Here is a 72,089-nt window from a genome sequence, read left to right as displayed (position 1 = left end):
CTCAAAAGGGGGAAATGGCAACTTACCCTTGTAGTCCACTCTTTAGTTGCTTCTTGGACCAAGTTGCAGCACCTTTAGCCTCTGGGAAACCCTCCTTGCTGCTGGAAATGGAGTGGTGGTGGTGGTGCTTGGTGGTGATGAAGAAATGAGGATGAAACTTGGGTGTTTTTGAGAAAATGAGAGAGATAGAGGGAGATTTGGATGCAAGACTTGAAGACAATTTTTTCTAACCCCTTCCTCAAGTGTTGGAGGCTGGTTATATGGAACAAAAAGAGAGAGTAAAGGTGGGGGAAAAGGAGACAAGCTTTCCCCCACAAAATATCCCCTAGATTGAGATATTTTCTGGGGGATAAAGCTATACAGCTGTAAAGTGAACAGTGTGAGGATCATGGCCGGCCAGGTATTTTTGTTGCAGGTGGCCGGCCGGCCACATCCCCTAGCCGGTCGGCTAGGGGTCAAAAGGGTCAAGTTGGTTTAGTGGCCGGCCACCACATAATGGTGTCCTCCCATGTGCCCTTAACACAACCCTGTGGTTAAAAGTCCAAGAAAGTGGCTCAAGGGTGTTCAACATTGGCTCGGAAGGGGGGGTTCAAAAGGGTCAAGCAACATTAGTGGCCGGCCACCAACTTTTAGGGTCCTCCCATGTGTGTACATCACAAGTATGTGGTTCAAAGTTCAAGAAAGAGGGCCTAGGTTGTTCAACATTGGCTCGGAAGGAGGGGTTCAAAAGGGTCAAGTTACATTAGTGGCCGGCCACCAACTTTTAGGGTCCTCCCATGTGTGTACATCACAAGTATGTGGTTCAAAGTTCAAGAAAGAGGGCCCAGGTTGTTCAACATTGGCTCGGAAGGAGGGGTTTAAAAGGGTCAAGTTACATTAGTGGCCGGCCACCAACTTTTAGGGTCCTCCCATGTGTGTACATCACAAGTATGTGGTTCAAAGTTCAAGAAAGTGGCCCCAAGGTGTTCAACATTAGCCCGGAAGTGTGAAAAACGGGCATCGGAGGGCGTCGGAGGATATATAACTGGTTGCTGCAACAATTACTGGCCTCCCACCCTTCTACGGCCTTCCCAGTGATAAAACAGAGGTACCTGCCAAAAATGAACGAAAACCGTTGCAAAACGAATGTTCGGGGGCCAAAACGCGCAGTTCGGCGTCCCGAAAATGGGCTGTTAAGCACCGAAAGTGGCATTCGGCCACGAAGTGGGTTTTTCAGACCCCAGTGTCCCTCAAAAGGGAGTAGAAAGGAAGCATGCCAAAAATCAGAACAAACAGAGATGGTTAGGCGGTCCCGAACCGAGGCACACGGCCTGACGGCTCCGAAAACCGGGAACCGGACTCCGAAATGGGCAAAATGGCCTGCGGCCACAAAATGTAGCCCACGGCCACTGAGAGATGGTCTACGGGACCTCTCCCTCCCCTCAGGAAAAGAAACAGCGAAAATCGAGCCTGGTTCGCAAACCGAGGCAAAGCACAAAAGAGGGTTCGGAAGTCCGGAGGCAGGGCTCACGGCCGCGACTCTGAAACTTCTGAACGAGCACATTATGTAATATCACCAAGCACTCAATCGGTGACGTCTGAGTCTTAAGGTCGGTCAAAAATGGGGTGTCTACAGTTGCCCCTCTTTGACAGAACTCGGAAGTCACAAGTGACGGGAGTGAATGTCAAAGCCCAGAGACGACCCATTTTTGACAAGGCCGAAGACTTAGACAAATGTACAAAGTAAACAGAGATGTGCCCACAGGCAGGCCCGCAGGCAGGGGGGGCAAAATGCAAAGCGATATGCAAGAAGCCGAACATAACTCAATGATCATGCAAATGCAGCAAGCTGTAATGAAGCAAGTATTCGCAAATAGATGCAACAGTTTTAAGCAAGAATGCAAAGCAACAACTACATTTCATGCAGTTAAGAATGCGGAGGATTATTCAATCCCCGCCACGTCTCACACGGAGAAGATACGATACCTGCGCGATTCGTCTGGTCGCACCAGCCTTAATTGAACCGTACATACAATATCGTGCCTGCAAAAGAGAGAAATTCAACAAGCACAATATGCTAACAACATATATTTAATGTGATTCTGAAAGTTTGACACACGCAGCGCCAGTGAGTGAATGCATCGCAATGCAAGAGTGGAACATGCGTGACAACGCATGCTCAAGCATAGAGGTATGCCAATATCAAGAAATGTGCATAAAAATGTAAGTATGCTCATGAGAATGCAAGTTATGTGCATGATAGTGCAAAACGAGCATAAATTAGGGTGCCCGTTTGTCATGAAATAACGAGTACAGAAATGCGTGTTTCGGCGAAGGCGATCACGGCCTCCGATCCACTTCCTGGAAAGGCTACAACTCATTCAAAAAGGATACACTTTGATTTTGATGAATGATGATGAGACACATGTCAGATCTTGAAGCTGAAGTTCCGGCGGAGCAATTTCGCGACCGGAAGTGTACTTTTCTTGAATTTTTTCAGGTCCCGGGAACTCCAATCTTCCTCAAAATTTGCAGGGAGCTAGGTGAGCCTGTGAGGGACATGGCCGGCCAGTTTTATGAGGGATGGGAGGTGGCCGGCTGGTTTTACAAAAAGTGAATGGCTGGCCGGCCGGTTTTCCAAAAAGGAAATGGCTGGCCGGCTAGAAAAGGTGGCCGGCCGGCCATATGCCCAAATCCGAGGGCATTTTGGTCCTTTCACCTCCTTTCTTTATGCTCCTTCATCCCAAGACTTGGAGCCTATAAATGCAGCCGAGATCTTCTCTTTTCTTGCCTCCTACACCACTTTCTTCTCCAGATCTGAGTTCCATACGCGTTTTCCAACGCCCCACGCAAGTTGTTTTCGCAAAAATATTCAGTTTCAAGCACTTTGTATTGATTAAATTTTGGTTTCGGAGCTTCTTTTCTCCTTTTCGCCACTTGAGGTAAGTTTGTCTCAATATTTGGAAGATTTTCTCGGGAGTTGACTTTTGTTGACTTTTTCATTTCTCGAGAGTTGACTTTTGTTGACTTTTTCCAATTTTGGCGCATTTTCGCTCATTTTTGCTCTTTTTGCAGATTTTTTGAAAATGGCGGGTAATTCTCCCCATGGTGGAGGCTTTCCGGGTGCCGGGGGACGATTTTGATCCTATGACTTTGCCCCCGAGGGTCCGACCTTTTATTCCCGGGAGGTACGCTCCGCCAGCACATGTCCTTCCTTGTGCCGTTTTCCGTCATTTCACTGATTTTGATGAGCGAGCACCCAGGGATCTGCTTCTCCGAGAGCCAGAGCATCACCTCTCCCATGAGGCCCGAGAGGTATTTACTTCATTTTCTGCATTTTTCGTACATTTCGTGCCTTTGCTATGCTTGAACACACAGTTTAGCTTATGACATAGTACTTTATTTGCATCCTGAATATATAGCTTAAACACTTGAATTTCTGAACGCTCGGCTCACTAATTGATTGCGAAGGCACGGCGCACATTAGTTAAGAAATGAACACACGGCTCACATTCTGATTTGTCGAACACACAGCCCGAATTTGAAAGTGAACACACAGCACTCACTGACTTAGAGTAGAGCGCACAGCCCAAACTCCGATTTTCTGAACACGCAGCCCAGATTGATAGTGAACACGCAGCCCACACTAATTGAGAGTTGAACACGCAGCCCAAACTTAAATTTCCTGAACACGCAGCCCAGATTGATAGTGAACACGCAGCCCACACTGATTGAAAGTTGAACACGCAGCCCAAACTTAAATTTCCTGAACACGCAGCCCAGATTGGTAGTGAACACGCAGCCCACACTAATTGAGAGTTGAACACGCAGCCCAAACTTTAATTTCCTGAACACGCAGCCCAAATTGATAGTGAACACATAGCCCACACTAGTTGAAAGTTGAACACGCAGCCCAAACTTAAATTTCCTGAACACGCAGCCCAGATTGGTAGTGAACACGCAGCCCACACTAATTGAGAGTTGAACACGCAGCCCAAACTTTAATTTCCTGAACACGCAGCCCAGATTGATAGTGAACACATAGCCCACACTAGTTGAAAGTTGAACACGCAGCCCAGATTGATAGTGAACACGCAGCCCACACTAGTTGAAAGTTGAACACGCAGCCCAAACTTAAATTTCCTGAACACGCAGCCCAGATTGGTAGTGAACACGCAGCCCACACTAGTTGAAAGTTGAACACGCAGCCCAAACTTAAATTTCCTGAACACGCAGCCCAGATTGATAGTGAACACGCAGCCCACACTAGTTGAAAGTTGAACACGCAGCCCAAACTTAAATTTCCTGAACACGCAGCCCAGATTGGTAGTGAACACGCAGCCCACACTAGTTGAAAGTAGCTTATACTGAACACACAGTTCGTACACTTCACTTCTGAACACACGGCTCATTCATTTTATTTGCATGCAGCTTACTTCACTTCATCGGCACACAGCCCATTTCATTTCATTAGCACGTAGCCCATTTCATTTCATTGGCACGCAGCCTAAACTTTCCATTATTGACACATGTATTCATTCTGAATGCAGGTTGGTTCTCGCAGCGTACGAGGGTATGGTTCCACTGACGCGCGGGACTGGTACGCTGAGCTCCCGGAGGGTGTCCGAGATTTAGTAGACTTGGCAGGGTTCGGGGCCTTCTGCATTGGGTTGTCACGTTGTCCTGCTAGGAGGACACTGATGGCGGCATTGGTAGAGAGATGGTGGGACACCACCAACTCCTTTCATTTCTCTACCACCGGGGACATGACTATGACCCCTCTAGACTTCGCTGTGTTGACCGGCCTGGACATAGGAGGTTGGTCCATCCCCTATGACGAGGACATGGGCGAGTGGGAGGCCGCTTGGACATATCTGCTGGGGGCTCGCCCGCCTGTCGACAGGGTTTCTGGGAGAGTCCGATATACTTGGTTCTCTTCCCACTTCCGGCGGGCGGAGATGGTGCCCGAGACTCCTGAGGAGACGGAGCAGTACGCCCGTGGTTTCCTTATGTTCCTCTTCGGGACTACCCTGTTCGCCGATAGAGGGAACACAGTCGGGCTATACCTGCTGAGCGCTCTGGTTGACCTATCACAGGTCAGTCGATATGACTGGGGTGGCGCCGGCCTGGCTACCCTTTACTATTATATGAGCGCGACCTCCCGCGGGCGGGGAGATTTACTTGGCGGTTATTGGAGAGCCTGGGAGGTACTTTTCTGTCCCCTTGATTTACATTTATGCTCTTCATTACTTGTACATTGCATACACAGCGCACTTTACAGTCTGTATTTTGCTCTCAGCACTTTGTACTTACATTCTGCACTGCTTTTATCAGCTATGGGTCTACGTATACTTCCCAGCATTAGCCCCAGAGTTGGAGATGGCAGGGCCCCCCATGACCCCATATTCACTGGTGTTCGAGGGTCCGCACCGGCCGAGACCCCGAGAGACTCTCATTTACCTGCGACAGTACTTTGACACTGTGCGACAGTCAGAGGTATTTCAGAACTTTCAGTTCTTTTCATTTTCATCTTTGATTTGCTCTGTATATTCCCGATTTCTGATTGGCTTATGTATTTGTTATCCGCAGATCACATGGCAGCCTTGGGCACCCTTGGGCGATGGTCTTTGATTTCAGTATCCCGGAAGATCGGGCACCTCCCAGTACAGGGTTCTGCTCGAAGGACCAGTTGGCAGGGCATGGTTTCTGGGGGAACGCTTTCTGCGTCAGGTATGGGGGTATCTTTCTCAGGATCCTCCCGCAGTACCCCCAGTCAGTATGCGAACTACTGACAGGCTCTCTTTCTCGGAGGTAGTCGGTGCTATGCTGGGTAGTGATGCTTTACTATATCTCGAGGAGGGGGATTACGACACTTACCGTCATACATATTTGATGTCTCCATTGACGGGAGCTCGTACCCCGATGACGAGGCCTGCTGGTATGTCATCCTCGGGCCAGGCCCGGGCTCGGGCTGCAGACGCTCCTTCCACCAGCGGGGCTGGTATATCTAGAGGTAGGGGTAGATCGGTTCCTCCGACTCCTCCGACTTATCCTCATCCTGGATGGCCGGACATGCCGTCCGAGTTGACGGGATGGCGTTTTGGGACTCCTTACCAGATTCCGCTAGAGCCTCCACTTTCTGACCATAGATATGTCAGGGATCCTGATTCACCACCGGTATGATTTATAGCTTTGATTTATCAGTCGAGTACTTAGACATTCATTCCTTTACTGATAGTTTTGCCTTTGTATCTGCAGCCTCTGGCTGAGTATGTGGACGAGATTCTCGGGGTGATGGCCGCACTTGAGGGCATGGTTCTTCGGAGAGAGACACACCTATCCGTTATGGGTGTGCAAGTATCGTTCATTTTTCTTGCATTTATCACCCTCCTGATGACACACTGGTTTTGAGCATTCTTCTGTATTGTAGAGCACATCCGACACACACCCCACTCACATACTGTACTCGTATCTGATTTTCATATTTGAACTGATGTATTGAACTTTTCATTTTCAGATGCCTCCTGTATATGCTCCGCCTCGGGCCGGGCCACCTGGGCCTCCTTGGGGAGCTGGGCCATCCAGGCCTTTTTACGGAGCTGGGCCATCTGGGCCTTCTCAGGGAGCTAGGCCATCCAGGTCTTTTCGAGGAGCTGGGCCATCCAGGCCTTTTCGAGGAGCTCGAGGAGGGTCCTCCCGCAGACGTAGGGCACACGTTGTAGAGGCGGAGCCCGAGGAGGAGGAGGAGGAGGTTACCGACCGCCAGTCAGAGACATCTGCTGAGGAGGGGGGCTCCGGTCTTGGTTCAGGGAACAAAGGCGAGGCTGAGGGGGATTCTGAGGATGACAGCTCCGACCCGGATGATGATGATGGTGCAGAGGTTGTCCCGCAGAAGAGGATGAGGAGTGCTTCTCATTCCCGCTCCCGAGGGCATTGATGCTGTTGTTTCCTGCTTTATTTTTTTTTTGCTAGTAGTTTGTAGCACTTTGCACATTGTTAGGCAGTTTTATTTTTGTAAAACTTGTACCTTTGTTCGTTGTAAAACGTGATGGAATGAAACAGCTTTCGAAAAGGTGTTTATATTTTAAACTTTTAGCATCGTATCGCATCATTTTATTTCGCATAAAAATGAAATTGAATGGGAATGTGCATTGTGTAATCACCAAGTCAGGTAGTGAACCGACGCAACAAACTAAGCAACTCAACTTACTAAGATATAACAGAACCTTAGGAAGTTTACAACTCAATAAGCAAAATACAACAGTGTTGACAATGTAGATAAACAAGACTTAAACAAAGATTGTTGAAATACGTCCGCTCGACAAACAACTCGATAAGCAAAACAACAACTCGATAATCAAAACAACAACTCGATAAACAAAATAACAACAACAGAGTGTACTTCGGACGATCTGGGCACTGGAACGCATCCGAAACAGAGGGAAATGAAAGCCTTTGACTCTCCCGTTGCATGGAAATGCTTGAAACTTTCCCTCGAAGGGTAAAACAGGGCCAAGGAGATACACTGAAGCATTGCCGGCCACCTTTGGGAGCCGGCCGGCCAATTTTATGGAGAGGGGGAGCCGGCCGGCCAGTTTTGTAAAAAGCAAATGGCCGGCCAGCCAGAAAAGGTGGCCGGCCGGCCACTTATTCCTGTAGCCACCTAGTTTTTGACACGTGTCCCCGTGAATAATGTTTTTCCCTCTATAAAAGCCTCAACTTCGGGAACATTCATTTTATCTTAGTTTTACACAAAGATGGAGGCATTTCTCGTGGAAAATCTCACATCTTGGATCTCTTCTCTAGATGGCTCGGAAAAGCTGAACTTCCGGGGTTTCGGTTTGAATGCACTATTCACGCTGAGCCGTACTCCGCTACATCTCCCTTTTCTCCATGCCGCGGCAAGGTTCTGGAACCCAATGACGCACGTTTTCAGCTTCGGCGGCCAAGAGGTATGTCCCACTTTCGAAGATTTTCAGGTTTTGATGGAGTCTGAATGCTCTGAAGTGATCTTGCCCCAGCTCCGTTTTGGCCATGCCCAGGCTTTAGGGCGGATGTGTGGGCTCACGGCGCATGATGCTCGATCGCTGATCTGCAGTGGGGAACTGGACATCCTCGGCTTGATCCATCGTTTTTCCGATGCCGGTGACCGCAACAACCATTATTGGCAGGGTTTCCGGCAACACGCCCTCTGCTTGTGTTTGTTGTCTCACTTTCTGCTTTCCTCGGGCTTCGGCGGAGCTAGAATTCGCCTAATTGAAGTTGCCCAAAGCTTGAGAGAGGGAAAGAGCTGCATCGCTATGACCTTGGCCGAGACGCTGATGGGTTTAGATTCTGTCTATCGCCGGGAGGCGACTAGGTTTGCTGGGAGTCCATTGCTGCTGCAGGTAATGTTTCCCACCCAACCTTACATATATATTTGCTTACATCACTCGACCCTCAGGCTCGGTTTTTCTCACAAAACCCTTATCTTACTTTTCTCTCATCGTACATCTCTCTGTTCTTTGTTCTCTCATTTTCCATCCCTCTCCCAGGTATGGTTAATGGACAAGTTGCAGGTTGTGGACTCATGCCCGGCTTATTCAGCTCGAGGCTACTTCTTTCGGCAGCGCCTAGTCAATGCTCTTGACGAAAGGTGGTGGTTTGATTGGATGTGCAATTTGTCCGTAGACGGCATTGCTTGGCGTTGTCCTTGGCTCAACCTCCCGGCAATGAGCTATAGTATGTCCCGGCTGATTGGGATCCAATTGATTGGTCTAACCCACTACGTATTCTATTTTCCGTTCCGGTTCCTGCGTCAGTTCGGTCATGATCAGACTTGCCCACCGGAGGGGATTGAGTACCCAGCCGCTTTCCCGGTCCGGGGTGCACAGCTTGCCCGATATGCCACAGCATGGAGGACTAGAGAGCTCCTGGCCTCTGCTTCCACTTTCAGTTGCACTTTGTCCGATGAGTGCTTGGATTGGCTCAACAAGGAGGCACAGGTTGGGCCTAGCTTGGCATCAGATGCTTCGTCCAGCTCTGGGAGGGGACGCAGAGATACTTGATTCAACTATGCCCCAAATTTATTGCTTATTTAGCATTTTCAAGTTTTCTTTATGAATGTAACAAAAAAGCAACCTCGATTATATATAAGAGCAAGAGAACTCTGTTTTGAAATCAATGAAATTGAAGGTTGTGGTACTGAAAATTTTCCGGTTTGGTCCAAAAATGGTCTTAGTCGTAAAAAGATTAATTTGAACAAAGTCGACTTTTATTAAAACTTTTCAAAACTATTTTCGATGTGGATCAGAACTGGACATGCCGAAGATCTGTCACTGAGATGCACAACCCCAGATCCCCGCAACTGGAAAGTTGCCCCTAGTCCGAAGAACAATGCGGCACTGCATGGCAACGGAAAGTTGCCCCTAGTCTGAGTAACTTTGCACCGTCGCGGCAACAGAAAGTTGCCCCTAGTCTGAACGGCACTGTACCGGAGGTCGCGATAAATGCTGATGGATAAAGATGACTGAGATGATCAAAATGGACAGGGTTGATCGGGGAAAAGTTTATGGCTGAACTTCAAGGTGAAGTTGCCTACGTATCCCAAAGATGGGAATCAAGCCTTACGTAGTTCAGGCTGAGGTTCACTCGAGTATTTTCACTCTCCTTTTGCGCTCTAACTTTTGCCAAGGTCGCCCTTTGCGGGTTTTCAACCTTGCGAGCTTAGTTTTTATATTTTCTAATTTTTTGTGCTCTGACTTTTTCCTAGGTCGCCCTTTCGGGTTTTCGGCCTAGCGAGCCTCTCAAGGGTAATATTTCTTCAACTTGTCCATATTGATCGGTTGTGAGAACTCCAAGCCATCTAGATCCATCAGAACCACAGCTCCACCTGACCAGATAGCTTTGATGATGTAAGGACCAGTCTAATTGGGTTTGAACTTGCCCCTTGGGTCGTGGATGGGAGCTCGGTTGTCTTTGAGCACCAAATCTCCTTCTTTCAGATTCCTGGACTTAACCTTCTTGTTGAAAGCCCGGGCAATTCTGCGTTGATAGCCTTGGATGTGGTACAGTGCTTTCAGTCTTCTTTCATCAAAGAGCATGAGTTCTTCGAATCTGCTTTGCTGCCAATCTGCTTCGGCTATTTGGCATTCAGCCAATACTCGTAATGACGGAACCTCAATCTCGATGGGTAGAACAGCCTCCATTCCATAGACCAATGAATATGGAGTCGCTCCAGTAGAAGTTCTGATTGAAGTCCTGTAGCCCCACAGAGCAAATGGCAGCTTGTCTGGCCAATCCCGGTAGGTTCCCACCATCTTCTGCAGTATATGCTTGATATTCTTGTTGGCGCCCTCAACCGCTCCGTTGGTTTGCGGCCGGTATGTAGATGACTTATGGAAAGCCACATTGTATTTTTCCAACAAGTCTATCACTTCTTTCTTGAAGTGGGAACCATTATCTGAAATTATCTCGTTTGGCACCCCGTAGCGATAGATGATGTTGTTTCTGATGAACTTTGCGACGTGCGACGCCTTCAACACCGCGTATGATTGGGCCTCGACCCACTTTGTGAAATAATCTATCGCTACCAGGATAAACTCATGCCCGTTTGACCCCTTCGGGGTAACAGCTCCGATCACATCAATTCCCCAAACTGAAAAAGGCCATGGTGAAGTCATGTTGTACAGCTTTGACGGCGGGATGTTCATGCGGTTTGCATGAATTTGACACTTGTGGCATCGCCGAACAAAACTAATACAATCCTCCTCCATGGTTGACCAGTAGTAGCCCTGTCTGAGGATCTTTCTGGCCAGCATTACTCCATTCATATGTGCACCGCACTCCCCCTCATGGATGGCCTCCATCAGGCGCTTCGACTCTTCAGCTTCTACACAGAGCTTATGCATTCCCAGATGACCCCTTTTGTACAGCTTACCCCCGCAGATGATGAACTGAGCAGCCATTCTTCTGATGGCCCTCTTATCCTTGGTATTTGCCCCTAGTGGATACGTCTCCTTTTCCAAGAAGTTCCAGATATCGTAATACCAGGGGTTGTTGTCTTGAGCCTCATCTATGGCGGAAATTGACTCGTATGCTGGCGCAAACTTTTGATCAATAATGACTGGACGCATCCGGACTCCGGACGGGATGTCTATCATGGAAGATAGAGTTACTAGTGAATCTGCAAACCTGTTGTTCTCTCTTACGAGGTGGGTGAAATTTAGCTTCTCAAACCGAGGAATTAACAAATTCAAGGTTTGGTGGTAAATTATCATCCTTTCCTCCTTGACTTTCTAATCTCCTTTTGCTTGAGACACAACAAGGTTTGAGTCCCCAATGACGTCCAACCGTCTTGTCCCTAGTTCCAGGGCTGCTTCTAGGCCAGCAATACATGCCTCATACTCTGCTTCATTGTTCGAGACTTTGAACCGAAGCTTGAATGCTAAAGGGATACGGGAATCGTCAGGCGCTATCAGCAACACCCCTATCCCATACCCATACTGGTTTGACGCTCCGTCAAAGTACATCGTCCAAGTTTCATCTTCGATGTGCAGAATGGCTTCATCTGGGAATAGGTACTCAACCGCTTCATCCCCCTCAACCGGGTGGTCGGCAAGGAACTCTGCTACCGCTCTTCCTTTTACTGACTTGCGCGTTACATACTTCAAATCAAATTCGGAGAGCAACAGCAGCCAACGAGCTAGCCTACCCGTAAGTGCTGGTTTCTCGAAAAGATATTTGATGGGATCCAATCATGAAACCAACATTACAGAGTGAGCTAACAGGTAGTGCCGCAGCTTCCCAGTAGCCCATACCAAGGCCAAACAAGCCTTCTCCAGCGGTGTATAGCGGGTCTCGTAATCCAGCATCTTTTTGCTCAGTTAGTAGATGGCCCTTTCCATTTTGTCTTCTGACTCCTGCGCGAGCATGTAGCCCATGGTAGTTTCAGTTACCGAAAGGTACAATATCAACGGTCTCCCCGGCTCTGGTGGTGACAACACGGGCGGGTTCTGTAGATATTCTTTGATCTGTTCAAAAGCTGCTTGACATCGGCCGTCCCATTGGAATTTCTTTCCTTTCTTCAGGAGACCAAAAAGTGGTTCACAAGTCAAGGTTAATTTAGAGATAAACCGTCTTATGAATTGCACTTTACCTAGAAAGCCTCGCACATCCTTTTCAGTCCTTGGTGGTGGCATTTCTAAGATGGCCTTGATTTTGGAAGGGTCGACCTCGATGCCCCTTTGTGTAATCAGAAACCCTAGCATCTTCCCTGCTGTAACACCAAACGTGCACTTCTGGGGATTCAATCGCAGCCGAAACTCTCTGATCCTTTGAAAGAATTTTTGTAAGGCGGTGTAGTGGCCTTCTCTTTCTTTGGACTTGACAATCATGTCGTCCACATACACCTCGACCTCTTTATGGATCATATCATGCAATATTGTAGTTGTTGCCCGTTGATAAGTAGCTCCAGCGTTTTTCAACCAGAATGGCATCACTCTATAACAATATGTACCCCACGGGGTAGTGAACGCAGTCTTCTCCCGGTCTTCGGGTGCCATTACTATCTGATTATAGCCTGAGAAACCATCCATAAACGAAAGCAAGGCGTGTCCTGCCGTGAAATCCACCAATTCATCAATGTGTGGCAAGGGAAAATCGTCCTTCGGACTGGCCCTGTTCAAATCTCTGAAGTCTACACAGACCCGAATTCTGCCATCCTTCTTTGGCACCGGAACAATGTTGGCCAACCAAGTTGGGTATTCGGACACCAGCAGGAACCCTGCGTCAATTTGCTTGGTGACTTCTTCCTTGATTTTGAGAGCCCAGTCCGGGCGGATCCTTCTGAGTTTCTGTTTGACAGGGCGGGCCTCGGGATCAAGAGGGATCCGGTGCTGTACAATCTCAGGATCGATTCCAGGCATGTCTTCGTAGGACCACGCGAAAACATCTTTAAAATCTTTTAATAAAGCGACTAAGCGCTCGCGTTCCTCCGAAGACAACGTGGACCCAATCTGGACCAGCCGCGGGTCCTTCTTAGTACCAACATTCACAGTAGTGATTTCATCCATTAAGGGTTTAACAAATCTTTCCTGCTCTTGATCAATTAACCGTTGCAAAACTGGGGGAATTTCTCCTTCGTTGTTTTCATCAAAATTTTGAAAATCCTGATTTAAGCAATAAATCAAAGGCACAGAAAAATACTCAGAAACCATATCCACATCATTCTCATTAAATATTTCCAAGCCGTCAGATTCCTCTGTTACAACAGACTCAAAAGAAAATGAAAATGACGACCTAGACAGGACTGTGGCATCCGGGTTATCATCCCCAGGAATACCGGACTCAGACTCAGTCGAGCTGGAATCTGATTCCGACGCACAAGATTCGGTGGAATCAGATTCCGGCTCACTACCTGACCCGGAGCTGCTAGATAAAAAGCCTTCTTCATATTGCCAGATGAGAGAAGGTGCGATAGATGCATCCAAGATCGGCGCTGGAAAGCCCGCAGCTATTTCATCTCCAATCACGGAAACCGAAGAGTTATCCCCCAAGCACTCTTGGTCGATCGGAGGATCTAAAAGTAGACAAGCTAGTGCTACCCCCATTTCAAGCTCGGTGCTCCCAGAATCTACTGCTTTACACTGCTCAACCTCAGTCGGTGGGTCTGTCTGCGCTTCGGCAACGTCATCCCCAGGTAATTGTAAGTCGAAGAAGATTTCGAAACCAGGCACGCGCTTCCTCTCCGCGTTCAGCCATGGTTCTGGGAAGCCGCGTTCAGCCATGGTACTCCCAGAATCTAATGCTTCTCTTCTTTTTTTTCAGATAAATAAAAACCCTTTCTTTTTTTCTTTTTCTTTTTATATTCAGATAAACTAAAACCTCAACAAAAAAAAAACCCTTTTGTTTTTTTATTTTTAGATAAACTAAAACCCCAACCAAAAATCCCTTTTATTTATTTTTTTATATTTGCTTTGTAGTTTAAACACTAGTTTCAGATAAACTCTTTTCTTTTTGAAAGACTTCTTTTTTGTTTTTTATTTTGTAAAACAATGATCGGGATTGGACCTACTAGTTTTATCAAGTGTTATTGTGGATGATCACTTCTTGCAAATATCTTGTACTATGTTTGCACATGATGACTGGATAACACTTGCATGATAATCTTTGAAGAATACTTGCGCTTGAATTGGTTCATGAATCGGATAATAATATCAACTAGACAAAATGAAAAAAACTACAATTTGATAACAAGAGAAACATAATGAAAATAACTTGAACATACTAAAACAAAAGAGTTGGTAATAAAACAAGACTCAAAATACAATCACAACACAAGAGGACAAAAGGACACAAGAGGACAACATAATGTTTGGCCCATCTACCACTAAAGGCTATCATCACTCCTCTATCTAAATTCTATAAATGGTACTCCCATAATGTTGTTTCTGGCAGAAGAGCAAGGTTTTACATTTTGCTCTCAAAATGGAGATATTGCCCACCAATAGGCTCCAAGACTGGATAACCACTTTGGATGGCTTAGAAAAGATAAACTTTTGCGGTTTCGGCCTAAATGCTCTTTTTCCGTTGAGCCGCACTTCACTTTGCTTTCCATTTCTCCATGCCGCTGCTCGGTGAGGAATCCAATCACACATATATTTCGTTTCGGTTCAAAAGAGATGTGTCCGACACTTGAAGAATTTCAAGCATTGATGGAATCTCAACGTGATAAAGAAATCATGTTTCAACCCTGTTTTGGCCATGGTCAAGCTTTAGGACGAATGTGTGGGCTTACCTTAAACGAAGCTCGATCCTTGGCTCACAATGGGGAACTAGATATTCCAGATTTGATTCGTCAGTTTACATCATCGGTGACAAAGACAACCTCCTTTGGCGAGGTTATCGTCAGCATGCCCTTTGCTTATGCTTACTCGCACACTTCCTTCTTGCCCTAGTCGTGGTGGAGTTAGCATTAAACTGATTGAAGTAGACCAATGCCTTAAGGAGGGTAAGAGTTGTATGGGCTTAGTATTGGCTGAGACTTTGACGGGCTTAGATGCTTTTCAACGGGGAGAGACTACTCGATTTGCGGAGAGTCCATTACTTCTCTAGTTATTGTTTCCCACCCTCCTTATTTATGATCCTTACATCACTCGGCATTCAATCTCTTTTTTTTTTTTTCTCTCAAAACCATTTTCTTACTTTTCTCTCAACGTACATCTCTCTATTCTTTTATCTCTCTTACTTTTCATCCCTTTCCCCAGATATGGTTGATGGATAAGCTGAAAGTGGTGGATCCCTGCCCCGAGTACTCGGCCAGGACTTATTTTCTTTGTCCACAGCTAGTGGAGTTCTCCTTAGAGGGAATGTGGTGTGACTGGATGCACAGCAGATCTGTAGCTAATATTGCTTGGCGTAGCCCCTGGCTTAACTTGGCTAAGATGAGTTATAGCATGTCTCGGCAACCAGGTATATAGTTGATTAGCCTTACACACTGTGTATTCTATTTTGCATTCAGGTTCATACGCCAGTTTGGACATGATCAGATTTGTCCGGATGAAGGGATAAAGTACCTAGCTTCATTTCCTGTTCATGGTTCGTACTTGCCTCGGTACCTCAGTGCTTGGAATACGAGAGAATTTCTGGCCCCTGTCCTTACTTTCAGTTCCATCCTTCTTGACGAATACTTGGTTTGGCACGAGGATGAGGAACAGATTAGGCCAACCTCGGTTACAGAAACTTCCACAGGCATGAAAAAGAGACGGAGAACTGACACTTGACTCATCTATGCCCCTAGTTTGTTGCTTTGTCTTTTCTTTTCAAGTTTTTATGTAAAATCAACTTTGGTTTGGAGAATGTACTTGTGATAAATCAATAAAATTAAAGTGAGTATTGAAAAGTTTCCTTTTGTGTTGTAAACGGAAAAGTTTTGAGAAGAAAAACAAAAAAAAATTAATTAAAACTTTTCAAAACAATTTTTTTTTTTTTTTTTTTTTCGGAAATGGTCACCACCGGATACATACGGAATTAATCCTAAGGCTATACAGCCCCAAATCAGAAGATCATAACCAAGTCGACAAACAATGGAGAACGACGGATTGATTAAACCAGATGAACAGGACAGTTGGGCTGAAAAATAGTGATGGCCGAACTTCGGGATGAAGTTGCCTACATATCCCAAAGATGAGAATTAGGCCTTACGTAGTTCGGAGAGGGTTCACTTGAGTATTTATTTTCTTCTTTTACGCTCTAACTTTTGCCAAGGTTGTCCTTCCGGGTTTTCGGCCTTGCGAGCTCAGTTTTTTTTTTTTTTTATTTCTAATTCATTTTTTTTTTCATGCTCTAACTTTTGCCTAGGTCGCTCTTTCGGCTTTTCGGCCTAACGAGCCTCTCAGGGGTAATATTTCTTCAACTTGTCTATGTTGATTGGTTGAGAAAACTCCAGGCCATCCAAATTCATAAGAATAATTGCTCCTCCAGACCAGATTGACTTGATGATATAAGGGCCAGTCCAATTGGGTCTGAACTTGCCCCTAGGGTCATAGATGGGGGCTTGGTTGTCTTTGAGCACCATGTCTCATTCCTTGAGATTTCTGGACTTGCCTTTCTTGTTAAAAGACCTCACAATTCTACGCTGGTAACCTTGGATATGATACAATGTCTTCAACCACCTCTCGTCAAACAACATCAATTCTTCAAATCTACTTTGTTGCCAGTCTGCCTCTGCTATCTGACACTCAACCATAATTCTTAGCAACGGTACTTCAATCTCGATTGGCAGAACAGTTTCCATCCCATAAACAAGAGAATAAGGGGTTGCTCCTGTAGATGTTCAAATCGACGTTCTGTAACCCCAGAGTGCGAATGGAAGTTTCTCCGGCCAGTTCTTGTAGGTTTCAACCATTTTCTGTACAATTCTCTTGATGTTTTTGTTTGCAGCCTCAACACCTCCATTGGTCTGCGGCCTGTAAGTTGATGACTTACGAAAAGCCACGTTATATTTCTCAAGTAGGTCTATCACCTCTTTCTTGAAATGCGAGCCATTATCTAAGATGATCTCGTTGGGCACCCCATACTGACAGATGATGTTGTTCTTGATGAACTTAGCCACATGTGACGCCTTTAGAACGGCATAGGATTGGGCCTCCACCCACTTTGTGAAGTAGTCGATTGTTACCAAAATGAACTCATGCCCGTTTGACCCTTTTGGCGTGACTGCACCGATAACGTCAATTCCCCAGACTGAGAAAGGCCATGGTGAAGTTATATTATAGAGTTTCAACGGCGGAATGTTCATGCGATTGGCATGGATTTGACATTTGTGGCATCATCGTACAAAGCCAATACAGTCCTCCTCCATGGTTGACCAGTAGTAGCCTTGTCTAAGGATTTTCTGAGTTAGCATCACACCATTCATGTGAGCTCCGCACTCTCCTCCGTGGATAGCTTCCATAAGGCGTCTTGATTCTCCTTCCTCAACACACAACTTATGTATTCCCAGATGGCCTTTTTTGTACAACTTGTTTCTACAAATGATGAATTGGATGGCCAGACGCCGTATTCCCCTTTTGTCCTTGGCACTTGCCTCTAGTGGGTACGCCTCTTTGTCCAGGAAATTCCAGATGTCGTAATACCAGGGGTTCATGTCTTGAACCGCATCTATCACGGCGATGGTCTCATACGCCGGTGTATACTTCTGTTCAATGATGATCGGACGCATCTTCACTCCAAGTGGAATGTCCACCATGGAGGATAAAGTTGCCAACGCATCAGCAAATCGGTTGTTCTCTCTGAGCAAATGCGTGAATGTCAATTTCTCAAACCTCGGAATTAACACATCCACGGCCTGATGATAAACCTTTATTTTCTCTTCCTTAACCCGCCAATCTCCGTTAGCTTAAGACACAACCAAATTCGAATCTACGATAACATCCAATCTCATTGCCCCTAGTTTTAGGGCAGCTTCCAAACCAGCAATACACGCTTCGTATTCTGCTTCATTGTTGGATACTTTAAACTGGAGTTTGAAGGCTAGAGGTATGTGTGAATCATCGGGTGCTATGAGCAACACCCCGATCCCTTAACCATACTGATTAGACGCTCTGTCAAAGTACATTGTCTATGGTTCCTCTTCTATCTGCAGGATGTCTTCATCTGGGAATAGGTACTCCACTGTTTCATCATCTCCTTCTACTGGGTGATCCGCTAGAAATTCTGCTACAGCTCTCCCTTTGACTAATTTGCGCGTTACTTGAGGTCAAACTCGGAGAGAAGAAGCAACCAACGAACTAGCTTACCCGTAAGTGCTGGTTTTTCAAAGAGATATTTGATAGGATCTAAGCTCGAAACCAGAATTACAGAATGAGCTAACAGGTAGTGTCTCAACTTCTTCGTTGCCCAAACCAAAGCTAAGGAAGCTTTCTCGAGAGGAGTGTAACGAGTTTTATATTCTAGCATCTTCTTGCTTAGATAATAGATGGCCTTCTTTACCTTCGCTTCTGATTCTTGTGCTAGCATGCACCCCATGGTTGAATTTGTTACTGATAAATACAAGATCAGTGGTTTCCCCAGTTCTGGTGGCGACAATACATGAGGATTCTAAAGGTACTGCTTAACTTGCTCGAAGGCGAACTGACACCGATCATCCCATTGGAATTTCTTTCCTTTCTTCAACAGACCAATTAGTGGTTCACAAGTCAAGGTTAATTTTGAGATAAACCGTCTTATGAATTGCACCTTACCCAGAAAGTCGCGTACCTCTTTTTCAGTCCTTGGTGGTGGCATTTCTACGATGGCATTGATTTTGGAGGAATCTACTTCAATTCCCTTTTGTGTAATCAGAAATCCCAACATTTTTCCTATAGTTACCCGAAGGTGCATTTTTGTGGGTTTAACCTCAGTCTATACTCCTTGATCCGCTCAAAGAATTTTTCCAGTGCGGTGTAGTGACCTCCTCGCTCTTTAGACTTGACAATCATATCGTCCACATACACCTCAACCTCCTTGTGGATCATGTCGTGCAAAATGGTGGTTGCGGCCTGCTGATATGTAGTCCCGACATTTTTCAGTCCAAAAGGCATAACTCTATAACAGTAGGTACTCCACGGTGTGGTGAAAGCAGTTTTCTCTCTGTCCTTCGGTGCCATTGAAATCTGATTATACCTGGAAAATCCATCTATGAATGAAAGCAAAGCATGGCCAGCTGTCAAGTCTACCAGTTCATCGATGTGTGGTAATGGAAAATCATCTTTCGGACTTGCTCTATTTAGATCCCGGAGCAGACTCTAATTCTGTCGTCCTTCTTTGGAACCGAAACAATATTAGCAAACCAAGTCGGGTATTCAGATACCATCAAGAAACCTGCATCAATCTGTTTGCTGACCTCCTCTTTGATCTTTAATGCCCAATCTGGACGAACTCTACGTAGTTTCTGTTTGACTGGTCGGGCCTCGGGATTAAGAGGGATCCGGTGCTGTACAATCTCAAGATCTATTCCAGGCATGTCTTCGTAGGACCACGCGAAAACATCTTTGAAATCTTTTAATAAAGCGATTAAACACTCGCGTTCCTCCGAAGACAACGTGGACCTAATCTGGACCAAACGGGGATCCTCCTCAGTACTCACATTAATTGCAATGATTTCATCTGTGCAGGACTTAAAGCGCCTCTCCTCCTCTTGGTCAACCAAAATTTTCAAAGCCCGAGGAATTTCTTCCTCTTCGTTTAAGTCAAAATTTTGAAAATCAAGATCAGTGCAACAAACTAAAGGCACAGAGAAGTAAGCAAACTCTACGACATTCCCATTAGTAAAGTCTAGGTCCTCGATTACAGTTGACTCAAAAGAAAAACTAAAAGAAGACTTTGACAGGACTTTGGCATCCAGGTTACCACTCCCGCAAGTACCAGACTCAGAAGAACTCGAATCTGACTCCGACTCTACAGACTCAATGGAATCAGATTCAGACTTATTATCCGATTCAGAACTACTGATGATGCCCTTTTCAAATTTCTAGATTAGGCGTGGAGCCTCAGATGCATCCACAATAAGTTTAGAGAAATCTGCTTCTGGTTTATCCCCGATCATTGAGATAATAAAACTATCCCCCAAATTGTCAGACTCAGTTCCGACAGTAGAATTTGCTAGTAGGTCAGTCAGTGTTTTTCCCAACAGCTCTTCTTCTTCAACGTTCACAGTTACAGTCCTGCCTTGACCTGTATTAGTACTCAAGTCCATCTGCTCATCTTCCTCTTCCAATAACTGGTGCCCGAAGAAGATCTCGAACCCGGGGTAGATTGCCTTCGTCTCCTGGTCAAACCAAGGCTCTGGAAATCCATAAAAGGGGAAATCTTCCCCTTGGCGAACAAAGCGTCCGTTCAAGGTTCCCCGTATTGGTTTGTGAATTAACTCATACTGTTTTCCATCATTCTTTGCTTTAATTCTTCCTCTCAACTCAACCTACTTCTTTTGCCAATCCTCAGCAGTAGGTTTGTATCCCAGCCCAAAAGCATGGGGGTTGTGAATCTCTCATTGTAACAACGCCTCCTTGCTTGCCAATCCTGCCTAGTCCTGATCCAGGCATATGTCCCTGTTCGTTCATCATGTAGATGGACTGAGCACTGACATAGATTCTGTCAGCTTCTGCCATGACAGATTGGACTACCCGGGCTTCTGTTAGTGAGAAGCCAGAGAGGAATACATCTTCTTCCCCGTGTATGATTTCCAACACTGGTGTGGTAGTTCCCTGGGAAGGGTGGATTGATGAATTACCATACACCGTAGCAATCCCACATTTGAAGGGGTATTTCACCAACTGATGGACTGTTGATGACACAACTTTTATCTGATGTAGCCAAGGCCTTCCCAACAGTAGATTGAAGGTAGCCGGAACATCCATTACATGGAATTCTACCTCATGTTCAGACGGGTCGATCAAGATATGGGTCTTGAATGTTCCCATGACATCCCGACTTGTATTGTCATAAGCTCGGACGGCTTGAGTTGTGGGTGTGAAGTCAACAGGCCTCAAACCTATGGCATAAGTAGTCCGTGTCGGACACACATTGATCGCCAATCCAGTATCTACTAACACTAACAGAATCCACTTCTTTCGGCTCTCTAGAGTTGCATACAAGAGCCGATTGTGGTTGGAACCCTCAGGTGGTAGCTCTTTATCCATGAAAGATATCATTGGCGCGACATCGCCGGATGTGACTAACGACACCAGTTGATCAGCGGTAGTGTCGATAGGCAGTTTGGTGCGATTCATTGCCTCTAGCAATGCTTGCCTATGCTCCTGAGAAGTCATTATCAATCCCCATATTGAGATATCTGCCTGAATCTTCTTGAGCTGTTTCAAAACCAGGTTATCTTCATAGTCCTTCTCTTTGGTTTTATCAACCTCTTTGTTTGAGGATTCTGGTTGATCTACGACCGCAGGTTTGAAGTACTGACCACTCCAGGTCATGTGATTGATTTCGTCCGTATACCACGTATCAACGGGGGTATTGGATTTCCACCCTTCGTCCGTGTATGCATGACTCAGATCATTATCTTCCCACCACTCTCTAGCAGTCATGGCCAAGCTTTTATCAGACTCTACTTGGAGCATGTTCATATCACGCCCCTCAACAACATACATTTCCTTTCCAACTATGGTTTTGGTTTCTGGCAAGGCCATCTTCCTTTGAATTTCTTCCATTCTCTCCTGCTGGAATTGTTCCAGCACTTGTTCTGTACTAGTAATGGATGTGGTCTCGGCTTTTTCCTCCTTGACCACTTTTGTCTGTTCCACCTCATCTAGCTCTTCGTCACCAAACCAACCGTTGTTTGTTTCCGGCTGAGTTGAATCCAACCAGCCTATCTGGACACTACTTGTTTCCTCTTCTTTAAGGAAGTAGAGGTTAGCTAGGTCTTTTTCTATCTGAACTAGATCCTCTTCCAGTTCGGCTAAGTCATTTAGGCCTTGTTCAGGCCAATCATTCTGATGTTACCCTAACTGGCCTTCCCCGAGAGCATTGACACTGAGAACATCCGGCAATAGGACCACTGGTTTTGGTTGATCAAGGGCTACAATGTATAAACTGGGGTCATACTCCTCTGTTGGATCTAACCTTGTCTTTAATGCACTCTCTTCTTTCTTTGTTCCTGCCACAACCTTTTTGGGTTGGATTTGTAGGCTTAGATCCAACATGCACATATCCGTGCCTTTTGGAATAAAAACCTCCAGTTTTGGTAGGTGGGACGAGGTAATATATATGCTTGGGTTGAAGGTAGGTGGTAGTGTTTGGATGTGGTTAATATTTCTGGGGGGAGGAACTTGGTTATGTGTAAGAAGTGGGTTGGTTGTCACATTTGGTTTAGGAGGGGCGATGACTTCATTGTCAATGAGATTCTGAATCTCATGACATAAACGATAGCATGAATCTGTATGATGGCCATGTTGTTGGTGGAAAGTACAATATTGGGTTGGGTCGTGTCTAGCTAGCAGTGGGTTTGGGAGAGGGTGAGGATCAAGAGGCTTGAGATGCCCCTTGACCATGAACACCTTGAGGGCGCTAGTTGGACTCATATGGAGGGGGAAAAAAGGTCTTCGGTTCCAAGGTTGACTATTTTGTGCGGTTTGTGAGTTTGTAGCAGCAGCAAAGGGATCAACCATATTGGCCGATGATGTAGCAATAGTACTAACATCTGCAGGCCGCGGAATAGTGCTAGTACTAGCATTAGTACTCCGAGTGAATGGCTTTTTTGCAGTTTCACTTGTTCTGTGAATGATGCCCTTTTTGAAGGCGCTCTCAATTTGAACCCCTAACTCATGTAAGGAAGCAAATGTGGACAACGGTGCCATTATTATTCTCTGCAACATGTCTGGCTTGAGGTTTTGGACCACTAACCTGACTTGTTCTCTTTCAGAAGGTCTGCTCATCATTTTGGCTGCCTTTGCCCTCTATCTTGCCACAAAGTCAATGAAGGCTTCTTTGGGGTTCTGAGTGGTTGCTTCCAGCTCACTGATTGTTACATCTATATGAGTATTGTATGAGTATTGGTTAACAAACCCCTCAGACAGTTCTTCCCAATTTAGTTTCATTGAGTCCTCCAGTTTGGCGTACCCGATGGTCGCTACATCTGACAGGGTCCTCCCAAATAATGAGAGTTTTTGTGCCCTAGATAAACCCATGGGCCTTAACACATCTAAAAGCAGGCGGACATGCACAATCGGATCCCTGCTCCCATCAAATCTATCGATGTAAGGGATTTTAAATTTTTCTAGCAACCTGATTGAAGCCTCAGTGTACCCGTCCTCAATGTCGGGAATTGAATTGAAACCCTGGGATTTCTTCAAGGCTTTCTCAAGCCTAGCAATTTTGATCATGGCTGGATCAACTTCATTCATATCGAAGGGAATGGTTCCCGCAGGAGGTTGTACCGGAGGTCTGTAAGCTGAAGCTGTTGGAAACATCTCCTGAGGATCTAGGACCTGAGGAGTTTCTAGTGGTGGAGGGAGATCAGGATTTGGCTGGGCAACCGGGACCGAATGTACAGTAGATGCAGATGCCCCAGATAGGCGTCGCAGATCAGCGATGACTTCATCCTGTGCGACCATCCGTTGGTTGACCGTATCCATGGTCCTTTGGACTGCTGCCATCATGGCAGCAACTTCTTCTATGTTTTGTGTTGGGTTCTGTGCCATTGTTGGACTGGATGAAGTAGATGCTGGTGAGTGAATAGGAGTTTGCTGAGTGCTTGGTACTGATGCTAACTGTTTATTCCTTCTTCGTCGAGTAACCGGCGGGAGAGAAACTAACACTGGTTAACCTTCAACAAGATCTTGCGTTTTATGAAGCCTACAAGAATGAGTCCAAACAACTCAGGGGATATCGAGTCTTTCTGAAGCTATGATGAAAAACTACCTAGCAAAGAGAAAGAAAGAAAACATATTTTAAAAAATGGATAGCACTTCGGCTTCAATTCTCAATTAATCATAACACGCAGCTGAACTGTGATCGCCACTGAACTTTGTTCTCAGACTGATTGCTCATTTGTACCACTACTATGAACCACTCTGTACATTTCACTGTAAAAGCACATACTACATAAAAAGAACCAAAACACCCTTATGAAGGGGTAGGGCTACCCTGTCCTAGATTTTGACATGATCTAGGTTGCACTATTTCAAGCAAGTGGTTTCATATAATCCTGCATGGGTAGCATCCTGTCCTAATTTGAATAGTCACTAGAGCGTACCATATGCATTAGGTCAAATAGTCACAAAGGGTACCTCAGCAAGACTACCTAATATACCTTTCACACCTAACACTGAGAAGTGAAAGGAGGATCAAGCAGTACAGCGGTAATCCAGATCCAAGGGTTGTGTTCCCAACTTGACAGAGCCCATGACCGGTCAGCCTTTTGACAAGCTTTGTAGGCAAGCCTTCGGCAAACCGTCCAAGAATAATAGATGGCAAACACAGGGATTTAGGCGCACCAATGCAAATGCAATGCAAAGAACATATTTAGGTAGATAAAATTTCACATCATGAAGTTTGAGTCAAGTTCTCTAATTCCCCAGCAGAGTTGCCAGAAACTGTAGCTCGGCTTTTCGCGCTCCCTTTCGGAAGGATGAATAGCCCTTACAGTTCGGACTTCACTTGTGTGTTGGTTCTGATTATGATTTCACAAGTGCAATGTGAAACAATGAAAATACAAAAAGAGTCCAAATCTGACAATTTCTTTTGGAAAATCGATGTTTGAATCAAATGCCAAAAATGGACTGCTTTGCCAAGTATCAGAGTCGCCACCTAAATATTTATTTTGGGAAATTTGGGAAATTCATGACTCGTGCCAAAGGCCATTAGTCCGTCGTTACCAAAGTGTCTTGGTTCGGGAACTTAGGTATGAGAGGGGAAGGTCAATAATTGAACACCTCACTCACCTGATCAAAGATCGGCCTCTACTAATCATAAAGTGGTTTTTATGTACAATATATGCTCTTATTCTATATGTAACATACAAGTATAGACTAATTTCACGAAAAGTTGGAATGTTTGATTTCATGTTTGTTTTGAAAAAAAAAAAGGTGTTTTGAATATGTATCACTTAAAATGGTGATCTCATATATACATGAATCAAAGTATCCCAATTCAAGTGGTTAGTTTTCATTCACAGGCATTCAAACAGGTATATCAAATAAGCAGTTAGCCTTATGGTAGTATGTTTGATATGACAGTATTCACACTTATGCAATATGCTAAAGCAAAAATGCTTACCTTAATGTCCGAAGGCGAGTCCAAAAAGAAAGTAAATAGTTAGAAAAAAAATGCATGATCCTAATTTAATGACTAATGCAACACAAGCAACGTGCAATTAAGGTCCGGCTACTAGTATGGCATGTAAGTCAATTCAAGGCATGTGATAGCGCATGTATGCAAGTAAGGAGTTTAAATTTGACATTTGAATAATATGATGAGTCGAACTTATATGCATATAAATAAATGGATGCAAATCATGGAAAATACTAATTAAACATGATGTCCCTAATCTAACCATCATAAGTAATGAAATAAAAGGGAGAAAGAATGGGGGTTGGAAGACATACAACTTATTACATATTTGTCCTCGCGAAGGAGGGTCTGAATGTCCAACTGTCCGAATAAATAATTATTACAAAGCCGAATGACTAATAAATGAAAAGGGACTGTCTAATTTATTACAATAAGCCTTGACATAATAAACTCGTTATAACGTTTGACCGAATTCAATTAATCATATTGGTTCTTTATGTCGGTTATAATCCAATTTTAACCAATTTTATTAGCCTTTTTTATTACCTTTTCATTTCTTTATCTTTTCTCATGTTTGTGAAAAAGTGATATTTACGTCCACTAAAAGTCCAAAACGCAATAAAGAGAAACAAGCATCAACTTAACCCGAGAAGCAAATCTTATTTTCTTCGGGAGAAATTATAAAGGAAGAGTCAAACTTATTTATAAGTGATAAGGGATTCCAAGTCATACTCAAGATGTGCAACAAGGACTAATCAAGCTCAAAAGAGTGATAATGACTTAGAAAAACCCAAACTTGAGTGATAATGACTTGAAATCCAAACTTGATAATAAGTGATAATGACACTTTCCTTGGTGATTTCCAAGGGTCAATTAGTCCCTTAAAAGTAAACACACTGATGAATAAAGAGAAACGAAAAATAAAAGATTGTGCTTTAGTATAAGAACATGTATACATTTGGGGTAATGAACCTCCAAAAAATTTGAACCGTTAAGTATAGAACGTTTTATGCCTTTGGTAGTAAATCCCGTAAGAGATTAAATCAGTAAGCATAGAACGTTGTATACTTTTGGTAATAAACCTCCTGAGCATGAAACGTTTTATGCCTTTGGTAATGAATCTCCAAAGAGATTAAACCATTAAGTATAGAACGTTTTATACCTTTGGTAATGAACCTCCTAAGCATAAAACGTTTTATGCCTTTGGTAGTGATTCTCCAAAGAGATTAAACCATTAAGCATAGAATGTTTTATACCTTTGGTAATGAACCTCCTAAGCATAAAACGTTTTATGCCTTTGGTAGTGAATCTCCAAAGAGATTAAATCATTAAGCATAGAGCGTTTTATACCTTTGGTAATGAACCTCCGAAGAGATTAAACCATTAAGCATGGAAGAGTTCATTTCTTATACTTGAACCACAATCTTAATTTTTCACAACTTTTTAATCAAAATAAGCAAAGAATGGAGGGAGGTTGCAGAGATGATTATGCGAAGTTGATTAATTGGTTAGTACAAACAAACTTGATATTTAAAACATAAATCGTTGAAATAAATTAAACAGCCCCTAAATAGCATACAATAGTGCTGAAATTAAGCTATCGAAAGCGAGCAAAATTAAATAGGATCAAGTTAGTAAACAAGTGGAAGGAAGGGTGACTAACCCCTCCACTTTTATAACTTCAAATCACATAGTTTAGATGTTGAAAAACAGCCCCAAAAGAATTTGAGAGAAATCTACCACTTTTACTATTCACCGCGGAGGTACTATTTACCACCGGAGGTTACTATTCATCAGGTGGGGTAAATTATTTAAAGTAATAAATTACAACAATTTATACACAATATTTAAATTACAACAGATATGTGTGTGGTGCAGCCTTCCCGTTGAAACAGTAAAACAGTATAATAATAATAATAATAATAATAATAAATTACAACAAATATGTGGGTGGTGCAGCCTTCCCATTAAAGCGATAAAAAAAACAGTTATGAAAAGAAGTAAATGAAGTATTTAAACAAACTATATCACATTTTTAAATTAAATGAAAATTTGCGAAAACTCACCTTTTGGGGAAATGATGAATTTTCTGAGTCACAAACTTTCTTTTGATTATTCTCAAGTGTAAAAAGTGTATTCTCAAATCCTCAGTAGCTATAGAAGTTTGGAAGTATTTTGGTTCAAGATTGAAATATTTTGGCTCTCTTTTCTCTCTATCTCAAATGTTTTTTGCTTCTTGAATCAATTTTTTTTCGTCCTCCCCCCCTCCTGAGTCTCTCCCTCTTCGTCCTTATATAGGCAAAATATAATAAACATAATAATAATAATAATAATAATAATAATAATAATAATAATATATATACATATTGTTTGATGTTTGATGTTGGTAGACGGACTCGACATCAAATGAGTTGTTATTATTATTTTATAATATATATAATATAATATAAAATATATATAATATATAATTTATACCAAAATACTAAACATATAATATAATACTATAACTTTTTATTATTTTATTTTATATATTAATAAAATATATAATTTATACCAATTTATATAAAAACACCAAAAATATGAACAAACACATAAAATTATGCAAAATTACAAAAATACTAAACTAATGAAATATTTAGTATTTTAAAACAATTTGGTTATAATGGTGAATGTTGGGATTAAAGTTCAAATTTTATCTCTCTTACTGAGGATTCTGTGAGAAACGCATTCTAATTGTCATCATCGGGTAATCAAAAGAAAGCGCCCAAGTCTTAGGGCTGGTCAAAATGAGGAGTCTACAAGTAGCAAACACTCCCATCGCAACTGCACTTGTTGAGGCTCAAAAGGGAGTTACAGCACCAAAGACTCCCGTCATAACTACACCTATTGAGGCTCAAAAGGGAGTTGTAGCGCCAAACATTCCCGTCGCAACTACACCTGCTGAGGTTCAAAAAGGTAGTTACGAAGGCAAACATATAGTACACAGTTCATGTTGAGGGACACGTAGCACCTTCAGCCTGGTGGCTGTAGGTAGAATATTCCAGGAGATCCTTGGGGATACCTGTCTTCTCTCTATTCCGCCACTTGGTGTCCTCTTGGTGCCAAGGGAAAGCCTATAAATATGACCTATTTCCCAAGGTCCAAGGAGAGGAATTTTGGGATTTGGGAGAGATGATGCCCATTTTTGCATTGTCATACATTTCTTCTTGAGCTACTTGCTTCACTCTCACCCAGCTGTTCACTCTCCAACTTCCCAGACAGTTACTACTGCTTATTCTCCAGTCATTCTGTCATTGTTGGACCATTAGCACTGTTTTGCCTCTCTAATCATTCTTCTATCCTTGAACCCTCCTACAGTTACCAATATGTTCAATGTGGAAATATGTTGCACTATAAAGTGTGTGTCTTGTAGTATGGTATTTCATTTCGTAATGTTTGTGATTTATGTTGGACATGTCGTAATATGCATAGTGTATGATGTGGTACGTCGTGATGTTTTCCAAAAAAAGAAAAATTGATTATCACGTTACAAGAAAACTACATCAACAATTGAAACTCATCTACCGTATATCACTCTATAAAAATCAAACACATAAAAATAAAAATGTAAAACGTTACCTTCTCAATCATTACATACAAATGAGCAAAAAAGAATTCACTAAAATCATAATAAGGGTAAATGTGTAAACTCTACCCATGCTAAATTAAAGAAAATGTTCCTTACCAATTAAATAGGACCAAATAATTTATAAAAAAAAATACAAGACTAAATAGATTATCATTTTCTGATTTAGAATTTACCGGTAATGTCTCCTCGTTTGTTTGTTTTACCAAAAAAAAAAAAAAAAAAAAAGCATCCCCAAATTATTCTCCGAATCTGTCGCCGAACCTGATGCCATTAGTGGATCCGAATTTCAAACAACAATTGTCGCATGTTTTAGAATTTGTAATTTTTACGCGAAATTCATATCATCACTGCCACGTGGCATATGCGTTATATAGAATATTTTCTCATCATGTTTATTGCATTAAGATTATATTGAAATGACTATAATCTTAAGGGCTCAGTTTATTGGGTGATTATTCAGTACTCCTGAAGTATGGACACGCGATATTTCATAAAATTTTGATTGGTGGATAGGCGTAAGGACCCACAATTTATGTTGGGATGGAGGAACAACATAGGCCTAAATAATTGGTGATTGGCGTGGAGTATAACCACATGGTACTCCGGAAGTATTGAATAATTTCTCCAGTTTATTTAGGTTGAAAACGGTAGAAAGTGAAGGAAATAATTTTTTTTTCCTTATAGTTTGTTTAGCGTGAAAGTGATAAAAATTATAAGAAAATTAATTTTCTTGTACAATTCATAATAACATAGTAACTAAGTTTTTGATTTTTTATAAAAGAAAATAAAAAAATAAATAAATTTGTTATTTATAATAGCAAGATTCCCCTATCTTTTCATGAGAATCTAGGATTTCCAATAAGAATGTTCAGTATTTAAGAATAAAAAAATTAATAATTGAGGTCACAATAGCTAAATTTTTATTATTTCTCCTTTGTAGATTTATAACAAAACCAAACACTTGAATAATATTGACACATGAATTTTATTACCATTAATTTTATTACTTTTAATGACATTTCCATTCCCTTTTAAAATTTTCGTTATTCAAACATATCCCGTCGAATAAAGAAAGTCTCATTAACCACTGGCAAATGCATGAATTTTAGTTGAGGGCTAAAAATATTCATTCAAAATTGTGTTGATTAGGTGGTTTTGATTATGATGAAAGTGATACTAAATTATGCCTCAAAATGTGTTAATTATTACCTAATATAGTTATAATCAATAACTCAAATTTAATTTTTAATCTAACAACAGACAGTGAACGTACATATGTACCCTTTTTTCCCCAAGAAATATGTATAATGGAATTTCTTATAAGTTTTTAATGATATAAAATAATTATGAGGTTCTATAATTTTCTAAGAATTTTTGTAGAAGTAACGCTCAAAACTAATGCTCTAAGAATTTACATGGGGGCACCCCTTCCCAATTTGGAGAACTAATGCTCAAATTAGTTTCGTTTTGATAATTTGAATTATTTATTTTATAAATTTTTTATATATATTATTCATAAAAAATTAAGTTGATTCAATAATTATATTTTTCATTTTAACACATTTGTTGCAAAAAAAAGAAAAAAAAAAAGAAATGAGTAGTTTATTCAAAAAACACACTTGTCGTTCAATGTTTTAGAGACAAACATGATTGATTACGGAAGTTATGACATTTAAATCAACTTGGATTTTTTTGTCATGAGTAATATATTTGATTACTCTCAACTTGAGAGAGCGTTTGGACTTGGTAGGCTTATTTTGAAGTCGATTTCAGTTATTCGAAAATTGAATAGAATATTCATACAAAAAATCAAAATGATTAGATATAGGTAGTTATATGTTTTAATCATATTTGCTTTTAAAAAATGGACGACAAATATAATTTTAAGAATAACTATTCATTTTTTGTAATATAAATTTGATTCAAACATATAGTTACCGATCTGATTGTCTTATTTTTTGCATAAATATTCTACTTAACGAGTCATAAAAATGAATGGTCCGGATGAACAAAATTGGTCCAAAAATGAGCCTACTAAATCTAAAAACTCTCAAATTTAGATGATTAATTTTTAAAAAATCAAACCTATATGAAAAACCTTACAAAATAAGTAATTTTTTTCCTTCAAATAAATCATTAAAATGAGATTTATAATGAGCCCAACCAACTCCAATCATATCATTCAAACTATATTGAAAATAAGCCCAGACATATCATTCAATCTAAACTGAAAATAAGTATCTATTAGATGTAAAGAATTGGTTTGAACTTTTTAAAATCTTATTTCTTTTATGTCTTGATATTATAAAAAAATTGGTTGAACTTTTTAAATCTTATTTTATTAAGCCTTGTCGTTATAAAGAATTAGTTTGAACTTTTTAAATATTTTAATGGCTTGAACATTGTCATCTTCCATCCCACAATTATTCTGCCAACATTAGATTCCAAACTTGCGTTGGCTTGTTAAAAAAAAAAAAAAAAGAAAAAAGAAAAAAAGAATTATAATAAGATAATGGGTTGGCTCCTCTCCTGTTCGTAATGGGACTAGTGGTTGTTATTGGCCCATGGTGGGCTACGCTCGTATTGATGATTCAAATTATTTAATATGTATGTTTTATTAAATATATTATCTTTGTAAAAGTTAAGTTGATTGGATATTAATAGTTATTTGATCAGATTATACTTGTGTCAATGGTAAATATTAAAAATAAATTATTGACACAAATGTGATTTTATCAAGCGACTATAATATAATTTTTTTATAAAAATAATATACTTAACAAATCCTATACATTAGGCTTTCGTTTGGGATGTGCGTTGACTTTTTGATTATTTTAGCTTGGGACTAAAAAGCCTCGTTTGGGATAGACTTCTTGGCTTTTTTGACTTTTGTGAAAAAAAAATTGAAATAATTATAATTTAAATGTGATATTTTATCTTATTAAACTAAAAAATCTATTTAATCGTTTTGTAACTATTTTAACTCAAACTCTATACGCCAAACAAAGCTTAAATAGTTTAAACCATCGATCCATGCCCACCCTGGGCCAACAAGAGAGTCCAATTTATAAATGGAGTAGCGAGAAAGCCTTTACCTAAATTGAAAGCTCTCTATTCTAAAAGTACACATTTTTTAGGAGAGATTTTATTGAATATTCAAATACTTCAAAAAGTTGAATAACATATAACATAATCATTAAATAAAAAATATTTAACAAACTCATCAATTACAATGATAAGTCATTAGTTTGTCCAAAGATAACGCTATGTGATACTTTATGTGGGGACATATTTTATGAATGACAGCATGTGGCCAAGGTGACGCTGACATGTTAGCTGAGGTGTCACGTGGTTTGATCATGCGCCTAGATGATCTCGGCTAGGTCGAGGTTATCTGCGGAGATATCAGAATCCGAGATAAACGGATAAAGGACAAGAGCCCTAGAATGGGGGTGGACCTCAGTTAGGATAAAAATAAAGCTCTTACGGAGTTTATCTCTATCTAGTTGGGAGTCCAAGATGAGTAAGGCCTCGTTTAGGGAGTGGCTATTTTAGCCAAAAAGTTAAAAAGTTACTAAAAGTTATCATATCATCTCTCTACTTTTCTGCACATCTTTTCGTAAAAAGTCAAAAAGTTACTAAAATAGCCTGTTCCCAAACGAGGCCTAATAAGCCAAAGTCCATTGAAGCTAGGCTTCTGCGGGGATCAGGCTAGTGCTGGCTATAAAAGTAAGGTACCATCGTGGGTCTAACGTATGTTCTTTATGCTCTGTCTAGTGAGTTAAACACTATTGGCTATCTTTGAGAGATAATTACTGACTTGATCGTCGGAGTATTTTTGGGTGGACGAACCACTGCCGGATTCTTATCTTTCTGTGCCAGGTTGTTCAAGCTTAATCTATTCTGCCGTTACTCTCCTGCTGAGTTTCCCTGTTTGGTTGTGTGGTCAAAAATCAACACCCACACTTTATATGCATTGTGATTAGTGGAGGAGGTAGAGCCTACAATTTTATGTTAGATGATTGAGAAATATGAAGAAACTGGTGGTTTGAGATTGATGAGGAACATAATCATGTGGTGCCCTCTAAACCAACTAATAATTTTTCAATTACAACAACTCCAACGTTATTCACACATATAAAGGTTCAAACTTAAGACTACAAAACATCTGAGAGCTCGTATTTTTTGCTCGAGCATGCTTTCGAGTTTGTAGCCTCCAGACCTCTAGAGTAGATTGCTGGAGAGCTTTGCTATTATTTTCCTTGATATCTTGGTGAGGTTGTTGTCCCAAATGGAGTTATTTGTTACATCAAGGAGCTTGCTACCATCTAAACATCTTTGAGTTACTCATCGTTGGATTCCGAAGATTGAGCTTGAATGCTTTGAAGGAGTTCAAAGCTGTTCATCGTTGTAGATTCAACTCGGGTGTTGTGGATTCAACACTAGGCTATTCAATTCCGAGACGAAGACGTGGATGAAAGAGTCACAAGAGATGGAAGACATTCCTAGAATGAATTATTTGTACCCTTGTGTAATTTCATTATCTTCATAATGGATTGTTTAGTGGCCATTGGCCCGTGATTTTTTTTTATCGCAATTGTGGATACTTCAATTGTGATTTTTTCCACGATAAATCTCTTGTGTCAATTTATCAATTGTGAAATTACAAGGTAAATCACTTTTGTACATGCTAGTTGATTTATATTGTTAATTTTGTTCATTTGGAATTTGTCACAATTAAATATATTACGAATTATGAATCACTTAAATATATATATATATATATATATATATATATATATATATTTTTGGAGATCTATACTTGATCTTTGTTGATTTATTGATATTCAAATTTGTGATATGTGTGATTGAATTTATTTAAAAAATCTTTCAATTTAGGATAAATTACATTGACACCTCCTGAGATTTATATTTATTACAGTGCGCCCTTTACATTTGGGAAATTACGCTGACCCCCCTTGTCAGTGTAATTATTTGACGATATTAACTTTTAAGTTAAAATGACATATCTACCCGTAACATTTACATACACTTTAAAGGGTAAATTACATTGACACCCTGAGGTTTCAATTTAATACGAATCCTTTCTTGACATTTAAAAAAAAAAATAAAATTTAATAAAAATAAATATGAAGAAATATATTTAATTTGTAAAAAATTATTTCTAACCACTCGTAAGATAAAAATTATATAAAAATGACAATTATTTTTTATTTTTTTATTTTTTAACCAAATTAATTTTTAATTTTTAAATTTTTTTTCTAAAAATCAAACCATACATAACCTAAGAATTTTTTGATAAGTCATTTCTTACGTTAGTAACTTATTTAATTATTTGCTAATTTTATGATATTTTTACTATCTGAGGCTTGTTTGGTAACTATTTCGTTTTCAGTTTTTAATTTATATTTATAAAAATTTAAAAAACTGTCATAAAAACTTGTTTGATACTTTTTTTGGTTTATAAGTTGTCTCAGTTTGTAAATTTGAAGAAAAACGTAAATTCAAAAAATGAATTTACATTGGTTTTTAAACAGAAATTTTAAAATTTGACTAACAATTTTTTTTTCCAATTAATTTTTTTTTCAATGAATTTTTTTTTAACTAATACTAACCGATGGGGCAATTGGTAATGCAACTTTAAACCTAGGGAAAGAGATTGTAACTTCTAAAATATGAGAGGTGTTAATGTAATTTACCCAGTGAGAACAAAATTGATATTTAAAAAAATTAAATTACTGACATAAGCAAAATCTATTAGTTGACTTAACAGTCAACTAGCTGAGAGGAAGCAATCTATAATAAAATTTTAAACCTCAGGTAGAGTGATGTAATTTCTAAAAGATAAGAGGGAACTGCAATAAATATAAACCTCAGGGGGTGTTAATGTAATTTTCTCTTCAATTTATATATAAAATTCTTTAATTTATAATTATATTAGTATATTTATTTAAAAAATATAATGTGTGATTGAATTTAATTACAAAATATTTTATTTTTTTTAAAAAATATAGTTGAATAGATGAACTTGAAATTTATAATAATTTTTTGAAATTTATTTTATTTTTATTGATACTCACATTTGAGATCATTAAATTACCATAATGCCCCCAAGTCGTTGTTTCGGAAATGGACCTTTCTGTTCTGGCCATAGTAGTAGCAGTAGTTCAACTACTCAATTATAAAGTGTGTGCGCGCCCTCTCGAAAAGGGTATAGAGAGAGAGAGAGAGAGAGAGAGTGGAGGAATGGGGTGGGCAATCGCTTTGCATGGCGGCGCCGGCGACATCCCGGTGACTCTGCCATCGGAGCGCCGTGTGCCGCGGGAGGCCACCCTCCGCCGTTGCCTTGATATCGGCGTCGCTGCTCTCCAATCCAAACACTCCCCTTTGGATGTCGTCGAACTTGTGGTAACTCTCTCTCTCTCTCTTGATCGCTCGTCGTGTTGTTATTTAGCTTCATCAATCTGATCACGCCGTTGAAATTTTATTAAGCATTTGATTCTATACAAACAATTAGATCCAATAGTTGTGTGTGCATCTATGATTTTATCACTTTCAATTTGTTTTGTTTTACTTACTTTTTCAGTTATGATTCATAGAATTCTAGCTGATGAGATGCGTTTGGTTACCTAAGAGTGAAACCGAGGAAAGTACCATACCATAATACTCGTGACTTGTAGGGAAAACCCATTATGGCATTCCTGTTCAATAAAGAATACAAGGAAGAAAAGGCAAAGCACAAAGTCTATCCCTTCTCTGTGATTTGAGCGCAAATTATAGCACTTTTTTTTTTCTCCATTTTTTTTTTATTTTTTATTTTAGGGTAAATTACACCGACCTCAATTGAGTTTTAGAGGGAATACAGTAAGTTTTATAATTTTGACATAATTACATTAAGTGCATGTGAAATTTTAATTCATATAACACATAGTTCCATTTTTATTAATAATTTGTTATTTATATATATGACAAAATGATGTTGTCATATCTTTTACACTAAAATGTATAATTTATGGTATCTATTTTTATATTTTCGCACTATTTGCATTAGTTTTAGTCTATTTAATCTTGTTAGAGGAGAGGTCAGTGTAATTATATCAAAACTGTATAGTATTTTTTCTTCCATTGTTATTATAGGAGAGGCCTATTGTATTTTTTTCAAACCAGGGAGGTCACTATAATTTACCCTTTATTTTTTTATACCTTGGAGAGATACAAAGGTAATCTTGGTAGACAAATAGGATGTTGAAAAACTAAAAATAGTTCTTTTTCCTTGGGGTTTGTCTTGACAATTGGGTTTCCTAACCTGACCAGACATGTGTCCGGAACACCACTTGACCATGTGCCCTCCAATGGGTTTTTTTTGAATTTTTTTACCATGTTTCTTGTTTTTTGGACCATGTACATATTTAACCCCTGCTATTGGGCGGACACAACCAACATGATATTCGCAGAAGACAAGGTAATTACTCTTCAGTGATGGGCTATGCCTTTTTCCTGTCGTGGCGATAGCCTACGGTCTTCCTCACACCATGCAAACTTGGTTTCAGATTAATATAGAGGACGGTCTTCCTCACACCATGCAAACTTGGTTTCAGATTAATATAGAGGGGGTTTGTGCTCGCTTATAATAACAATGGAAGAATAGAAAAAGCACTAATAAAATAGGGTATGGCAAAAAAATATATTTATTGTGCAGGCTAAGATCTTTTTGAACCCTTTTCTTTTCTGTGTCATGGTATCATAATTAACTGTGTTAAAGTGTGTCAGACAAACATGCATCATGCCTTTTTCCTGTTGTGGTGATGGCCTATGGTCTTCCTCACACCATGCAAGGAAACTTGGTTTCACATTAATATGGACGGATCGTTCAAAAAAAAAAAAAAAACAAAAAAAAAAAAGGATTAATATAGAGGGGGTTTGTGCTCACTTATAATAACAATGGAAGAATAGAAAAGCACTAATAAACTACAATAGGATATGGAAAAAATATATTTATTGTGGAGGCTAGGATCTTTTTGAACCCTTTTCTTTTCTGTGTCATGGTATCATAATTAACTGTGTTAAAAGTGTGTCAGACAACCATGCATCATGTTGCATCTTACTCTTCCTTTATGGTGAATTGTATTCAACTTGTAGACACACAAAATTGGGAAGTATAATGGAATGCTAATTTGTAGGTAAGGCAAGAGCCTTTTTTTTTCTTCTCATTCTATATGGATGATTTGCGATTGATGTTCCTGGTTTGTCTTCAATAAAATATTTTACTGAATCTGGATTGTGCAGGTGCGTGAACTAGAAAATTGTCCACACTTCAATGCTGGTAGGGGGTCTGTCCTAACCAGCGATGGCACAGTTGAAATGGAGGCTTGCATCATGGATGGTAAAACAAAGAAATGTGGCGCTGTTTCTGGTCTCACCACTGTCGTTAATCCCATATCTCTATCTAGGCTGGTTATGGAGAATACTCCTCATATATATCTTGCATTTCATGGTGCTGAGGCATTTGCAAAGGAACAAGTGAGTGAAGATTATATGTATATGGCTGCTGTCTCATTTTGTTTTGTTTTATTTTATTTTCTTGTTTCTTTATTTGTTACTTAAGTTCACGATGCTGAAGACTCCTATTCATGTAAGTTTAATCAATTCAGTGACATCATCTCAATTGTTCAGGATACGAAATAGATTAATGTTTTAGCAGTTAATAGCATAGATTAATGTTTTAGCAGTTAATAGCTCTTCCTGTTGTTGTGATTTTATTAATCTAGAAATTTTCTAATACATTTGATTAGAGCCTAGGGTTCCAATCTTCCAACACAAAATCCACTCTTCTAAGTTCCATAGCAATGGATATACAGATTGGGTGAAGCAATCTGCTGGGGTTATGTCAGTATTTAGAATGCCAAAATGCTGCCAAATAACATTTCATTTTCCTTTTTATTTTTTCTCTTTAAATCCAGAATGAACCTTTCTGATTCATCTCTCTCTCTCTCTCTCTCTCTCTCTCTCTCTCTCTCACATTCTAAAAAAGAGGTAGTTTATGAGTCTACAATGATAGATATTTTCAAGTGTTTATGTCTGTCTCCTACTTTTGAGAGTAGTTTTTGTGTATGTGTCACACATCAGCTCAGTCAAGGATTGGAACTGGCAGTTTGATCCACTTGCTGTTCCTTTCTGGAACCCATCTACCTCCACTGGGCTAGTTCAGTTGTGCATTCATTTGATACTGAGAGGAACGTGAGAGAATCGATCTTTAAAGGCGTGTCCTCAATTGTGTCTGTCCTGGGTTTCTCAACCCAACGCAAGTTACACAACCTAATCTGAACAAAGTTGCTCTGATATTTTCGAGCGAAATAGTGCCACTTTCTAATCAAGATACAATGTATTACATATTAATATTGGCAGCTTGCTTGGAGTAAATGACATATTTTTCTGAAGATTTTAACAAAGGAAAGCAAAAAGAAAAGAAGAAAAAAACCCCTCTTTGACATTTGGTATTTTTTAAGGGACTGCATCTATATTTTAATTTCCAATTGTAAATTGTTGTATCTGGTTCTGTTATTATTCCTGATGTTATTTGTTTCTTCTCTACCGCTTCTTCTTCTTTGTATATATATATTGATTTGGTTTCCATTTTTTATGTATGCTAATATTTTTTGTTTATTTGTTTAGGGGGTTGAAACTTTGGATAGAAGCCATTTCATTACTTCAGAAAATATTGAGAGGTTAAAACAAGCAAAAGAAGCCAACAGAGTTCAGGTATGCTTATTATATTACTTCTCATAAAGTTTAGAAATTATAACCGCAGAAGAACAGATTTTTGCTTTCTACATTACAGTACCTAGATCATTCAGGTTTTTAAATAATCTCGGCAGGTAGAACTTTTTCAGGCATGTTTAATTATTGGATGAAATCAATCTAGTCTGACCTTGGATTTATGTAATATCTGGAGGATAAGGTCAAAAAATTATTCCCTGTTTTCTAGTTTCTTGTTGAACTTTCCTGATTCACTCCAAAGGCCATTTTCCTTTGTACCAAAAGAACTTCATAATACTTACCGAGGGAAAAAAGGGCTTTAGGATTGTTGTAGAGCTCACAACTCGTGTTAAACTTTAAGCCCTGTTTGTTTATTCAACCAATATAAACATCATCATTTCAGCTTGACCTCGCATGCACATGATATTTCTTACATCTTCCAAACATTCTGGTCAGCTGAGAATAAAGCTTTCCCATTCACTTTGGAACTGCTTTCACAGGAAGCACTCATTTAGAAATCCACTTAAGCTCTTCATATTCTTTTCTGCAACATTTGCTTTTGGAGATCATACATAAATAAATCAATGAGAACTGGAATACGGTTTGGTATTAATATTGCAGTGTAGTAGGATAGGATCTACAATATGACTAGGGCTTGAGTTTGGATCTTTTATTTTTTATTTTTCCTTGGGCAAGGGTGATTAAAATTTTTTAGTGGGGAAATAATGAAACATGCATCATTTTGGTGTTTAGGGCCCCCCCTCCCCCAATTCCTTTCTTTTTTTCTGTTAGTGTATTATGAAAAATGGTACAATGGAAATTAGTTTCTTTGGTTGTTTTGTAGTTATGAGCATGTTACCAAATGCATGATCAGTTCGCCTTTTTATCAACAAAAAGTTCATAAATTTTGAATGCACTAAATTTCTACTAATTTTTAGGGATTTAACTATGTTAAGTAAATAAACTTTATATTCCTGTCTGCTCTGGTCTCTTAATGTGTCTTTCCCTCTTCTTGTCAACTCAAATCTTTTTAGTGTAGTAGGTTTCAAATCTTTGTTTCTCGTTATGCTTTCCAAGAAAAGCAATATAATAAACACAAAAATATTTAGTGTTATAGAACATACATGTAGTGCTTCTCTTATAATTTGGAAAGAAAGTCACTTCAATGGACAAATTGGAATATTTTTTCTCTCCCGATTCTTCTTGCTTGAATCTTTAAAAATTGACAGAAATGCATGATTATTTGTATTTGCTAGAAAAATTGTACCTATAATGTACTCAGAACTTCATTAACTACATTTGTGCATGCTATAGCCTATTTTCCTCAGGAAAGAACCTTTTAGCTTTGTTTGGATCTTGGATAATGAAGTTTTATGGAGGGAAAAAGTAAGACAAGTGAGAAGTGAATGAAATAAAAGCTATTTTTCTTCTTCTCACAAATCGAAGCTATTTTTCTTCTTCTCACAAATCCCTTCATTTTCTTTTCTTTCCCCAAATCTCTTCACAATTCCAAGATCCAAACATGACATTGAAGTCATTCAATGATGCAAACTAGATAATGACTGTGTTATAAATTCTGTAGCTAGATTATACACTGCCCACCCCAAAAGAACAAGCAAAAGAAACCATTGTTGCTGACGGGGATAGCCAAATCGGGACAGTTGGATGCGTGGCTGTCGACAGCGATGGAAATTTAGCCACTGCAACTTCTACTGGTGGATTTGTCAACAAGATGGTGGGAAGGATTGGTGACACACCCATTATCGGTGCAGGGACGTATGCCAATAGCTTGTGTGCAGTCTCTGCCACTGGAAAAGGCGAGGCCATAATGCGAGCTACCGTAGCACGAGATGTGGCAGCTCTTATGGAGTACAAAGGGCTTTCTCTCAAGGAAGCAACAGCTTATGTAATTGAAGAGTGTGCACCTAAAGGCACTGCTGGCTTGGTTGCTGTGTCTGCTAGAGGAGAAGTCACGATGCAGTTTAATACAACGGGTATGTTTAGAGCTTGTGCTACGGAAGATGGGTATTCTGAAATGGGAATATGGCCATCCGTGTGAAGTTAAATTATTAGGGTTTGGTAGTTTAATCATCGTCTTTAGTCTTAATAGTAACAACATTGTTAATTTATTAGGGTTTGGTATTAAAGTTCCATTTGAGGGAAGGATGACGAACCATTCTGTTCTGTCAAGTATTACTTTTGGTCTCTGATTTGATGGTGGTACATGCTAGGTCTTTTGTGACAATTCAAGTTTCCTTCTATTGTTAGGTCTCAACTTTGTCAATATTGGTCTCTAATTTGATGGTTGTGCATGCTAAAAATCAGTCTTTCGTGTTAATTCAACTCTACTTCTATTATTAGGTCTCGACATCTTCGTTTCTATCTTCCTAGTAGTTCATATAGTCTTTTGATTCCTATTCATTATTAAGATGTTCCATATTCAAATAGCGGAGATTCATGACGGAGTATTGTGCTATTTACCAATGAGTGATGTTGTTGGATTAATCTATAACCAAGAAAAATTGGTCTATTTTCGTTAGGGCTTCTAATATTAGAGCTCTTGCCTATCAGAATTCATTGATTCATTCTACTTGGGGCTCAATTTGAATAGTGTTTGGAAGGGGAACTGGAAAAATAAAAATATTTGAAAAGCGGAAAAATTGTTTTGATAGGACTGTCCTTTCCTATTATAAAATTGTTTTGATGGATTTTTCACCATATTCTATTTTATTTAGTACATCAGAGGAGAAAGGAAAGCGGAATCCGTGGCCTTTTAGTGAGAAATACAAATTCTGGTAATTGGACTAATCTCAATTGTTGAAAAGGAGAATTATTAATCAAATATAAAAAGTTGAGAGAAAAAAAAAAAAAAAGTATGAATTAGGGGATCTTCCTTACGCTCTATTTGTTTGGATAGGAAATATTTTTTACAAAAAACTTTTGCAGAAAATTTTTTTGGAGAATATTTTTCTATATTTGGTGGTGGTGGTGATGGAACAAAGGTGGAAGTGGTGGCGGTGATAGCGATGGAAGTGGGGGCGGTGGAAGTGGTACTGGCCGTGATGATGGTGGAGGTGAGAGTAATAGTGATAGTGTGGTGATATTAGTAAAACTTTAATACGAAAAACGATTTCTATCTTTTAAAAGTGAAAAATATTTTATGTCCATATAAACTTATTTTCTGTTGACCATAGAAAATATTTGTCGTTAACTTTCGTTTTCTATTGTACAAAATACCAAAAAATATAGAAAATATTTTTTAAAAAATATACCCAAACAAATTGAGCATTTTTTTTTTATCAACAAAGAAAAGGGAAACTTTATTGATGGGAAGATTAAAACAAGAACAAAATACATCAATAAAGGAGGGAAGTGCAAAAAGCATTATAGTTAACACTCCATAATCCCAACTAGGTTGGCACCAAGGAGGAAGCACAATCATCTGCTAGCACTCAACTCATAGATTGGCGAAAAACCAATCCAAAAAAGAGAAACAAAACCAAACACAAAAATAAAACCAACCAACCATACAATAAAAGCAACCTTGACTCCTCCCCCCACAAAATGCTCCAACAACTCATAGCTAATGCATTAGCAAATTCCTACAGAAACGAACCAGATGAACGGCCAATTGCCCCCTCTATCAGATGAGCAACACAAAAAATACCCCCTTCATAACCTTCCAGCCAAAACACCAGAGCTGCCCAAAATTACACTTTGTGACAAAATTCATTAATGAATACCTGATCTGTTGTAAGTTGGACAAACAGAGCAGCATCTCAGCAGCAACATGACAAAACCAACATCACAGAACCAACTAGCAAAACCACCAGCAAAATAACCTCAACCTTATGCACATACTTGCTACCAATGAGATGTTTCTAAGCCCATTAAACCAATTCCAACAATAGCAATACCCAAACCCTTCAAGTTCTTAAATCCTTGGTTTTCACACCCTACCTTTATGCCTGGAGTTAAACAGCTTTGGGAGAACATTCATGTGTTAGGATGGGTAGGGTATAGACTCATGGAGAAACTGAAAGAACTAAGATCTCATTTAAGGGTATGGAACAAGGAGGTGTTTGGTAAAATTGATTCTCTTTTAAAGTCAGTTGTAGAGAAGTTGCATGATTGGGATCTGATGGCAGAATCTAGGTCTCTGGCTGATGAGGATATTAAAAGAAGAAGAGAAGCTAGAAGTCTGGTGTGAAAATTAAGCAGAGATAAGGAGAGGTTATGCCATCAGTGAACATTAGTGAACATTAGTGAGCAAATTGAGCATTAGTGAACATTGTTCCTATATCCTGTCCTAACTCTAACCTCGACTTTTATACCACTTAGGCCTCGTTTGAGAACGGAGTATTTTAGTAATTTTTTTTTTATGAAAAAATATGTAAAAAAATAGAGAGGGAAAGAGTGATGTGACAACTTATAATGATTTTTTGACTTTTTGATTAAAATATTTAGTCTCCAAACGAGACTTTAGTGTAATCAACCCTTGACCTTACCTGTCTCATTTAGTTTTACAAGTTATTTTTTATTATTAAATTTTAATAATGTATTTTTTATAATACAAAATGACAAATGAATTATAACAATATGCGTGGAATTGAAGAGTAAGAAGAGAGACCAAATTATGAAATATTCTATGGGTCCCCAAGAGCTGGATCTGCCTCCTCTCCAATCATGTCTTGAACTCTCTAGCAGATGAAGATGCATGGTAATCAAGGATCCAAAGGTGATGGAAAGGCCATGTTTTGTGCATATTGGTCGACTGTCCGGGCGATCACCCAGACGACTGATGCAATACTTGTCTATAGCAGTTGTCACATTGTCTACCGCGACTGTCACCCTTGTTGGCCGCAATTATTACCTTATTTCTAGATGATCGATCGAACGACCGGTCAGACAACCGACAAAAGAGTCCAAGACAATGAATAGATTAGATAGTGCTGAAAAGGAGACGGATAGAGTTTGCCATTGTCCTTTTTCAATATTGTCTTAAAACTATTTGATCCTCGTGGCAAGACAAGTCCACTAGGGAGGTTCTTTAAAAAGTGTTATAGATTGGACCATGTTGTTTGAGGCTGTAGGGTTTAGGATCATATTTTAATGATTTGTTTCATTTTTAAGATATTGTATGTAAATTATTTATAAAAAAAAAATTATAGTCAAATAGATAATAAAAAATGAGCGTGTGTATTTTTTATAGTCAATACATAATAAAAATAATGAAATTATCATAATGTAATTATCAAATAGATTTGATTTTTTTAGAATAATTTATACACAAATAATTTAAAAAGAAAATAAAAATATCATAAAAATAGGACCGTAATAAATTCCACAACTTAGTACAATATAGTGGGACTATACTGAAGAGAATGTTTTCTAAAAGAATAGCGTCATGCTGTACACATTTTTTTGGGATCTGTACTATATATAAGTTATGATATTTGTGGTGTTGATTACCACAAATATTATAACTTATTCTTCTCTACTCATAACTAAAAAATAATGAGTCATAACCAAATACTACGTGATGTATTATCAAAGACGTTTTAGATCATAATCAAAATAATAATCATAACTAACAATACAATAAGTTATAATCAAATAATAAATAACATCATAATATGTCATAATCAAATATTGCAAGTCATAATTAGGGCATATGGTACACACTATAAAAGAGGGTATGTATTGTAGAATTTTTCAAAAAAAAAAGGGAATGCTAGGATATATGAACCGTGCTAAAGGCCTCGAAATTGGAGGCGCGAATTTGCCTCGAAAAGTTGTTTTGTCTGTTTGTTTTTTTTTTTTTTTTGCTTTTTCTTTCTATGTTGGTTTGGTTTTGTTTTTGGTTTTTTTTTTTTTTTTGGAAAGGTTTTTATGTGTATCTTAAAACCTAAACCCTAATAAAAAAATAAATAAATTAGCACAGCCTAACAAATAAAAAAAAAAAAACCAATATAGCCCAACAAATAGAAAAAAAAAAAACAATTGGGTTAGATTGATTCGGTGATAAAATTGACTGATCAGTTAGACTGCTGGTTAAAATTTGTTAATTTTATATAATTTTGTACGAGTCCTTACTATATTTTTATTTCAAATAAGAAAGACTTAGAAGAAAAAAAACTTAAATCTTAAATCCTAAACTCTAAACCCACCCCTACACATAACCATCTTTTAAAAATAAATAAATAAAATTACAACTGCCCAATAAATAAATAAATAAATAAAAACAACAAAACTAACACGACCCAACAAATAAAAAAATAATAATAATAAAAAAACAAAAACAAAACCAACACAGTTTGAAAAAAAAAAAAAAAAAAGACCGATTCGAGCCACATTCGAGGCCTCAATCTTTTTCCATGATATACACCCTCAGAAGGTATACCATATGTACCCTTATTACGTATTTTGTACTAAATGTTACATATTTTTTCCGGTAGAGCTATGATAATTTGTGATTTAAAAATAAAATTACGTATTTTGTGATAATATTACTTATTTTTTTAGAAAGTGTTTGTATAAAAAATATTTATTATTAATACAAAAATACGTAACATTACCACATATGTGTAATTTCATACCCCTATTTATGTAATTTTGTTTTTTAATTATGATCAATTTTTTTTTAATTATATTATTATTTTAAATATGATTTATGAGATCTTTGACTATGTTTCATATAGAATTTAAATATAATTTTTTTGGTGGGGGGGGAGGGGGCCACTTCCCATTGGCCATGTGGTTTTCAATATAAAGATCAGTCTCGTTTGGAAATTCGTCATTTTAATTAATTTTTTATTTTTTACAAAATTATATGAAAAAAAAAAGTGATGTAATAACTTGTTTTTACTTTTAAATATTTTAACCAAAAGGCCACTCCCCAAACGGAGTCCGGATCATCTGTTACACTTTCCTACGGTGTCGTTTTGGACCTTTTTATTTTATTTTATTTTCTTATTTTTCTTTTCAGCCTCATTTGAGATTTTGAACCCTAACCCCTCTTTAGAGAGGCAAATAGAGAGGCGGCGAACAGAGATTGGAAAAGGCCTCTGGGGGGATAAAGAATCCCAGAGTGAAGACTTTTTGTGCAGAGACTAGGAAAATTGAGCTCATCACCTTGTTTGAGTGTGCTGATGATAATGAAGCAACAGAGGCCAAGAAAATTGGAAAGAAAATTTTGATGATGACCATGAAATTTTCCTTGGCAATGGCAGCCATACTCAGCAGGTGCAACACATTGATGCCGCCTACATCCCCCTATCTGTTCGTCTCTCACCGCTTCCCCTCGCCTCACCGTCGTCCCTCCTCGCCTAGAGGCCTCTTCCAATCTCCAGAGGCAATGTTTTTTTTATTTTTTTATTTTTTTCTTCCTGAAACATAAAAAGAAGAAGAAAAAGGGGCTTTTATTGTGGATTTATTGGGTTAGATTTGTTGTGGATTTATTGGGCTTTTGTCTGTGCAACTTAGGGGAAAGTTTTCAAGTTCCCTAAGTTCAGCAATTTGTATTGGAAACATATCTTGCTTTATAGAAATGGTGGTAACCAGGATTTTGTGCTGATTGTCCCTATATTCAATAGTCAACAGCAAATAAATTTTATTGTGATTTGGTGGTACTTAATTTATTTATTTTTTCATCTCTTCAATTGCAGTTCATCACTCTATTATACCATAAAATTTGTTGTCACTACTTAATGCTTCTTTTGTTCTTTTTACTTATATTGGTAAATTCAATTGCATGACTTTTTTGCTTATTGTTTCCCTTCGAAGAACGTTGCATAGTATGCTTAAGATTGCTGTGGAAGTTGATGAATTAATGACTCCAGGACATAAATAATTTCCTCGTGCATCAGATAAAGATCTGACTATCTGAAAGTCAGTGCTAATTTTGTGTTTTAACATCATTTTGATTCTTGCATCATCACATTTCTAAAACACCGTATTGTGCTTATTTTTACTCATGTGCTTAACAGATTGCCTCTCATCAAATTTCATGTGTTTTATCTCTACAGAAAGTGAATAAATTCACTCTTGACGGAAAAGAGCCAAGGGAAAGTTAAGTCAATGAACCCAAAGATAATCTATTAGATTGACACCCATCAATGGATAATAGATGAGATTATATATGTTGTATAGGTATTTCTACTTTTTTATATGATTGCCATTACTTATTGTTTTTTATGGTATGTTGCAGCTAGTGGAACAAAACAATGTTGTTCATGAGTTGGACAACTATGGTTGGAAACAGAAACTGGGGATGCCATTTGATTTAGAACAAGACAATGCCATTTTGTTTCCTTTTTTTGGTGTTGAATGGTATTCATGGATGTAATTTTATTTACTTAGTTGTTAGACAAGATCATACTGAAATTTGTTTGATTAAGTTGTGGTAGTGATCAATTTTGTTATTCTCGTATTTGGAAAATGTAGAAGTCATTGAAAATTATTTGTCTTGGTAATGCTAATAAATGAAATTAATATTTTCATTCCAAATGGATTATTGTATTTGTCATTTGTTAATGTTAGAGTTTAATTGTTAGTTAAATGAATACAAAATTTCCAGTTGAATGGATAAACTTTGCCAATATATGGTTTGTTGCATGTTTAAAGGAGAGAAAAAAGAGTTGGTTGCTTCAAAGGACAACATATCATTTTATTCAATCAACATGGTCATTGCGAATGTTAATCTAACTAGAACATTCATATTAATTTTAATAAATCATTCATTTTGATCCAATTTGATTGTGATCAATCCAGGAGGAGATCAAGTAAACCAAACCCACCCATGATTGGGAAGAGATCAAAGAATCCACTTGAATCATACACCCCATGCTTTCTATCGAATTCCCTACTTGTACAAATGCAAAACAAAATGTGCAACAGTTCAGGCCAACCCCAAACCAACAAAGTTATTGTCAACATCACTAGCATTCATAACAAAAACAAAAAAGAACCAACCAGTCATAAAAAAAATAAAATAAAAATAAAAAATGCATTTGCTCACATTAAATTCCATGAACTCTCAAAAATTGCACATTCATAAAGAACTTCATCCCTCTATCTCCAAAAGCCTCTTGAAAAGAAATGCTACCATAATGTGACATCTCTTCCTCTCTGTTATGGTGTGCTTCATTTACCTTCCCATGCATAGCCTCCCATGAATTTCATCATGTGACATCTCAACTTCTTCATATCTGATTGTTGGAGAGGTTTCGGCATGAACTCCTGAGCTCCTTCTACCAAACATCTGTTCATGTCAACAAAATTGAAGTGAATTAATACATGGGCAACTTATAGAAAAAGACAAATTAAAATTAATAACTAATAAGTGTGCTAAAATAGGATGAGTGTAAGAGTGAGTGATTACTTCTTGATTCGAGTCGGGACATTCTCAGATGACACTATCACTACTGGTATCTCTTTCAAGTTCGATGATTCCTGTCATCCAGGAAAAAAAATAAAAAAAAAGATTTTTACTTGGAAAATCATAGGTTCTAAGCATTGTAACATACTTACAGATGCTTAATCAATGTGAGTTGTTGATTAATTATATAGCGACTCCGATTTTGACCCGTCACTTGTTGTATTCTAGACTTGGGTTTGTATGGTTTTGAATGGTGATTCATGTCTTGTTTCCCTTGTCTCTCCTCTAGTTTGGTTATTGGATTGTAGTTGTGCGTTTGGAACAAGTTGGTTGCTTGTTTTTTACAAAGCTTTGTTGCCCAGATTTTTGCTCCTCCGCTCGAGCGGCCATTCTTGTGTTCGAGCTTGCTTTGTAATATTTGCTCATTCGCTCGAGCAACACTTCTTGAGCTCGAGCAGGCTTTGCAAACTCTCAGTACTTTACAGGTCTACAAAACTACTAGGAGAGTGTTTTCTACGCTCGAGTGGTGTTTCCTACGCTAGAGCAGGTGGGCGCTCGAGCGGCCTTTCCTGCACCTCGAGCGTTGGGTTGTTGTCTGCAAAACTTCTGGTTGTGTGTTTTCTACTCTCGAGTGGCAAATTCTTGAGCTTGAGCAGTGAGCGTTCATTGTGTCTTGGCACTCGAGCGGCCTTTCTTGCGCTCAAGTGGAACAACTTATTGTGCTTGACGCTCGAGCATCAAATCTCCTGCTCCAGCGGACTGTCCGTATATCAGATCGCGAAAGCGACATTTTATATCACTTTTTCATTCTTCTCTCTCCAAAACTTTCTAAAAACCTAGATCTTGACCCTCTCTCTCTAAAACACACACACACACACACACACACACACACACACTCTCTTTCTCTCTCTCTACATTTTGACCTAGATCCTTTGGGTTCTCTATCCTAGTGCCTTTGAGAAAAAGGTAGAGCATCTCTAGATCTTCGTTTGGATCTGAACAAAGTTGGGTTTGAGCATCCTTGGAGTTTCACCTTTTCTTTACTTGTTCATCTAACTTGAGGTAGGAATTTTTTACACTTTAATATAGTTTTTAACTTAGCTATTTGTTGTTGTGTAACAGTGGTGGGATTTGGGGATAATGTGAACAAACCTAGAGTTTGAGTGTAAAATAGAAAGAGGGGTGTTGATAAATGAGGGATAAATGATTGTGGGGTTTGAAAATGATGTTGTATGGAATCAAAATAGGCGATTTTGCTACTTGGTTGATATTTGAGAAAAAAAGGGGTTTGCCCTAAAATGATCAAAATATTCATTTTGTCTAAGTAAATGAAATTGATGTTGTGAGCATGAAATTGAACAAGTTTTGAAATAAATAGTGAATTTGAGTAGATGATACGCCTTATCTTTGGAAATTTTGAATAAATTATCTGTCTTGAGATTATATATCTGTTTAGAAATAATTGTTTTGGGCTATCGGTGAAGGATAGCTATGATTGTTGTAGAAATTGCATGATGATTAGGTGAATAAAAACTAATCCATGGTTGGTTATCATTGAATATGATCATGCTGTAAATACATTGTATATGTATGATTGTTTGGGAGGAGAAAGGGGATGTACTCCATGTATGATTATGTGTTTAAATAGATTGTATATGTATGATTGTTTGAGAGGAGAAAAGGGATGGACTCCACTGTTTGGGAGGAGAAATGGGATGGACTCCATTATAATTAAGTTGGCCAGAGTGTCCTGGGTAAAAGTCTCGAAATTTATACATGGGTGTTGATCCCGCGGATGAAATTTTCGTAAAATGACAGATTGAAGTGTTTGTGTGTTGATGGTATGATTGTAGAACCAATGAGTTGTAGTCTCATTTGGGTTATTGAAAAATAATGAAATTGGCTCACGTATTGAAATGAATTGAAGGCAAATAAAATGAAATATAGATGTGGTATTCTATGACTATATAAAATGTGAATGTTTTATCCCTGGCATTGTATATGCACCTTGCACTCATATCTTTGTTAAATCTCATATATTATGTTAGTTTATTCCTGCTAGGCTGTGGCTCACCCTATTTGGAAAAAAATATTTTCAGGTGACGATGGCATGCCTCCACCAAGGCAATAGCATTGGAGGGACTTTTGGAAAGCAAGAGCTTCTTTGTTTTGTTTCACTTTTTGTATAGTCTAGGGCTTAAATTGTATGAGCTAGTCTCATTTTTGTTGTAACCAAGCCAAGGCTTGTAAAGGTGTAAACCTATAGGATATTTATTTATGTTAAACTCTTTTGTACTATTAACTTTATGAAATGAAAGAATGCTACACTCTGATTCATGTAGTTATTTATTTATATTTTGGTTGAATCTATGGTTATATTCTAGGGCGTTACAAATTGGTGAATGTTTAAGAGGGGTTATATTATTATATTATCTTGACTTTTTTAAGAAGCTCATACCCTGACATTTTAGGCATACAATAATCGGTAATTATCAAATTTACTTTGGAGTCCTGCAAAAAATGTCAATGTCAGATACACTCAACATCTTCTCCAAGATACATGTTATGTTGACAATTAATTTCTAGTGTACATTGTAGAAAATTATAGTGCAAGAACACAGAGTTAATTTGCCTTAAATCATTTTTCACAAGTGGGAATGTTTTCCAAAAAGAACTATTTGAAATGAATGTGGTTTTTGGGAATGAATCTTTTGCCTTGATTTTTCATGTATCCGAGTCTTAAAAACACTCACCTCATCACACATGATGTGCAAAGTTCTAATTAATTATCTTAGCACATCATGTGGGGGAGAGAGAATTGGAGTAACTATTTAGTGTAACAATGCTACAAATTAATCAAATGTCATGTTTTTATGTGATAGCTATGTAGACCTACACAAATAAGTGGTGTTATATTCATTTCTGACATTATGATTCATGACAATCGATAATTTTTTGGATTTGAGATATGGGGACAGAGGATTTCTCTGCGAGATTTTATACCTCCAATGATGCATTTTCTCTCTTAATACTATTGAATATAATTATATGTTAAAGTAGTTTACTAGACATATATATGTTGTAGTAGGTTATGAAGGAATACTTACACTACTGTTGATGGAGTGTTGTCCGTCTCCTAGGCCCAGAAATTCCAAGGCCCTTTGCCCATTCTCTGTTGTAGTCACTGCATTACAATCATAACCATATTCTATATCAAAGGCAAACAAAGCTATTAAAATCCACAACAACTATACGCTGAAATGTAACCAGGGAATTGACTTAGCATGGATCAAAATGAATAGAAAACTAAAATTGAAGAGTTAAAGGTGAGTGATTGAGTCTACTAATTCCCCATATAAAGTTATTTATGAATTGAAAGATATATTGCAATAGCGGAAGATTTCACCATGTTTAGTTCTACAAAATTAAGTCTATATTTTGTTTTTCGTGTTTTTTTTTAAAGTAAAATTTTTAAATATTTTGTACAATATTTTTTTAAAAAAATTATTTTAGATATACCTAATCAAAATATACTTAACATATATAATATTTGTGAATTTTTTTATAAAAAAAATTCACCAAATACAAAAAAACATAAAAAAATACAAAAATTTAATACATTTTTATATTTTATTATATTCAATGAATTTTTTATTTTTTTTTTATACAAATTGTTTTACTTTTTAAGTATGTTAAGATTAAGTAAATCTAAAATTTTAAAAAAAATTGATTAAAATATTTTAAAAAGTCATTACAAATATAAAAATATGAATTGAAAATTTAAAAAAATTATTTCCAAAAACTGAAAACCGAAGACCAGACCTTTTGAGGCTTTTGGCATGTGAGGTTGGAGCTATTTTACTCACAGAAAGATAAAATATGTTAGAAAGTTAATAAGACAAAATATCATATCTAAACCATAATCATTTTTTTTTCCTCAAAAAAATTTAAAAAGTCAAAAAACTCATCCCAAACGAGAATTTTTATTAAAATAACTCAAAAATTAAAATGTCAAAAATCAACTCATTAAAAATTTAAAAAAATTAAAAAGTCAAAAAGCCAACTTATCACCCGAACGAAGGGTCAATAAGCAAATCCTTTTTTATTTCTCTAGAGTTATTGGCTTGAGCCCAGTTTGATCTATTGGGTTTGAAGGACCATTACTGTTAATAATGATAGAAAACTTTGCGGAACATAAACTAAAAACCATTAAGGATTCAATTCTATACATGAAAACTATATGAATTTCAACTATACAAAATAAGTGTATAAGTACCTTGATCCGTGATAGTATGAAAACCTCTTTTGAAAAAGAGAAACCTTGAATAGAAGACCTTGATCTTCAAGTTCTTTATTTGTCTAAGATCTTTAAACCACTTTTCTCTCTCTCTCTCTAGGCGATGGGAGCCTTCTTGTGGTGACAACTTGAGTTTTGTAATAGAGAGTGTGGTTTGAGACCTTACACTATTTATACTAATATTCTTTTCATCAAAGAATCCATTCATTCAATAAACTTCATTAAATAGATTAATGTATCTTTTACATTCACGATACATAATGCATCTTCTATATTAATGAACTCATTAGATAGATTAATGGATCTTCGACATTCATAATTGATACATAATGCATCTCTAAGATTCATTCATAATGAATCTATCACATTCAATGAATTGACACTATCTCCATTAGTCTTCTACACATTATGTATATATAGGTGCATTCATCAATGATTAGTCACTATCTAATTGATGTACATGTATCGTGCTTAATGAGATAAATCTAGTATAATCATGTATAAGTCACATTAAGCCATATTTAGGAAAAATTCTTACAATCTCTTACTTGGCTTGCATGATTATATTATGTCACTAGATTATCATAATATGACCAACGTTCTCTCACTAGAAGATTACACCATCACCATTAGATTCTGTTCAATAAAATTATTAGCACCAAATCATTGTAGTCAGTGATTTACACATTGATCAAGATTGTACAATGGTTATAGTGTTAATATTTTCCATCAACATGAATAAGCGAATCTTAAATCACAGAGATGACATTAGCATCATAACGGTGATTAATGCTAATTCATCTATAACAGTTCCGTTGTTTATATCTTCTTCTAAGTTGTGCACAAGTATGAAGAATGAAAACAACAAACATAAGCATTACTAACATAAGATGATTATAACTAGGGCTGCAAATGAACCGAGCTGTTCATGAACAGCTCGAAGCTCGGCTCGTTAACTGCTCGTTTAAGCTCGTTCAATTACCAAACGAGTCGAGCTCGAGCTTTGTTACCAAGATCGATTATTAAACGAGTCGAGCTCGAGCTAATATGAGCTCGACTCGATTAGGCTCGACTCGATTATATTATATTATTATATCATATTATATATTAGTTACAAAAAAAAAAAAAAATTGACAATATTAATGATAACCAGTTTCCAAGTCATCAATAAGTAATAAAGTCTCCAAGTCATTAAGAAATAATAAACAAATAATAAAGCATTGTCCAGCAAAAAGTAAGAGAATGGAAAACAATTTATAATGGGTGAGATTCCTTCAAGTTTCCTTCTCATTCGATGTGGGATAGCCACTGAACAAACTTCACCAAAAAAAAAAAAAAAAAATTAGAATTGTAAATGACGTGTCCCAGGTTTGGGATGGTTCAAGTATCCCACATCGCTTCTTTTTCAAAATCAAAAGGGACAAGGGCTCTATATAAGTGGAGAAAGCTAGGCCAACCTTTGCTTCTGCAGTTCAAGTGACTGTTATTTACAAAGTCGAGCCACACGAGCCGAGCTTGAGTTTTGCTTTAGTCTCACGAGTCGGGCTCGAGCTTAGTAATGTTGAGCTCGATTCGAGCTCGGCTCGAGCTCGAACACTTGAAAATTTATTCGAGCCGAGCTTAAACACAACGATGCTCGACTCGGCTCGGCTCGTTTGCAGCCCTAATTATAACATAACATTTATCATGAACATAATACACTCATTTCAAGTCTAAACATGATAAACTTTCTACTAAGCCCATGCACGCAACATGTTTATGAAAGAGCTTAGGTGTGAGACCGTTACTTAAATGATCTGCTAATATGAGCGTAGTGCCAATATGAGAGATGGAAATAGTCTGATTCAGTACCCTTTCTTTAACAACTAGATACTTGATATCAATATGCTTTGATCCTCCTAAAGTTTTGTTATTACTGGAGAACTGAACAGGAGCATCATTATCACAGTAAATCTATAAGGGCCTCGAAATTGAATCGACAAGTTGTAATCCAGATATGAAATTCTTTAGCCATACTGCATGACATGTGGTTTCATAACATGCTATGAACTCTACCTCCATAGTAGAAGGGGCTGTCAGAGACTGTTTATGACTCTTCCATGAAATGGGTCCATTAGCAAGCATAGAAATGTACCAAGAAGTAGACTTTAGAGTGTCTTTACATCCAGCATAATCAGCATCTAAATAACGAATTACTTCAAGGCTGTCTGTTCTTTGATAAGTGAGCATGCAATCCTTAGTGTCTTGTAAATATCGCAACACTTTCTTAACTGCTTTCCAATGATCAAGTCTGGGATTGCTTTAGTATCAACCAAGCATACCAACTACAAATGCTATGTCAGGATGTGTACAAACTTGAGCATACATAATGCTCTCAACTATAGAGGCATAAGGAATTCTTTCATTTTTTCCCTTTCTAAATTATTTCTAGGATACTGAAATTCACTAAATTTATCACCTTTAACTATAAGGGCAACATTATTTGAACAGTTCTGCATGTTGAACCTTTTAAGAACCTTTTTGATATAGGTTCTTTGGGACAATCCTAAAATACTGTGAGACCTATCTCGATGAATTTCTATCCCAATAACAAAAGAGGCTTCACCAAGATCTTTCATTTCAAAATTCCTCGTAAGGAATTGCTTTGTCTCATGTATCATTCCCAAATTATTGCTAGCAAACAATATATCATCAACATACAAGGCTATAATGCATATATTGCTTTCACTGATTTTAAGGTAGACACATTGATCAACCACATTATCCTTAAAATGAACTTTGGTGAAAACTTCATGAAATTTAAGATACCATTGTTGAGATGTCTACTTTAGACCATATATGGATTTTTTAAGCCTACAAACCATATTTTCCTTGCTTTCATCCTGAAAACCTTCAGGTTGGTCCATGTAGACCACTTCATGCAAGTCACTATTTAAAAAGACTGTTTTAACGTCCATTTGATGTAACTCTAAATTATAATGAGCTACTAAGGCCATGACTATTCTTAAGGAATCCTTATTAGAAACAGGAAAATAAGTTTCCTTATAGTCCATCCCTTCTCTTTGAGTGTATCCTTTAGCAACTAATCTAGCCTTGTATCTTTCAATATTGCCTTTAGGATCACCATTGGTTTTAAAAACCCATTTGCATCCAACAGTTTTGGCTCCCTTAGGCAATTCTACAAGATCCCAGACATTGTGTCTTTCATGGAATTTAACTCGCCTTTCAAGGCATTTAACCATTAAGTTGCGTTTCATTTTTCATGGTTTGGGCATAAGAAACAAGATTGTTCTCTAAGCCTATATCACACTCATTTAGGTAAACCTCATAGTTATCTGATATGGCTAGTTTATTTTCTCTTTGTGATCTGCGTAAAGGTTGTTCTGTAACTGGGACAACTTCTTTTTCAATGTGACAAATCTCTTGAGTAGCAACATTATCCATAATAGGTTCAGGCACTTCATTTTCTTGGATAATCGTGGAAGGCATAAAAGCACGATTTTCCTCTAAAGAAACATTTTTGAGATTCATACTTCCACTAATGGTTTCATCCTCTAAGAACACAACATTTCTAGTTTCAACAATTCTTGTGCTATGAGTGCGACAATAGAATCTAAAACCATTTGATCTCTCAGGATATCCAATGAAATAACAGCTTATAGTTCTAGGGTCTAATTTCTTTATTTGTGGGTTAAAATTTTTTGCTTTAGTAGGACAACCCCATACACATAATTAATTCAAATTAGGTTTCTTACCAACCCATAACTCATAAGGAGTTACAGGCACAACCTTACTAGGAATCCTGTTAAGAACATGTACAACAGTTTTTAAAGCTTTACCCCACAAGTAATCTGGCAAAGAAAAGTTACTCATCATGCTTCTCATCATATCCAAAAGAGTACAGTTTCGTTGCTCAGCTACACCATTTTGCTTAGGTGTACCGGCATTGTGTAGTTAGCAATGTTAAGTTTTTATTCTTGGCAATCCCGTTTGACAAAACTCCTTTGAGTTGTAATATTGCGATCTCGGGTTTGTCCCCTTTATGTGCAGTGTTCCGGTCTTAGGTTCCGTGGAGTTGGTGGTAGTATGTCCTGTTGTCATCCTTTAAATCCCGTATGTCTGAGTTTCAGGATGTGTTGGGCATGTTTTGAATAGGCTGGTTGAGCCTTAATCCCTTTCCCTTGTTGCCCAGAGTTTTGGCGGTACGCTCGAGCGGGTACCTTTGCGCTCGAGCGGAGGTGGATTTTTGGTTGTATGCTCGAGCGGACCATATCACGCTCGAGCGGATTTTTCACACTTCCAGTATCAGTGCCTCTGCAAAACTTCTGCAGATGTATTTTTCACACTCGAGCGGGTCACGCTCGAGCGGATCTGTTGGAGCTCGAGCGGGGTGTTCACTGTCTGCGAAAGTTCTGAGAGGGGGTAGTCTACGCTCAAGCGAACTGGTCTTCGCACTCGAGCGGATACATTTTGTTCTTGTGTCTTGGCGCTCGAGCGGGCATTATTGCGCTCGAGCGGTTCCAGTTTTTGTGCTTGACGCTCGAGCGTTCTATTCTTTGCTCGAGCGGATCATGCGTATATCAGTTGGCAGCTGTGCATTTTTGAATCACATTTTTCAACATCATTTCTCTTTCTTACTTTTTCGAAAAAGCCATTTGAGAGCTCCTCTCTCTAAAACCATAACTTCTCTCTAAGTATTGATCTAGCTAGGGCGTTTTCCTCACCTTTGGTCTTTACAAAAGTTGGGTTGATCATCGAGGGCTTTCCTTTGATCCGATAATTTCGAGTTTTGGAGCACGTGGAGTTCCGTCATCTTCTTCCCTTGAGCTCCGAATTTGAGGTAGGGATTCCTACTCACTATTATGGTATTCGACATAGATTATTGGTATTTTTGATAAAGTGTTGAAATTGGTTGGTTTTGGGACTTAGGGTTTCAAAATGGTATAAACGAGGGTTTGTTATTTTGATTCTTAAACATGTATTTTGGGTCTCAAAATGATGATTTGAGTTTTGGTTGTTGATATTTGAACCTATGGTTAATATTGAGACTTGGGGGGAGAAAGCCCTAATTTGTGTATTAATTTATTGATATACTTAAATTTGGGATGGTTATGGATTTGTGAAATTGAAGTGAATATAATGAAATTGGCTCATTATTAGATAGATTAGTGGAGTTGGATTTAATTATTGCTCACTATTGAAGATGTTGATAATTGTATCTGTTAGAGCTTTTATTATCTGTTTAGAAATAATTGCTTGGGCTACCGGTGGAGGGTGGTTTCGATTGTTATAGACAATGCATGAGGATTAGGCAAACTAAAACTAATCGAATGGACGTGTCATAGAGTATGACTGTTGAATGAATACATTAACTTTATGTATTGATTGATTATGTATACTACCAATGTGTATATATATATATATGTTGTTTTGTATAAACGGTTTATTGGAAGAAAGGGGCTGGACCTCTAAACCAAACGGTTTATTGGAAGAAAGGGGCTGGACCTCTAAACCAGACGGTTTATTGGAAGAAAGGGGCTGGACCTCTAAACCGAACGGTTTGTTGGAAGAAAGGGGCTGTACCTCTAAACCGGAAATTGATACAACTCATATGCTTATCTATTGAAGTGTTGATACAGCTCATATGCTTATCTATTGAAGTGTTGATACAGCTCACATGCTTATCTATTGAAGTATTGATACAACTCACATGCTTATCTATTGAAGTATTGATACAGCTCATATGCTTATCTATTGAAGTGTTGATACAGCTCATAGGCTTATCTGCTGAATTGTTGATATAGCTCATATGCTTATCTGTTGATTTGTTGGTATGGCTCTTAAGCATATCTAATGGGAAATGGGAAATGTTTAACATGAGTTACTGTCTCATCTGGGTTGTTGATTAGGTTCTGAGCCGTAGTTGAATTGTGAATTGGATAAGAAATGGAAAATGAAATGAAACATGAATGTGGTCATGTAACGAAAGTAGTGTATGAATTGGTTGAAGTGAGTTAAATATTTATCAATTGCTAAAGTCTTAGTTGTTGCTCATATTGTGTTTAGCATATTTCTACTGGGTTGTGGCTCACCCTATATGGGACACCATTTTCAGGAATAGGAAGCATGCCACTTCCAAGGGCGTAGTTTGGGAAGCAAGAGGCAGACAGACTGCTTTTGTTGTTTTGCTTTCTTTGATGTATTATATGTAAATTCAAGCCAAGGGCTTAAGATGTATTGAGCTAGTACTCTTCTCTTTTTGTAACCAAGTGTTAACTTGGAAAGCTGTAAGCCCGTAGGGCATTTGTTTGTTAGTAGCTTGTAATATTTCTGTAAGAACTACTCTGATTAATAGAAAGATATTTATTTCTCATACATCATGGCATGTCTAAAATGATGGGCTTTTTTTTGTATTTTTTTTGAGGGCGTAACATGTAATTTTATTCGCATTTTTATTTCAATGAGGCTATGAGTTGTTAGAGGCGAATCCAACCCGAATCATGCTTTGCAGAGAAGTTTGTGATGTTAATGCTTTCAAGATTGCTACTTCGCTGATTATTATGGGGGTCGAGCTGCCTGGTCAGCTCGCGGCCGAAGCAAATTGCAAAATTGCATTGAAAATTGCATGTCCGCCCATGCTCGCTCGAGCCAAGGAATGCTCGCTCTAGCCAAGGAGTTCTCACTTGTAGACACCCCATTTTTGACCGTCCTCAAGGCTTGGACATTATCATTTGAACATGCGATGATTATCCATGCTTGTGTTTGTTTTGAGTTTCGAAAAGTCTTGGCTGCGCACCTTGCCTTAGAATCTCTTAACTTCTCTGTTTTGTGCTTGGTTGCACCAAGAGCTTGTGGATGTGTTCCTGAGGGAAGGGGGGAGCCTGTCGACCAAGTCTCCTGCCCACTGGCCGCCTTGATTTTCAATCGGCCAAATGTGATGGCCGGCCGGCCAATTTGACTGCCGGTCGACCACTTTTATGGCCTGCCGGCCAAATGTGGTTTTCAACAGATATCTCTGTAGACAGCTGGCAGCTGTCATTCCAGGCCATACCCCAGCCCATGCCTGGATGTGGGAGTTCTGAGGAGCTGTAGATTGATACATATCTATATCAATCAAGCTCTCTAAGAGAGAAAGGAAGAGATATACAACTTGGAGCAAAAAATCTCTCTCTCTTTACATTTTCTGCCTCTCTCTCTAAGGTTTAGGGCTTGTTTGTGCTCAAAAGTGCATTTTCTTTGCACTTTTGCATACAAACACCTAGTTCTCTACTCCCTTTATTGAGCTACGGTCCTTGGAGGTGATTTTTGGGGTGATTTAAAGCCTTTTTTTGGTCCAAAAGTTGCTGATTTGCTGCTGTGCTTCAAGGGTTTCAGCAGGAAGAATTGGCCGGCGGGCAGTGTTTGGTGCCGACCGGCAAAACAGGTTTGACCGAGAGCATAAGTTTGTGGCCGGTGACCATTCTCCATGGCCGGTGGTGTCCTCACTCAGCTGGTAGTGTTCCACAACACTTAGAGAAGCAACCTTGGGAGTTGTGAAATTTTCAGAGAAGCAGAACAGTCAAAGCAGAGGCAAACTTGTGCATGGCATTGGATTTCCGAGCAAACCCGAGCATGCGCGCATTGGATCCTCTTCCCGAGGCCTTTACTGCTTTCTTAGCTTAGTTAATTTGCTTAATTAATTAGGTGGTCTGTAATAATTAATTAGCTTGTAGGTTAATTAATTTGTATTATTCTTTTGGTCCCTCCGAGCGAGGGTGAATTTGTAATAAGTGTGGGTGCGTGTGTGCTTGTCTTCCAACCCCCACTTCTTTCTCCCTTTTACTTACCTGCTTTGATGGTTAGTATTAGGACATGTTTACTTTAGCATACCTTATGTTATGCATGCGTGCATCATTCATTAGTCTTGCATGCACCAAGCTCGGCGCATCATGCTAACTGCATAAGTATTTCAAATCTAACTTGAATACGTGCTACTTGTGCATTTTTACATGTCATTTATAGACTAGCCGAGCCTACTCTAGTGACATTCCGTATGCGTTGCATTAGGCATTTAAACATGGACTTGGATCATGCATGATTGCTAACATGTTCTTGTTTTGGCACGGAGTACTAGGTGAGCTCTTTATGCTTTAGCATCTCACATGAGTGTGAACGTTAACATGATAGCATGATTACCATGAGGCTAGATGCTTATGTGATATAAACTGCTTGAATGCTCGTGGGTGAAGGTTGGATTGTTTGAGTTGGGATAACTCATTGAAATCCGTATTTTAGCCTACTTGTGAGTAGCAAATTCCAAAGCGTTTTCCAAACAAACGGATATGCAATGTTTTGTTCCAATTTAGGCAATTTGGTCTATACTTGTTTGCTGCGCGGATAACATAGTAATTCTAGGCTAATAAATGGAATAAGAACACACTACGTTTTCAAAACTGGATATCATGGTTAGTAGAGGCCGATCTTCGGATCGGGTGAGAGGGGGTGCTCATAGCTGACCTTCCCCAATCGTACCCAAGCTCCCGAGCCAAGGCAACTTTGGTGATGACGGACATGTGGCCTTAGGCACCGAGTCAGGGTTTCCTAAATTCCCCCATAAAAAAAAATATTTAGGTGACGACTCTGTATCTGGCAAAGCAGTCCATGTTTGGCACTTCTTTTCTAAAAATCTGTTTTTCTCAAAACGATTTGCCGGATTTGGACTCTTTGGTTCAGATTAAGAACAGTGACAATTTGAGAGTCCTGAACTATAGTAGACCCATAAACGAATAGAACGGGGGGAACGGGACTCGTCCTCCCGGAGCGTTCGGGGACGTCTACATCGCTCAAGCGACAGATTGCGTCCACACAAAAAACCTGAAAGAGTTGATTGCTCGCTCGAGCCAATGATTTGTCTTTCTACATGAAAGTTAAGCTCCTCGCTCGAGCGAGAAAAGCTTCGCTCGAGTGAGCTTCAAAATCCAAATTTCTTAAGGAGTTGATTTTCTTCCAAATCTAGGATTACTTTTGGTTTTCTATAAATGCTTGGTTTTCTTCCAAAGCTAAGTGTACTTCTCCAGATCTTCTTTTTGGATCTTAAGATTTATATCTGGAGATATTTTGTTAGGTTTTCTTTGATGTTTTTATTGAGTATTCAACTCATGGTTTAAAAGAGAGTACATCAAAGGTTTTGTTTGTTATACAAAAGAGAGAGTTGTTCTTCGGTGGATTCTGAAGAATTCGAACCTGAAGCTTCGGTGGATTCTGGAGTGGCTCATTGTAAAGACAATTCCGAGGTAAAGACGGGGTTGGAAGAGACACATAGAGGTTGGTTCAATTAGGCATGGATTCGCTAGGTAATTAAGAGTATACCTGTGTAATTCCTTTAAATCTTCTTAGTGGGTTGTTTTTGTGGTTGTTGCTCGTGGTTTTTTAATCACAGTTGGAGGTGTCCAATTGTGGTTTTTTCACGTAAAATCGTTGTGTTGATTTGTCTTTAATTGTTTGATTGGGATTGTTATATTTTGCTTAAAATTGGTACATAATCACAAATCAACATCTAGGGTTTCTAGATTTATCAAGCAATAATACCATTCTTAGCTAAAAATCAAGCAAAAGCACTTGGATTTTGACCCAACTTAGTGAATCTACCATAATATTCACCGCCTTTATCAGATCTTACACTTTTAATCCGTCTACCAAGTTGATTTTCAACTTCAGCTTTATAGAGTTTGAACATATCTAGTGCTTTTGATTTTTCACAAATAAGATACACATAAGTATACCTAGAAATATCATCAATAAAAGTAATAACACATTTATGTCCAGAAATTGTTGGAATAGTAAGGGAACTACATATATCAGTATGAATTGTGTCTAATAATTCAGTAGTCCTAGTAGCACCCTTTTTCTTTGTCTTTGTGTATTTTCCTTTAATGCAATTCACATAAGTACTAAAATCAGAAAAATCAAGAGAACTTAAAATTCCTTCTTTAATAAGACGTTCCATCATTTCTCTTGATATGTGGCCTAAGAGCTTATGCCACAACATGGATGAATTTTCATTCACTTGCTTTCTCTTTTTATTTACCAAGTCGTTTACATGAAAGAATAAAAGAGATTGTGCATAAGTGGAATCTAAATTCAATGAACAAAGATTACCATATAAAGTACTAGAACCAATCATATGAGAATTGTGGAATAAAGAGACTGTTATTTCCAAACTTAAATTCATAACCACAGGAATCAAGTTGTGAAACAGAAATTAGGTTTCTAGTAAAAACAAGAATACAAACTGTGTTTACTAAATCTAAAATGAAATCAGAGTCTAAAATTAGATGAAGGGTGCCAATAGCCTCAGCGTCCACTTCTATTCCATTCCCAATCGTAATGGTTCGTTCTCCTTTATTTAGTTTCCTACTTGTAAGGTATCCCTGCATGGAATTTGCTATGTGAATACTTGTACCAGTGTCAATCCACCAAGTATTTGGTGGAACATCTACCAAAAAGAATTCATAAGACACAAAGCATTGAGTGTTACCTTTCTTGTCCAACCAACTTTTAAAACTTGGACAGTCGTTTCTTATGTAACTTTTCTTTTGATAGAAATGGCATCGAATCTTATTTTCTTCATTAGCCTTGTGAGTTTCATCATTTGCATTCTTCTTCTTCTTATTTTTGCCTTTCTTGAAAATCTTTTTGGTTGGACCCAAGGTGGTAAGGTGAGCTATATTAGGCTTTTCAGCTTTAAGCCTCTGTTCTTCTTGAACACATATGGCAATTAACTCGCTCATCTTCCACTTATCTTTCTACGTATTATAATTGATCTTGAAAAGACCAAATTGTGCAAGAAGAGAAGTCATAATGAAATGAACAAGAAAACCTTTAGAAATTTTCATGTCCATTCCTTTTAATTGAGAGGCCATGTCATTCATCTTTAAGATATGTTCACGAACACCACTCAAACCATCATATTTCATTGTCATCATTTTAACCATGAGAGTATTAGCAAGGGATTTGGAAGTTCCAATGAATTGTTCTTCAATAGATTTCATATAGCTCACTGCACTTTCAGAAACAGGGATTGCTCCTTGAATTGCAAGCGTAATTGAGCCTTTCATAATCATTAGACTTAAGCAATTAAAGCATTCCCATTTTTCATATAAATCTATGTGTTCCTTAGAACTTGTATCGTTGGGCTTTGTAGGTGCTGGCTCTCTTAATGCATAGTCTAAATCCATAATTCCCAAAACAATTCTAATTTGTTCCTTCCATTTCTTAAAATTAGATCCACTCAAAACTTCAATACCAAACAAGTAACTATTAATTGCAGTAGGATTCAATGCTGCAAACACATAATCTCCATTACATAATATAATCAAGAAAACTATTTTTCACATGAATAAAAATAACACAACAAGTTAAATATATCTAACTAGAAAACATAATTAGTTAGATACGAAATCAAGTTATCCTTTCGTTGGGCTGAATAATAATATATTTTAGCAATTCATAAAAGTAAATGAGATGACTAATAAAAACAAACAACATAAAATAAAATAAAATAATTATTAAGACCGCAACAAGTTTATCACCATTGGGCAGAAAAACTTAATGTCTCTTATTTTATTTTATTAACTAAAACACATGAAAAGTTTATCACCGTTGGGCAGAAAAACTTATTGCTATATTTATTATACTAATCATCTCGGTTGTTCAAACATACATAGTGTTGAACCTCTATTGGGCTTATCAACAATGTTTTAACTCATACGATGTGTAACAAAACATTATAAGTGCATAAGACATTTATCTTAATTACCACTTGTTCAATAATTTTCAATTTTTATTTTAATATCAATAGAATAAAAGATTGGCTAAAAATAAAAATAAAATTGGACAAGTGTAAATCAAGGTTATGCACTTGTTACACAAAACATCATCATAAAATGAAATTCATACTTATACGTTTCATGCATCAGAATTGAAACAAAGGCTTTGACACCAATTGATAGAAAACTTTGCGGAACATAAACTAAAAACCATTAATGATTCAATTCTATACATGAAAACTATATGATAGTATGAAAACCTCTTTTGAAAAAGAGAAACCTTGAATAGAAGACCTTAATCTTCAAGTTCTTTATTTGTCTAAGATTTTCAAACCACTTCTCTCTCTCTAGGCGATGAGAGCCTTCTTGTGGTGACAACTTGAGTTTTGTGACGGAGAGTGTGGTTTGGGACCTTACACTATTTATACTAGTATTCTTCCCATCAAAGAATCCATTCATTCAATGAACTTCATTAAAGAGATTAATGTATCTTTTACATTCATGATACATAATGCATTTTATATATTAATGAACTATTAGATAGATTAATGTATCTTCTACATTCATAATAGATACATAATGCATCTCAAAGATTCATTCATAATGAATCTGTCACATTCAATGCATTGACACTATCTCCATTAGTTTTCTATACATTATGTATATATAGGTGCATTCATCAATGATTAGTCACCATCTAATTGATGTACATGTATCTTGCTTAATAAGATGAATCTAGTATAATCATGTATAAGCCACATTAAGCCATATTTAGGAAAAATTCTTACATATAAGCCTTAGCCCTCATTTTTTTTTCTCTCCCCAGATTAGGAGTTAATTGGCCCCGTTTGGGAACTTATCTTTTTAGCCAAAAAGTCAAAAAGTTACCATTTTAGCCAAAAAGTCAACAACTCATACCAAAAAGTCAAAGATTCTCTTTTCTCTCTACTTTTTACACATATTTTTGTAATTAGCCAAAAAGTCATCCCAAACATATAAGTTTTTTTTACTTACCTTTTTAGCCAAATAGCCAAAAAGTTACTAAATTAGCCTGTTCCCAAACGAGGCCAGTCAAAAATAAATAAACAAATTAAAAAAATTAATAAGATAAAATATCATATCCAAATATAATCATTTCATTTATTTATTTATTTATTTTTGTAAAAGTCAGAAAAATTAAAAAATCTAATCCAAATGAACTTTTTAGCACCAAACTAAAAATAGCCACAAAGTCTAACCACTTTCCAAACAAAAAAGACCATCCCATTATAAAACAGATAAAATAGACGCTATCAAATTTTATTTCTTTTATGATTAAAAATTGGATCAATCATTAAAAAAAAAAAAATTAAAAAGACAAAAGAAAAAGAAATGAGCCAAGAAAAACAATCACAAGTGAAAAAAGAAATACCTTTGCATGCAGAGTTGATGAGAAGCCTTTCAATGAGTTTTCTATCAACCAAACTGTCATCAACAGCTAAACATGTGGCCTCTCCTCTTTCTCCATAATAACCTTACTTGATGATGAACAAGCCATTTTCCTTTACTTTCTCTAGAACCAAACACAAACCTTGGAAAAGAAAAACAAAACAGAAACTGCCCCAAAGAAAACAACACACAAAAAGAGCAAAAGAAACATTTCTTTAACAAAAACACGAACCCTTCCACCCACAGAGAGAGAGAGAGAGAGATAATGAGAGGGTACAGACGGGTATGTATATATATATATATATGTAGATGTGTGTATGTGAAGAAGAAAAAAGGGAAAGAGTAAAGAGATCGTAATGAAATCAGGGGTCACAAATATTTCGTGATATTCTCGGGCCATTAGGATACGATTTCAGAGAGATGTTTCTATAACTGACACTTACACCCTTAAGCAAGGAGTTAATACCCCAGAATAAGCCATAACCATTTAATCCAAATCTACGAAATTCTGTTTGATTTTTGTTAATAAAAATAGATTTTTTTCAATAACTAATATCATTTTCTTTTTTCTTCCCACAAAATTTTCATCATCATTCTCATTTGTTCTTGTTATATATATGTATGATATTTTGGATTAGATTTGTTGTTGATTTCTTAAATGGGTTTGATAAGTGGTTTGATTTCTTGAGTTTTAAGAAATCAACAACAAATCTAATCCAAGAAATCATACATATATATAACAAGAACAAATGAGAATGTTGATAAAAAATTTGTGGAGAGAAAAAAGAAAATGATATTAGTTATTAAAAAAAATCTATTTTTATTAACAAAAATCAAACAGAATTTCGTAGACTTGGATTAAATGTCATAGGTTATGGCTTATTCTGGGGTATTAACTCCTTGCTTAAGGGTGTAAGTGTCAGTTATAGAAACATCTCTATGCAATCGTATCCTAATGGCCCAAGAAGATCACAAAATATCTGTGACCCCTGATTTCATCGCGATCTCTTTACTCTTTCCCTTTCTTCTTCTTCACATACACACATCTACATCTATATATATACATACCCGTCTGTACCCTCTCTCTCTCTCTCTCTCTCTGTGGGTGGAAAGGTTCGTGTTTTTGTCAGAGAAACGTTTCTTTTGCTCTTTTTGTGTGTTGTTTTCTTTGGGGCAGTTTCTATTTTGTTTTTCTTTTCCAAGGTTTGTGTTTGGTTCTAGAGAAAGAAAAGGAAAATGGCTTCTTCATCATCAAGCAAGATTATTATGGAGAAAGAGGAGAGGTTGTAAATAATTTTATGGTGTTATGCATATAACAACCTTCACAATCCAAAATCATAAACTATCATGATTTTCACAAATAATAATATAATGCGGAAAATAAATAACATACCCGACTCAGTTATGCAAAACCTTTGAGTGACCCAAAATTGATTGAACATAAACCTAATAATAATATTAGTAGAAAAAAGGTTTCTCTCTCTTGACCCTCTTCAAAATACATTGAATTCAGAATCATTGATGGGTAGTCTGGATGTCCTTTATAGGTAGAGAGAGGACCAGTTTCCTTTTTCAACAATGATTCCACTTTCCCATTAAAGTAGGATATTTGGAAAACACTCTTCTTTATTTACCAATTAATTGTAGCAAAAATATAGAATTATAATCCTGCCAAATCTCTAATTCATATTACCATATCGTGTGGGTCAACATAATGACTAAATAATTAGTTTAGTCTTACATTCTTCCACTTGGCCTATATGATAACTTACATCAAGATTTAATAAGGTTAACATTAAGCACGCAATAAACCATATTCAATATTACATTTAATTTGGTTATCATCATAATACTATAATTAAATAGTTCGCTAATGTGAGTCATGGCGGTTCTATACCATAGTCTTTTCCATGTACTATAACACTAGCAACTAGTTTAATATAGCCCTTTAAGTGAAGAGTATAAAGAGGTCAAACGATAATGTCTTTTTATGAAAGACTATTCATGTTATCATTCATTCATTCTCATATATGTACATACTCATTTCATAACATGAAATATATCAGAAACACAATTAATGAGATCTCAATGTGTCAGCAAACACAATCAATCATAAACAACTGTTATGGAGTACATTCAAGACCCAATTGGCAAGTTTCTTAATTGTCTTTAAGAGTAATCCTTTCATCAATAGATCTGCACTTAAAAGTTATGTACTTATGTGTTTTATTGACACTTTATGTTTCTCAAATTCTTCTTTAACGGAAAAGTATTTCAATTATATGTGTTTAGCATCATTAGAATACTTATCATTCTAAGAAAATAAAACAACTACGAAATTATCACAATAAATTCTCAAGGACTTGGCAATAAAAGTCGACAATCCCAAGTCTTGAGATAAAGTTTCGCAACAACAATACATAAATTGTGGTCTCAAAGCACACCACAAATTAAACTTTCATAGAGGATACTTATGACAGTTTACTTTACACTTTTCTTAATACATAAAAGAAACAAAGAACCAAGAGTGAATTTTTCACTTTCAATATATCATCTAAAGTCTGAATCTAAGTAGCCAATCAATTCATGATTATCAGACTTCTTAAATGCGAGCAAGTAATCTTTTATTCCTTATGATTACCTTATCACTTCCTTATTTGAGCATTAAATTTCATACAATAAATGTATAAAGAATCATTTCCATTCTAATTGATTTTATAAAAATCTGCATAAGACTGGATTTATTTCCTTTCGAAATATGGATAACTTTATGTGAATATTCTCTCATTTTGAATCTCTATAGAACTTTTAATATATATATATATACCTGTAGGGGAGTGGTTCTGGAAATACTCTTTGGATCTAATGGGGCACTTGAGATCCTCAGCTAGTAACCTGAAAAAGAATGAACACTCCAGTCGGGGGTGCCCGAATTAGCACTCCGACGGATAAGTCAGTATATACTCTCTTGATTGTTTGTATCTTAAATTAAACGTACTTCTTTTGTGGCTGTTCTTCCTATATTTATACTTGCCCCCTAGGCCTCAGGGTCTGGCCCACTTTTAATCCACCTCGTCAATGCTCACTCGGCTTTTTTCGTTACAAATCAATTCTCGCTCAGCTCCTCGCTTAACTGGCTCAGGGGCCGATTAAGTCGTTCTTCAGAAAGATGCAAAGTGGGACCGAATAGGGATGTTCATTCAATAAGCTTCCAAGTATGTACACGGCCCCTTCTGCAGTCCTCAAAACTCGGCTCCCACAATACCTTCTAAGACAATCTCAACAATTCATGTGATTCATTTAGAAATATTTCAATTTCTATTACATAGGTTGTTTTAGTAATATATTTCACTTCGAAATTCTTAAAGAGAAATTTCTTAACTTGTGCAATAAATCACGTACATTATTGACAAGCAAAATATCACCAATATACAAAATCATAAATATAAACTTGCTCCCACTGATCTTTGGATATGTACACTAATCAAAAATATTTTCTTTAAATCCAAAGAAAAAATAGTATTATAAAACTTAAGATACAATTTTTAGAAAGCTTGTTTAAGTCCACAAATTGATTCCTTAAGTCTGCAAGTCACATTTTCATTTTCCTCAATAGAAAAACCTTTGAGTTGATTTACCCAAAATTCTTCATCTAAACTCTCTTTTAGAAAATTAATTTTCACATATATTCAACTCAATATCATAATGAGTTACTAATGCCATAATGATTCTAAATCAACCCTTTAAGATACAAGTGAAAAAAGAATATCTCATTGTAATCAATGTCTACTTTATGAGTAAAATCTTTGACCACATATCTAGCATTATATCATTTTATATTGCCCTTAGAACAATAAATATTTTTGTATCCTTAGGCAATTCAATGAAATCCCAAATTTCATTCTGGTCCATTGATTTCAACTCATCATTCATGACATCAATTCCTTTAATAGAATCAATACTTTTTATGGCTTGTGACAATAAAACCGAGTCTTTACTTATCCCAATATTATAATAAGATTTTTATAGATATACTACATAATCATTCGAAATAATAAATCTCTTTACCTTATGAGATCTTCTTAATATTATTTTTTGTGGTTCTTGTACAACTGTTCATTGGTGATAATTATCTTATGGAGTAATTGATTATTCATTTGTTGTTCCAAGACATTAAGTTGTTTAACAACTATAGGAACAACAATTTCCTTCAAATTATGGATAATGATACTTGTACCCAAACTTATTGAATAATCACATTTCATGATTTATCATTGCCACTGATTTCACCATTCTTATAAAATTTGATATTATCGGTTTCTGCAATTCTTGTACTATGGCCAAGATAGTAAAACTAATACCCTTTGAATTTTCAAGATAATGAACAAAATAACCACTGATTATTTTGAAATGCAATTTCTTTTCATATGGATCAATGATTCTAGTTTTCGTAGACAGCTCCAAGCATGCAGGTGTCTTAAGTTCAGTTTCATTCCTGTTTATAGTTCAGAATGAATGTTTGGAACTGCCTTACTAGAAACCGGATTTTATATGAAAACAATAAATCAACGACATACATCCACAATGTTATGGGTATTTAGAAATTATTTAACATACTCTTAGTTAAATTCATATATTCATTAGAGTACAATAAATTATTTAACATATTCAGCTACATCATTCTGCTAAGGCATTCACAAATATTATGTCTTTCATAGAGTTTAACAAATAGACTTGTGCTTCACATTATCTTTTATGATTTTCATATTTTTTGTTTAATTGCCTTTCTTTCTTGATAATGTATACCTCAATGATATCAATTTACTAGAGATCTTTTATGCAATAAATAAACAAAATCATGACGTGAAAATTCGTCTATAAAAATGATAAATAATTTTATTTATCAAACATGAAGTGTCAAAATGGTACATTAATGACTATTTGGGTAATATGAAAAAGCCATGTATATCTTGTGACACTTTATATAATGTGATTGAATTGCTTTTCCTTAATGCAACTTATACTCCTACTAAAAGCAATACAATTTAAGTTCAAAACAATCTCATCTTTATTAGTTTTTATAACTTTTTTTTTTTTTTAAAAAAAAAGTACAATCTTTTATGCCACAAGTTTGTGGAGTTTTCATTTATCAAGCTATATTTAAGACCAACATAATGATGCAAATTAAATTAAATTTTTGATAAATCATTAAATTTTAATTTATACAAACCATCATAAATAATACCAAAATCAACAGAAAAGGTATTATCAATAAATTAAACTTTTATTCTAAAATTTTGAAAACAACCATCAAGGTTGATTAAGTTTGGACAAATTAATAAATAATTTTCAAAATTAGAATGAACATAAATTTTTGAAATAGAGTCTAAATAATGATCAATTTCCAAAAATAAATAATAAGTCCTAATAATTTCAATGGAGATTTTAACATAATCGGTTTGAAAATAATCTTACATCAAATTAAAAAACATGAGTAGTCATTTTCTTTCTTATGAGACTAAAAATCTTGAACAGACTCATTTTCTTTAGGTGGCTATTTCTTTATGTCCTTTTATAAGGATTCTCCCTTTCTTTTTGGCTCCTTAAATTACAAGATCAATAAATGATATCTCAATCACTTAAGTTTTGTCTCTTCTTAAATAAACATATTAGTCAGTATAAATGACCCATACTAAAGAGATAAATAATTTAAAATAAATTGCACGAAAACAAACTCATTCACAAATATTCTTAAAATGTTTAATTGAACAGTCAAGTTAGACAATTCAATGACATGCTCATACATCTCATGCATACCATCGAATTTTATGACGGTAAATGTAACCACAAGTGTCCCAGCAAAACACTTATTAGCAGTTCAGAAACATTCTTTCACATTATTTAGCATTATCAATTTAAGGAAGTTAAAACTAAATATTTGCTATAATCATTCGCATAAAAATATAAACTTTATTTGTTCGATCCTTTTATACTTTATGAAAATTCTTTTCTTTCTGGTATACTGCTTGAATCATGTTAGGTTTTATTTCTTGGCAATCCCGTTTGACAAAACTCCTTTGAGTTGTAATTTTATTCGCATTTTTATTTCAGTGAGGCTATGAGTTGTTAGATGCGAATCCAACCCGAATCAAGCATTTCAGAGAAGTTTGTGATGATAAAGCTTTCAAGATTGCCACTTCGCTGATTATGACGGGGATCGAGCTGCCCGGTCAGCTCGCGGGGGTCCAGGGGGCAGCGCCCCTTGGCGGGTCCGGGGCAGCGCCACGGCGGGGTTGAGGGGCAGCGCCCCCGAAGCAAAATGCAAAAATGCATTCAAAGTTGCCATTCGATCATGTTTTATTTTTCCAGATTTTCCAGTTTTGGCCTGTCCGCTCGAGCGGGACATCGGGCGCTCGAGCGTGGATTGGAAGCTCTCAGCATCTCTGCAGTCACCTGTAAAAATACTGGAAGGTGTGTTTTTACGCTCGAGCGGATGCTCCTACGCTCGAGCGCATCTCAGTTTGTTCGCACGCA

General features: G+C 37.5%; 1 protein-coding gene and 1 pseudogene across 2 annotated transcripts; one reads left to right on the top strand and one right to left on the bottom strand.

Moving 5' to 3' along the window:
• The first annotated feature begins 35,006 nt into the window (after positions 1–35,006).
• On the top strand, positions 35,007–40,928 carry LOC114317971 (isoaspartyl peptidase/L-asparaginase 1). The gene is made up of 4 exons (XM_028264777.2): positions 35,007–35,296; positions 37,175–37,408; positions 38,561–38,647; positions 40,227–40,928. The coding sequence occupies exons 1-4, from the start codon at positions 35,018–35,020 to the stop codon at positions 40,701–40,703; spliced, it is 1,077 nt and encodes a 358-aa protein (XP_028120578.2). The 5' UTR covers positions 35,007–35,017; the 3' UTR covers positions 40,704–40,928.
• A 4,746-nt stretch (positions 40,929–45,674) lies between these two features.
• LOC114320593 (two-component response regulator ARR17-like) lies at positions 45,675–65,664 on the bottom strand (annotated as a pseudogene). Its single transcript, XR_014356698.1, has 5 exons — positions 65,539–65,664; positions 51,131–51,207; positions 50,463–50,534; positions 48,027–48,097; positions 45,675–47,906 (listed from the first exon to the last, which is right to left on the bottom strand). The product of XR_014356698.1 is annotated as a two-component response regulator ARR17-like (transcript).
• Positions 65,665–72,089: the final 6,425 nt, after the last annotated feature.

Source organism: Camellia sinensis, chromosome 15 (assembly GCF_055761805.1).
Source record: "Camellia sinensis isolate YWXY chromosome 15, ASM5576180v1, whole genome shotgun sequence".
In the NCBI taxonomy this organism is placed as follows: domain Eukaryota; kingdom Viridiplantae; phylum Streptophyta; class Magnoliopsida; order Ericales; family Theaceae; genus Camellia; species Camellia sinensis.
Note: the sequence above shows the minus strand (reverse complement) of the source record. Positions and strands in the feature narration are given on the sequence as shown.

Excerpts from the sequence above, each read along its gene's own strand:
- LOC114317971 (XM_028264777.2), top strand. The coding sequence starts at position 35,018 with ATGGACCTTTCTGTTCTGGCCATAGTAGTAGCAGTAGTTCAACTACTC. Across the intron at positions 37,409-38,560 it reads AGGCATTTGCAAAGGAACAA|GGGGTTGAAACTTTGGATAG; the intron begins GTGAGTGAAGAT and ends TTATTTGTTTAG. Across the intron at positions 38,648-40,226 it reads AAGAAGCCAACAGAGTTCAG|CTAGATTATACACTGCCCAC; the intron begins GTATGCTTATTA and ends TAAATTCTGTAG.